Raw genomic sequence first — 69525 nt, 5'->3', positions numbered from 1 at the left:
GTGGTCCTGGAGGTCCTGGAGGATACAATAATGGTGGCAACAGAGGCTATAACCAAGGTGGTTACAACCAGGGTGGAGGAGGTGGGAGTGGCGGCGGCGGCTATGGTGGAAATGGTTATGAAAGCAATGGCTATGGTAAGTGTTTTTCGGTCCACCTTAACTGAGTATTCTGTGTTCCAAGATGTGGTTGATTAAATTGTTTCTTCAAATTATCTCATAGGCAACTGTGGCGGCGGCGGAGGAGGTGGTGGTGGCGGCAACAACTACAATAACATGGGCCACTACGACCCCCAGGCCTCCAACTTTGGCCCAATGAAGAACAACTTCGGTGGTGGAGGAGGAGGCGGCGTTGGCAGGAACTTCAGTAAGATTGGAAGAACGCAATTGGAGGATGTAAACTGTTCCAGCACAGTTTCTGTGAGCTGAGTTTCCCCTGTTTCCAGGTGGTGGTGGTGGTGGGGGCGGCGGCGGCTATGGAGGTGGCTCAAACAACGGTGGATACGGCCGTTCAGGACGATTTTAAGATGCTAAGTGGTAAGTGCTAGATGACATGCCTGAGCTACTAATTTTTGTACCATAAAACCAGAGTTTGTAGTTGCAGGGACCCGTTAAGTGTAGCTAAAACATTTTTCTAAAAATCACTCTGGATCTCAGGTCGTATACAAAGTCAGTGCACAGTTAACAATGTTGTTCCGTATTGTTCAACAGGACTGAGTACTTAGGAGAGGAGAGCAAGGAGAGGAGAGCAAGCGAAGTGACAGGGCAGCTGCAGGTTTACCTCCTAAATCTGCTCAGCCAAACAGTTGTGGCAGGTTACAGCTGCTGCAAGAAGAGATGTACAGTAGATAAATCATGGAGGGTCTTCATTTAAACGTTGTGTTTTTTTTTTTTGTTTTTTTTTTTCTTCTTCCATCGAATGTGTTTCTGGAAAGCAAGCATTCCAATGAGGTTTTATGTAGATTTTCTTTCTTTAAAGTCTGGTTTTTATTTGTAACTGCACCCAATCAAGCTGAAATAAACAATCTTTCAGTTTTTTTAAAGTCTTGTTAGCCTCTTTGAGTTTGGGAAAGGGAGGGTTCACTTTAGGATGTTGCACAATGTGGGATGAGGGACATTTCACATAATGCAAGGAGCCAAAAATCCCACATGATGTGAGAAGAGGTACACAAGGATTTACTGCGTTTACAATTGTGGTTGAGGAATGGCAATTGGTGGACAAATACGTCCATCTTAAAGAGCCCATCACTTGGTACAGACTACCCTGAGTTCTGCAAAGATCACCTGGAAGATGCTAGCTTACATGCAAAGTCTTTGAGGCTAGACATGGAAGCCAGCTGAGGGAGAGAAGTAGCAAAGCCATCGCCAGGATCATTGAAGCAGGGGAGAGTGAGAACAGAAGCCTGAGGCTAGCATGCAGCAGCTACCAAAAGGCTTAAGTGCTGTCTGTAGGTAAGACCAGACTTCTCAACTACTGATAGTATGCCTTGCTTTTTTTTCATGTAGCCGGTAGTAAGTTGTGTAGCACAGTAATGAAATAACAATTTTGTGCAAACAAAATTTATTATCACTTGCACCAATGTTGACTGGTAAAAATTGCCTCCTAATTGCATAGAGGCCCTACAATATTGCATGCTGTGAACAATTTTTATTTTTTTGAAAATGGATTACATTTTACTTATATGGTGTTTCTGCTTTCCAGGAAATTCCACACATGGTCTTCTAAACCGGACTTCAAACCGACATGCCGCTGACGATTGCTCTATCAGGTACAAATAAACATCTTGCACAAGTGTTTTCCCCCAAAGTTTTATTTTATATAACTTCTTTTTTCTTTTCTTTTTTGGCAACAGGTTTCCTGGACAATCATGCTGGTGCTGAAGGGTTTTTCAAACGTGCTTCTAAATCCTTTTTTAATCTACACTGCTGTGCAGTGTCATTTTTTAAATTTTTTTAAATAAAGTATTTTTATACGGTACTCTGGTGTGGCTTCAGTCAATTGTAGGGACAAAGTGTCCAATGATGGATGTATGGCAAGTTGAACAAGTCTTGTCATAACCACATTAATCAAATGTTTAATATGATTCATAAAATACATTGTTCTCTTTGTATAGTTGTGTGAGGTACCAAATATATTTTCCCATCGGGCGTCTGTTGTAAGGCATATTCGTCTATCGAGTATGGTTGTCCATCTTCGTCTCTCAGGTGAGAAAACACATCAGAGTAAAGGTCTGAAAGGTGGCGTTTAATGAAAGCCAAGCTGTGCTGGAACTCCAGCCTCTCCTGTGCCAGCCGCTCTCGCTGGGCCTGCAGCTGGTTCAGTTCTCTCTCAAGGTGAACGATGCTCTCCAGCTTCCTTTTCCTGCAGTTCTGAGCGGCCACCTTGTTCTTCCCCCTGCGTCTAATGTCCCTGACCAGTGCCAGCTGAGTATCTGTGAGGGTGTACTCTGTCAGGAGCTCGTTGAAGTCGTCCACCGGTAGGTTGATGATCTTCTCCATGGGGAAGGGGATCTTTAGAGACATGGCCCGTCGCTCATCCCTGCTCAGTGGAGAAGGTGTGCAGATGCTTCCTTGTGGTTTGATGTACATGTTATGTTGTGAGCTCCCTCTGCTGGACACTCCGGGGTCAGTGTACAAGTTGCTCAGAGCAGAGATCGCACCCTGAGGTTTCATGGCCCGGGAGGTCAGGGTGTTGGGTTGTGTGTGAGAGAAGGCGAGTTGGGGTGAGAAATGAGACGGAGCGCCCGAGTGTAAATAAGGATGAGATTGCCCGTGGTAGTCCATCGGGTAATGGATCGAGTGTGCTCTCCGGGCGTGTTCCACCATGCCGTCTGGCTCACCGTCGCTGTATGCCATGCCTATGTCTACACTCTGGTAGCCCGGAGCCCCACCTACAGGGTTATCTGGCGAGGCCAAAGGTGGAGTAGAACCCAGAGACAGACCAGAGTCTGACTCCAGATCATCAACAGAACGAACATGTGGACTTGGTCCGTGCGTAGTCGATAGCATGTGCCGACGTAGATCCCGGGAGAGACAGGCGTTGGCCCTCCGGTGCCCCTGCCTGGCCGTGTTCATCTGCTCCCTCAGGGCCACGTGAGAAGAGACGGGCAGCATTCTTTGATTGGGCTGAGATTCTGCGTGTCCGTACGCTGCCTGTGTGTTGCTGCTCAGATGACAGCTGGCCAGCTCTTCAGGGTAACATCCGTTGTAAGTGTCGGCAGTGTTGAGCTCACAGGCAGCAGGAGGATACTCCGGATGGGACTGAGCCATCCCATATCCTCCCATGGGGACCATGGGCTCCATGGTTGGGTACTGTGGTGTTTCATACGTGGCTGTGCTGGACCCTTCAAACTCCTGTAACAAACAAAAAAACAGGCCCAAACCAAATATATCAGTATACGTGTCGCATTAATGGCAGTAAAATGATTGATGGCAATTACTACATTTACAAGATCTGAATGAATTTGTGGAAAGTGTAGCTTTTTTTCACATTTCACCTGGCTCACTATAGAACACAGCTTGCCCCCCACTTCAACATGCCACCCATAGCCTATGAAGGGCTCTCATAGATGTGATCAGGTTTCACCAGACAGATGGCTATTGTGCGGTGCAGGGGGCCGCTAGCAACATACAGCACTTGTCCCCTCTCACAATCTCTTCATCCTGCCATCATTCAAATGGGCCATTGTTGCCTTCCTCAGCTGAGTATTGGTCTTTCAAAAAGTTAGCCACACATGAAAAGAAGCATTTATTCCACTAGAATAAAACATGTATTCTGTTTGGTAATTATGAATTTAATTCCATTTCATGCATGCTACTGAGAATAACGTATAACACGATTTGTCATCGATAAACTACATGCACATCTGCTGACATAAACCTGGGTGGGTTTTGTCAAGCACACAAAAATATATTTTCTTAAGATACACACATGGTATTTTGATAATATACGATAATTGGCATATCTGGCATAAGAAGCACTTTCACAGCGTGTCTGTGCAGAAGAGTTACCTGCAGCTCTGTGATGGCCATCAGCTCCTGCCAAGCCACATCCATCTCTGTGTCCTGAGTCGCTCCATGAGACCGGCTTCCAGAGAAAGTAGCTGACATGTGCACTCCCCCACACAGCCTGCCCGGAGTGGATAATACCTTGTGGTAGAAAAAGACAATTGATAACCTCATTCCTCTGAGCCTATTCTAAGCTTGATTATGTGTTCTCCCCGCTCTCCTACCTCACAGGTTCTCCTCAGAGGGAGACCATAGTTGGCCGTTGAACACATTCAGGACAGGCTCTTGCTGCAAAAGATCAACCTTAAAAAAAAAAACATAGTGCAAGCGAACCGTTAAGACACTATTAAAAAAAAACATACTGTACATTACATATCTGCAGAGCTGCCGTTGCTAAATAAATGACAGTTTGGGAGTTGTGTAGGTTTTTGTGGAGCACATGAAGGGTTCAGTTTTTTTAGTTAACTCCTCCCAGCAGCTGTCCCGGGTGCAGCTATGCCGGCCCCTGATAAGACAATCTGCGGGAAAACAGCGCGCTCTGCAAGGCACACTGAGTCCTGATGGCTGCTTTGGAAATTTGGTGTATGCCTAACATGTTGGCAGTCATCCATTTATTTAAGTAATTTATATTTTTAGCATAAAGTTTTAGTTGTTATCTCCAGTTGTTATTTCATAATGTGGTATATATTCCACTTGAGTCAAAAGCACAGTCCATTAGAAGTTTTCAACACACAAACGAGACAGCTGCTTAAACCAGGTATAAGGACACTGCAGAAAAGTACATTTATATATGTATTTACACATACTCTCACACCCTGTCAGTGCACACATTGTAATGTACAATACACACACACACACACACACACACACACACACACACACACACACACACACACACACACACACACACACACACATTTGTTCCTTGTTCATCTGTTCTACCCCGAATTGACTTTTTCAAATGTTTTAACCTAAATTTTAAAGCCTAACCAGAGACAGGGTTTAGCTGCTGTTCATGCCATATTTATCTGCATTGCCCCTGTTAAATTAACTAACAAATAAATAACAGGTAAGAGTCTGATTTAATACTTTGGGTCACTTAACACTCATCCTTGTTGCGGGAACAATTTTATTCTTGATTTAAATTTGTCATTCCCAATACCAGGTCATCTCATTAAATATGTTGGAGAAACAAGTCTTCATGTCAATAAATGAAAAATGTGATGTCATTAGGTGGAGGTCTGACAATAATACAGAAAGAGCTTTGTGGTTATGACACAGTCAAGGGAGTGGTTGAAGGTACATTTGAAGTAAAAATGATCTGAAATTCAAAAGGTGGATTTAAAAAAAAGTGAGGCTAAATGAAGCAGAGTATCAAACGGCCGCTCACACTGAGGCGTCACAGATTACAGACGGGGTTATATACTTGGTCAAAAGCAATATATATGCACAATGTGGTACATGTCAGGATAAGATTGGTGTTTATTTAATTAGAATCACTTGTCTTATTTTATAAGAAAAGTCATTATTTTACGTGGTAATGCTCTATTCTATGGAGAAATGTGTCCTCTTATTTCTTCTTGACCTTTTTTGACCTTTAAATAAACTGCATTTATTTTGTAATAATGCTTTATTTCATTGGAACATAACTGTAAGACTATTGGCTGTCGTATGCCATTGAATGAATGAGTGAATTATTTTGTTGAGTTATATGGGATTATAAATATCTTGCTATAACCTGTGTTTTCTTAAGTTTCCTTCGCTGTAAGGAATAAGAATTCATTGTTGAATTATTGTTGAATAATCTCACTGGTTCTGGCAGTAAAATGAAGAAGTTGATGAAACAGAGGGTCGAATTAAGTTAGAATAAAACTATTCTGCAACAATCAAATCTGTCTGTTCTTCCTTTTAACTGTATTATTTACAACAGAAATGCCTGGAAGCTTCAGAAACAGTGTAATTACATACTTCAGTATAACTCACTTTGTTATGTGATGATGTGTAATGTCTCATTACTGTCACATTGACTTAAATTGGTGCAATAAAGATTTATATTAAGATTATATTAAAACATTGTAAACTCCCTGCAATGTTTTAATATTTCTATAGCGACTGCAATAGAAATAGAAAAGATCTGAAAATGTATTTTAAGATTATATGAAAACTTTGTAAACTCTCAGCATGCAGTAACTGCAATAGAAAAAGAAAATATCTGACAAATCAGAAGGAGTGAATGAACGTACCTGAGCCACATTCTCTTCAACAGCTGATGAGTAAAAAATAAAAACCTTCGGAGGTGAAGCACAATCCTGATGGTAAGAAAAGGAAAAAATGAGCTAAAGTACTTCTTTTTCACATATATTGTGGCGTTGTTGACTTTTGCAGTAAAACACAGGAGGCCTCTCGCTCTATCTCTTATTCAACTGTCTGTCTCTCTCTCTCTGTTCAGCTACACATACAGCCACCGGCATAAATGGGATGGTTCTGTGCAGACAAAAGCAATCTTCCTGTAAAGCACCCACACCACATTTTTTTTTTCACTCTTGTATCCTTAATAGCACACTTGCACCCCAACCTCCAAATTTCCCTTTTGCCCACATGACAAACCACAGACCAACAGTCTGGCATTCACCATGACAATCATTGTGTCAGTCCACACTGAGGTAGGTAGATGTTTACAAAAACAGAACCAAAAGAAGGGAAAAAAACTGTAAGCAATTTGGATTCTAACTAAAATGACAATACACACCAAACAATCAGATTGAACAACTAGAAGTGAGTGAAAACTAGCTGTCTGTCTCTCCCGGTCAAACCGTACAAGAACGGTGTCCTCTCAAATCCTCCGAAAGGTACTGGGAGTGTGATGTGGAGCACCTGGAGCCGGCAATGCAGTGAGGGCCCTGTTCAAGCAGGTAGTGGGGTCGGAGGCAGGATTGAAACTTAGTTCAGCAGAGATGGAATGTACACCCTCCGACAGGTAAGAAAGACTACATTGTTCCTCCGTCTGGCAGAGCAACCGCCGAGGGAGAGAGAGGAGCAGGGGGAGAATGGAGGGGAGCGTGTCTTACATAGCGAGTGACCATTAAAATCCCTCACACAAAAAAATCCCCTCATTGGCCCTGATGTGATGCACTGTGAGCAGTGAACTCACAAAGACTATGTGTTGTGTAGAACTGCTCTATTGTGCTCCGGCTTTCGCCCCAATCGCTGATAGCAGAGATGTTACAAAGTTATTGCTCCATAGAGCAATTTATCTTTGTACACAGTGAATGATAGCAGTCTGCCTCGCAGCGACAATAATGATTTTGGAGCTAATCGGCATTAAATACTCAAGATTATCCATGCTCTGTAAAAAAAAACAACAACTGCTGCTGTATACACTGTATCCAACCTAGTGATAGATTTAATTTTGCAAAGCATGTGTTGATGAAAACACTTGGTGTACATACTGACAACATATTCTACGGCCTTGTATAGTGTTTGCATATGCATGTTTGTAGAACTTTTAAGGGTCCATCTGCAGACATTTGCACGTACACCAAATGCATTGGTCAACAAATGCAAGCGATTTTATTTGAATAAGAATCGAACTTCACAGAATTTCTTTTTTCTTCTTCTCAGAAACGCAAAGCTGCAAACAGATGTCACCAACGCTTTCTTCCTTATATAGCAGTGAGGGAACTGTTTTTTCTTTTACTACCTTGTTTTACAACAGACAGCAAAATTAGAGTTGAAACAAATCTCCAATAAACTGCACACCAGTATACTCACATTACTAATATTTTAACATATTTTAACTACACAAACCTATGAATGCACAGGACATATATCATTTCAATCAATTATTTACATAGAAATAATTGATTGAAAGTGTCCACCCTCTTCATAAAATGATGAACTTAAGTATGATTAAGCTTTTTACACACTTTTAAATTCAAATGTAAGGTACTTTCTGAATACTGACCTAAACCTTTTAAATTGTGAGATAAATGTGCATTTTAGGGCTTGAAATCAAATCAAATGAAGCTTCAGTAAGGCACTGTGTATTAAAAACCATGAGAACATGGAAGGTTTTGTCTGAGCTGTTCCAACATTACATCCCACGGAGACATAAATCTCAATGTTTTCTTTGTCATTGTTCTTAGCTGGAAAAAGTAGGTGGCTGACAGAGTCAAGAAAGGTGAATGTGTACCAGGAATCAAAGAAGGGACTTCCCAACCCGAGTTCCTAGCACCCAGCCCCTGACTCAACCGCTGCCACAGCATGCCAGAGAGCACCCTGTTATTACTGCGACCACAGTGGTTTTCAATCTGGACACAGTTCGCAGGTCAACGCCTACTTTCCCTGTGGTGTTTGTTTGCTTCAATTAGTCGTTGACATCTCGTCTTTCCAGCTTGCCTGAACTTCTCAGGGCCGGCAGCTTTTTTCTTGTTGCACCTGAACAACTCCACTTCGGAAATAGAGCGGACATGTAGGAAGGAGCTGCCCACGTTAGCTTCACTTCTCTTAATGATCATTGAGTCGTATAGACGTCAAATTGAACGTGTGATTAATGGCTATCCTCCACGGGTCCTGGTGTTTCTGTGGCATCTTATTGGTACATTAAAGATGGAGGAATGTGGCATCTTTGGTTTTGTTTTAACATCCAGACATGAGTGGGAAAACCACCTCACTACTAAACACACTGAATACTGTCTGTGCCTTGGGTTGTGGTATCAAAAAGGGAACATTTCAACTTCTGGGAAAGGAAAAAGAAAATAGAGAGGGCAGATGGAACATTATTTTTTGTGTGTGTGTCTTATAATCGTCCTAATCTTTATATGGAATATTGATTAATTTTTTTTTTATATTTCTACTGCTAATGTTCGACTTCAATAAAAACATGGTATGTGCTGTCATTCATTGTGATACTCAACTGGAAAGGGTTTGTCCATCTAATATAACATATACTAACATCCAACTTATATAACACATATTTCCCTAAGTATCAAAGATGCATTCTAATTTGTACATTTCTGATATTTTTCAAATGAAGAGGAGGCAAAACCATCTATGTTGCACACATCCGTCAGAGCAACTATAGAAATGTGATTCAACGATAACCTTTCCATCGTTGTTCCTTAAAATGTGTCGTGATGGTTATCGCTCCCCGAAGCAGAGCAAATGAGGAACCTGAACATGCAGCATCATTCTTCTGAATGTCTTGATAAGCCCCAGCACTTGTACCTTAAGATGTTTAGATTAGAATAATGTTTTGTAACAACAGCACTGTATTTCTTAATTATTGTCGGATTGTTTAACCCCTTCTTTTTCTCAAAACATATTATGTAACTGGCGATGCAAAAATAAAATAAGAAAATTAACAGGAAAATTAAAGTGTCTGAGTGCGTGTGTTGTACATTCATAGGTAATTGCATGCGTTTATGCAACGGGTTCAATGAGCGTCAGAGACACAGAGAGGGAAGGTAAGGAAAGGAGGATGTTGGTTGGAGGAAGCTCTGCTCGACACTGATAAAGGAGCACTTGGTTGTTGGGAAAGGAACTTCTAACTGTTGTGGTCGTTGCCATAAGCTGAGAAGAGGGCAGCAACACATTCACTTATTCTCTATTTAAATATGTTATTCATGTCTAATTTTGAATCTTTTTTAATACTTGCGTAATTATTGGCCTCTTGAACACTTCTGAAGAGGTTAAGTCACACTTCATTCATGCTTTACTCTTTAAGATCATTCAGCTATGAAATGGCATTCAACTTATTTAAAATAAAACATGGCCACGGTTCCATTTTTAGAGCACAATTAGAAGAAGGCCCTGCATGTTCATTTATCATTTATGTTGACTCACATTCATCACCAATTCTGCCAGCATTCTCATCGTCACTGTGATTGCGTTCAAATACATAAAGTGTGTTTGACTTCTTCCATGAGATAACATGATAATCACATCTGAGAATCTTTGAGCCTATAGCCTATGTATGAGCTACTTCGAGGCAGCATACGTTTCCTCTCTGCTCGGGGTAATTTTGAAATCTTGGTGGCTGAATTGTGTCAACATAGTGCAGTATTGCAACATTTCATGGTCAACCGCGGTGGTGGTGGTGTTGTGAATGCATGTCAAAATACTTTGTAGGTTTTTTACCATACACTTTTTTTTTTTTTTTGCAGTTTAATAATAGCTGTACACCACTTGCTTCCAAAAGTGTAGGCCTACATATTCCCGTACAATTTCAAACTCAAGCCCAAGAATATTTTACAGTAAGGCCAAACAGTGATGTCATTTACGGAGTGAGATACAGGGAAATCCCCATCAGCTTGGTTTTCCAGATGATTCCCAGAAGCGGGAACTAAGGTAATTGGGGTTGGTTACATGTAGGAGGATCCTGAAAAAGAATGAGTAAGTAAATACTGCTTGTAAATTAGAGTTTAAAAAGAAATGTTTGTTACCATGCAGTCCTATCAAGAAAGTAGCCATCATCAGACACTTTTTTCTAATAATACTAATTTATCTACAGTACCCATGGTTGAGATTTGAACATTACATGACATCCTGGGCTGCACGGTGGGTTAGTGGGCTGCCTCAGTGAGAGGGTCCCGGGTTCGATTCCCGGTTCGGGTTCCTTCTGTGTGGAGTTTGCATGTTCACCTCGTGTAAGTGTGGGTTGTTTCTAAAGACATGCAGGATGGGGATAGGCGAATTGATGACTCTAAATTGCCCGTAGGTGTGAATGTGAGTGTGAATGGTTGTCTGTCTCTACATGTTGGCCCTGTGATGGACTGGTTACCTGTCTGTCTCTACATGTTGGCCCTGTGATAGACCATTTACCGGTCTGTCTCTAGATGTCGGCCCTGATAGACTGGTTACCTGTCTGTCTCTACATGTCAGCCCTGTGATAGACTGGTTACCTGTCTGTCTCTACATGTTGGCCCTGTGATAGACTGGTTACCTGTCTGTCTCTACATGTCAGCCCTGTGATAGACTGGTTACCTGTCTGTCTCTACATGTCGGCCCTGAGATAGACTGGTTACCTGTCTGTCTCTACATGTCAGCCCTGTGATAGACTGGTTACCTGTCTGTCTCTACATGTCAGCCCTGTGATAGACTGGTTACCTGTCTGTCTCTACATGTCGGCCCTGTGATAGACTGGTTACCTGTCTGTCACTACATGTCGGCCCTGAGATAGACTGGTTACCTGTCTGTCTCTACATGTCAGCCCTGTGATAGACTGGTTACCTGTCTGTCTCTACATGTCAGCCCTGTGATAGACTGGTTACTTGTCTGTCTCTATATGTCAGCCCTGTGATAGACTGGTTACTTGTCTGTCTCTACATGTCGGCCCTGTGATAGTTACCTGTCTGTCTCTACATGTCAGCCCTGTGATAGACTGGTTACCTGTCTGTCTCTACATGTCGGCCCTGAGATAGACTGGTTACCTGTCTGTCTCTACATGTTCAGCCCTGTGATAGACTGGTTACCTGTCTGTCTGTACATGTTGGCCCTGTGATAGACTGGTTACCTGTCTGTCTCTACATGTTCAGCCCTGTGATAGACTGGTTACCTGTCTGTCTGTACATGTTGGCCCTGTGATAGACTGGTTACCTGTCTGTCTGTACATGTTGGCCCTGTGATAGACTGGTTACCTGTCTGTCTCTACATGTTCAGCCCTGTGATAGACTGGTTACCTGTCTGTCTGTACATGTTGGCCCTGTGATAGACTACATCTTTATAATCAGTGATTATGGCTTCCTTCTTCCTCTCTGTACTTTATGAAAATTCCTTCTTTATACATCTTTTTAAACTGAATCAGACTTGTACATTGCCTCAGCTCTTACCCCCCGGATTGAAATACAGAAACTTTTCATTGTGGTACGCACAATAACAGTTTTCAAATCTGTTTTCCCCCTCAGATTATAACCCCCTTCTCTATTGAAGAATAGTCTTTGTAAATTACCAGGTAATAAATTATTTTTTGCTTGGAACATTATTTGTGCCGTTTTTAATTCTACAATATCAATGAATTTTATTATTTTTGACTTTAAAAAAAATGAATTTGTGTGGTCTTGATATTCAGCTTTGTGAACTATTCTTATAGCTCTTTTTTGAAGTATAGTTAGTGATTGCAATGTAGATTTATATGTGTTTCCCCAGACTTCTGCGCAGTAAATGAAATATGGCAAAACCAGGGAACAGTATAGAATATGTAGTGACTTGTGATCCAGAATATGCTTAGCTTTGCTCAATATTGAAATGCTTCTTGACAGTTTAGATTGTACATGTTTTATGTGAGATTTCCAATTGATCTTGTCATCTATTATCACACCAATAAATTTAATTTCATGCACTCTTTCAATGTCCACTCCCCCTATCTTTATCTTTACTTGAGAAAGTATATTAAAATTGCAAAAGACTATGAATTTAGTCTTGGACAAATTTAGTGACAATTTATTTTTGTCAAACCAGCCTTTTATCTTGTCCATTTCAAGGGTTATCACCTCTAATAGTCTCTGCAGATGAGCCCCAGAACAAAAAATACTTGTGTCATCTGCAAATAATACCAGCTTGAGCACCTTTGAAACTTTACAAAGGTCATTAATGTACATTATAAACAATTGTGGACCCAGTACTGACCCCTGTGGCACACCACATGTAATATCCAAACATGACGAGGAATATCCACACAACTGCACACATTTTTTCCTGTTACTGAGATAACTTTATAACCAATTTAAAACTAACCCCCTGATGCCGTACCGTTCCAGTTTATTGTAAAGTATTTCATGGTTGATTGTGTCAAATGCTTTTTTTAGGTCAATAAATATCCCAACTGTGTACTGTTTGTGATCTATAAAGTTTGTAATTTCTTCAATTGATTCCATTAATGCAAGTGCTGTTGAACAGTTTGGCCTGAATCCGTACTGACTGTCTGTAAGTAATTGATGTTTGTCTATGAATTTGGCTAACCTATAATTGAATAGTTTTTCTAGAATTTTTGAGAATTGTGGCAGTAGAGAAACAGGTCTACAATTTGTGAAGTTGTGTTTATCCCCTGTTTTGTACAAGGGAATGACTTTTGCTGTTTTTATTTTGCTAGGAAATTTACCTGTTTGAAATGATAAATTACAGATATAAGCAAGTGGTTCTGAAATTCCCTCTATGACCTTTTGAACAACAGTCATATCAATTCCGTCACAATCTGTAGATCTTTTGGTTTTACAATTTTTAACAATATCAATAATTTCTTTCTTTTCCACAGCTGTGAGAAACATGGAGGCAGGATTTCGATCAATTAACAGATCATTACCTTCTGCAGAAGGCACAGAATCAGGGATTTTTCCCGCAAGTTCAGGCCCAACATTTACAAAAAAATTATTGAAGCTGTTTACCACCTCATTCATGTTGTAATTCTCCTTTTCATTGTAGATCAAATACTTAGGATAACTCACTTGCTTTGGACCATTTTTTATGACCTTGTTTAGTATGCCCCACATTCCTTTCATATTATTTTTGTTCTTCTCCAATACTTTATGATAGTATTCTTTCTTGCCTTCTCTTAATATTTTAGTTAATTTATTTATATATATTTTGTATTTATTTTCTGCATCTTTTGTTCTCTGTTTTATGAAGACCTTGTAGAGTGTATTTTTCTTTTTACAGGCATTTTGTAAACCTTTTGAGATCAAAGGACAATCTGCATATTTAATTTTCCTATTGAACTGATAGATAGGGCAATGTTTGTCATATATTGACTTAAATATTGTTAAGAATGTATTATACGCTTTATCAGTGTCAGTTTCTTTGAAAACTGAATCCCAGTCATGCACCAATAGGTCGTTTTTTAGTGCATTCATGGAGTCATCCGTCCTCATTCGTTTATATTCTATATTTTTGTCTGGCTTATTGTCCTTGTAGTTGCTATCATAAACTGTAAAAACAGGAAGGTGGTCACTGATATCACTGATTAATAGTCCACTTATTGTGTTGTTTCCAATGTCATTAGTGAAAATGTTATCGATTAACGTGGCACAGTGAGATGTTATTCTGCTGGGTCTAGTGATTTTTGGATAAAGACTCATGCTATACATTGTATTGATGAACTCATCTGTCATTTTGTGATTGGTAGGGTTTATGAGGTTGATATTGAAATCCCCACAGATGAAATGTACTTGACTCCTCCATGAAAATGTGTTTTCCATCCAGTTAGTGAATACCTCAATACTTGACCCAGGTGCTCTATATATACAGCTGATGATTACATTTTTCTTTTTTTCCTTGTAAAGCACATTATCAACAACACCTGACATATCATCCACCACCTTAAAATTCAATGTTTTGTCAACATATATGGCTACTCCTCCACCACCTTTATTAAGTCTGTTTATGTAATTGCTTTCATATCCGTCCAGTTCAAACTCCATCCCTTTGTCACTTTTGAGCCAGGTTTCTGATATAGTTATTATGTTGAAAGGCTGCTTGAACTGATGTAAATATTCCTTTATATTATTGAAGTTTGCATACAGGCTCCTGCTATTAAAGTGGATAATTGATAATTTACCATCCGTTTTAATGTTCCAGTTGTAGTGATCATCTGTATAGTAGCTGCAGTTATTATTGATGGAGGAGAAAAAATTGTTGTCTGGGTCTATGTCATTTTCCACATCTTGTGTGTTGTGATCCGTATATTCAAATGATTTCAGTTCCTGTAGGTCTTGTTCATTAATCATTATAGTTCATAAGAAGATGCAGAAAAGGGGAAATACATCTGAGAATTAAAGCTCAGATAACCTTTATGAAAGGAACAGGGTTGGGATAGTTGTAGTATTACTTAACAGTAACCCATCTTTCCCGACTCCCCGCTCTGTAGCAGACTGCCCTTTGACCTCGTGCGGTCCCGCATCAGCCAATGAGAAAGAGCCTCATTTACGCTACGTACTACGTAGCGTCTGCGCAGCCGTAGTCTTGCTTGACAGTTTGCTATCAAGAAAGAAGATGGATTCTCCCATTCTGGTAATGTTAGCGCAATTAATTTGCCGCAATATACGTGACATTCGCGTCTTTAAGTTATAACCGTTTTTCATACCCGCATGTTGTTGTTTTTCTAAATCTTGTGCAATGTGGTAACCGAATTAACTCGACAGGAAGCAGCTAACTAAAGTTGTGTCTGTTAGCTAACCAGCTAACCCTGTTTAGCCTCAGGGACGTTAGCTTCGTGTTTATGTGTTTGTTGGTGATGTGGAAGTTTCGTGTCTTCCCTTTTGACTTCGCGGATAAGAAGTCGTTGTTCACTTTCAATTTGTAACACGTTGTTGACTGATTGGATTTAGTTTGTTTCGTTTGTTCCGTTACAGGTCCCTTTTTCTAGTTTTAACTTCGAGATATATTTGATCATTTCCGTCACTGATTAATGATACTTTCGTTGATTGTCTTAACAGGAACCATCCTTGTACACTGTTAAAGCAGTTCTGATTCTGGACAACGACGGAGACAGGCTTTATGCCAAGGTATGGTGAAGGCAACTGTTAAATCAAAGATGAATAATTTCACAACTTTCTCCACCTTTTAATGTGACCTATAACCTGTACAACGCAATTGGAAAAACAAACAGAAATCTTTCAGGGAGGTGAAGTAAAAATGAACAACTGAGATAATGTGGTTGCATAAGTGTGAACACCCTTTTATAACTGGGGATGTGGCTGTGTTCAGATTTAACCAATTACATTCAAACTCATGTTAAACTGGAGTCAGCACACACCTGACATTTTTGTAGCCACATCTTCCAGCACAAGCCATGGTCTGCAGAGAGCTTCCAAAGCATCAGAGGGATCTCATTATTCAAAGATATCAGTCAGGTGAAGGCTACAAAAGAATTTCCAAGGAATTAAATATACCGTGGAACACAGTGAAGACCGTCAAGTCTCCATCAAGTGGAGAAAATATGGCACAACAGTGACATTACCAAGAACAGGACGTCCGTCCAAAATTGATGATAAGACGAGAAGAAAACTAGTCAGGGAGGCTGCCAAGAGGCCGACAGCAACACTGAAGGAGCTGCAGGAATTTCTGGCTAGTACTGGCTGTATTGTACATGTGACAACAATATCCCGTCTTCTTCATATGTCTGGGCTATGGGGTAGGGTGGCAAGACAGAAGCCTTATCTTACAAAGAAAAACATCCAAGCCCGGCTTAATTTTGCAAAAAGACATCTGAAATCTCCCAAACGCATGTGGGTAAATATGTTATGGTCTGATGAAACCAAGGTTGAACTTTTTGGACATAATTCCAAAAGGTATATCTGGCACAAAAACACCGCTCATCACCAAAAGCACACCATACCTAGAGTGAAGCATGGTGGTGGCAGCATCATGCTCTGGGGCTGTTTTTCTTCAGCTGGAACTGGGGCCTTAGTCAGGGTGGAGGGAATTATGAACAGTTCCAAATACCAGTCAGTGTTGGCACAAAACCTTCAGCCTTCTGTTAGAAAGATGAAGATGAAGAGGAACTTTATCTTTCAGCACGACAATGACCCAAAGCACACATCTAAATCAACAAAAGAATGGCTTCACCGAAATAAGATTGAGGCTTTGGAATGGCCCAGCCAGAGTCCAGACCTGAATCCCATCGAACATCTGTGGGGTGATCTGAAGAGGGCTGTGCACAGGAGATGCCCTCACAATCTGTCATCAAGATGTGCCACGCTGATAGGCTCCAACCCAAAAAGACTGAGTGCTGTAATAAAAGCCAAAGGTGCTACAACATAGTATTAGTTTAAGGGTGTACATATTTATGCAACCAGGTTATTTTAAGTTTTTTATTTTATATTTTTCCCCTTTTAAAGGTTTCAGTTCGTTATTCAATTGCATCGTACAGGTTATAGGTCACATTAAAGGTGGAAAAAGTTGTGAAATTATTGGTCTTGCTGTCATTTTTTTTACATCGCATAAACCTGGCATTTGAACAGGGGTGTGTAGACTTTTTATATCCATTGTAACTGTTAAACTTCCATTTTGTTCCTGTAATTTCCTGTAAACTCCCAAGAGATTGTCTAATGCACTATTGGTTTTGGTCTTTTCATGCAAAAAAAAGTCATAAAAAAAGTGCATTTGGTTACATATCAACATATAACATCTGCACTTTAAATCCATCTACAGTATTATGATGATACCTACCCGACAGTGAAGGAGCAGAAGGCTTTTGAGAAGAACATATTCAACAAAACACACAGGACGGACAGTAAGATACATATATTTATATATTCGTTCTACATTAAAGACTTTACTAGGTCCATTTAGTCACTTTGCTGCCTCAAATGTAATAACTTGCATGGTTGCTTTTTGTGTGTCCTTAGGTGAGATAGCATTACTCGAGGGCCTTACTGTTGTCTATAAGAGCAACATAGACCTCTTCTTTTATGTGATCGGAAGTTCCCATGAAAATGAGGTAAGCCTAATTTTAGGATTTGATAGTGAACTACAAAGGTGCACTCAGTAGAGAGCAGATCTCCACCAGGTCTGTCCGCAATGACCACTGCTGTATTGTGTGATTGAATGAATACAACCCACAATTGGCTAAGCCCCCACCTTGACACCAATGGCTTGTAAGGTGTCATAGAACACACTTCATTTAAACAAAAAAATTAGAAGCGGTGAATACAGGCAATCGTCAAAATATCGTAGAAGCCACGTTATACAATCTTGCCCTTTGCGACAGAGTTTCTGCGATAAACAGGCACCCAACATATTATGCAGTCTCCTGCTGCAGAATGCGAGATTAGCCGTGGGCAGACACAGAGGTGTGCATGCACTCGTATGACCAATCGCATGGTCCTACTGGCGGAGATAACCATTGTTACGTAACAGTTGTAACCCAATTATTGAGCAATGAGCAAAGTCACACAAACATAAGTCTACCAAAATTGTTGATAATCTCATTGTATCTCTTACAACTGGTGTCATGGTTTGAAAGGTGAATAAACAGTAATTTGTGTTTCAACAGTTTTATATGACATTCCAAAACAAACAATATTTTATAATTAGTCACCAATCTGTAGTTTACATGTAGTCATATAAGTGTGGCCTGCTGTCTTAAGTGATTTAGAGTTGAAGCCCTGTTACTTCTACTTCTTCTGTTTTATTTTTGTTGTTTTATCCATTTCATCATGACATTGATTTATGTAAACAACAGATACATCCAAAAATAAATAATGGACCCAACTAATGACTTGTTTAAATTGATCAGAGATTGTGTTTACCTTACACTCAACACAGACATTTATTTTTATATATTTCTTCTTTCAATAGTTTTGTCCCGGTTCAGACTTTTGAGATTATTTGGGGATAATAATCTAACCAATATTGTGGCATACAGTGCATTTGCTATAGAAACTAAATAATATCTGTTGATGTGAATGTGTTTTCCAAATGTATTATTTATTATTTGACAAAAGATGAATCTGGTAATTAAAGTAACTTCAGCTCTTATAAAGTAGGGTGTTATTTATAAGCACTTGTTATAACCTCAGTAGTTGAGTCTGCACAGACGAATACCATGTTTAGTTTAGGTAGAGAATTGGAGGAAAGATGTGCCTTAAGGTCCAAAGAAAATATTGTGAAAACCATAACACATGATTACACACATTATTTCCTGAGTGATTTTACATTTCCCCAGCTGTTAGAAAAACTATTTGGGCTCATTAGACATGAACAGAATCTAATTTATGCTTTTATTCTCAACAGCTTATGCTTATGGCCGTTCTAAACTGCCTTTTTGATTCGCTCAGTCAGATGCTCAGGTACGTTTCTGACAGCTGGCATTTATTCAGCTAAACTTCAACACATATCTGTAAATATCCTTTTCTGATGTCTACTAAATTAAGCTCGACATGTATTTTTTGTAACTCTGTAGGAAGAATGTTGAGAGAAGGGCTTTGTTGGAGAATATGGAGGGACTCTTCCTGGCCGTAGATGAAATCGTGGATGGAGGGTGTGTACAAATTGAGTGGTTTAAAACATTAGATGCCAAGTCTTGTTAAAAAGACAACAGTGTTGGTACAGCACGTTTTTCTGTATGATTGCTAATTGTTGGTCTCTCTGTTTGCTGCCTCCTGCAGGGTGATCCTGGAGAGTGACCCACAACAAGTTGTGCACCGTGTGGCTCTCAGAGTAAGCTGCTCTCCTTTCAGTAAAATTCAACATCGTTTGTTGTTGGTTATGTCCGATGTAAACCTAACATGATTGTTCTTGTAGGGGGATGATGTGCCTTTGACAGAGCAGACAGTCACGCAGGTGAGAGAACCAAGCTTTGCATCCCTCTCTGCTATAAAGTTTAAAAGCTCCATTAGTTTGACTGTTAATGTTCCACACTCCAGAACCTATAAATACAAGGGCAAGGTTATAGAATCACTCTCCTTTACTCCTTTGTCACGTAATGACTTAATTTTATATGTTACTAAGGCTAATGGATCGTTGTCACAATGTGTGAACATGTATTTAAATGTAATAATATATTGACTCTATAGATTAAATAATGAGGAAGAAAACAAAACACCTATTGCTTTCATTAAATTCAAATTTGCACTAATAGTGCCCTGATATCTACCCTATAACTCAAAGCCGTATGAACATCAAAATATTTATCTATTATAAAAATCCTACTTTCAATCCACCTGATCTCGTTGCATAATAATGAGTGTATAACCTCAACACTGTAATGCATCATGTAATATACATCAAATACATCTCAGGGTGACAGGGATGACACATGAAGTTATTCATCGTTAAAAGATAGTTATTCACACATGGCGCTATATTGATTTTGTCTGAAGACGTCACTCACATTATTTTTTTCAAAAGAAAAATGTCTCATGTCCTCTGTTTTCTGTAGTTTAGCTGGCTTGGACAGTGCTGACATAGCGGCTCTACTGAGTGACTGACTGGCTGTTTGAATGAGGGCATGACGGGAGGGGGAGTCGGTTGGGTACAAGGAGTTAATTTCCGTACTTTATTAAGAGGAGGGTCCAATACTGCCTTTTGAAAAAGTGGGGGAAACATGTCCCCTGTGCACCCCCAGTAAATCACATCTTTGCATATATTGCATTATCTTCTATGCATAACAGTGTACATGATTTCAAATTATTCATTGTGATGGTGTTGGTAGCCAGCGGTGGTTCCTGTCTTTTAGTTCTTCCGTGAGTCTGCCTGTGTGAGCTCCTCTTGATTAATGTTGTCATTTAAGAGGCCTGAGACTGTCTACCACCATCCCTCCTAGGCATGATTAACGGCTGTCCCCAATCCCCATACTTTATGGTTATGATTCGGCTTTCATTCAACAAATTAAGATGATTAATTAGATCTTGCATATCTCCCTTCATTTACATTACTCGTTCACCCTTTTGATCCGTTTTTTTTTTTTAAACAATTATATGTACATTTTTTACAATCCTACCCTTGAACCTCCTCCACAAAATCCCACTCGTTTTTGGTTTTGTTTTATTTCATTGTTTTTTCCTTAAATGTTTGTCTCCTGCTGTAGCCAGGACAATTAAAGGATCTATATACAGGATTCAGAGCATTAATATAGCAGCAAACACAGTTTTCTATCTGAAGATATGGTGGAGTAACATCTACCTGAGCAGACAAAGGAGTTGCTCTGCCTCTGTGTGGGTGGTGAGCTGCTGTGCTTTGTAGCCGGGCTGGCCGAATGTGCCTTTTATTGTATGTTAGCAATCGCCACTGGCTAGCTCATTGTTCCCGCTCTGCACTGCGCTCATATGGTGGTAACAACTGATAACGCCGTTCCGAACAACGGTGTCGCCGTGGAAACATGGTGCCGATCCTCTGCTACCGCCCCAGGTTAACACTTTTAGCACTTTTGTCATTGTTGTGCTGTTGGTACTGTTAGCTGCAAGCCATGGGCTCTGCCATCGCCATGTTGAGAGCCATATGGAGGCAGTAGATATGCTGTGAATTCCACATGGAGCACCTATTTTACAATGTTATTGTTTGAGTGAGTCAAACCTAGTTTTCTTTCACAGGTTCTTCAGTCTGCCAAAGAACAGATCAAGTGGTCTCTTCTACGATAGTCACCCCTGCACCAGTCTACAAGTGAGCCGCTGTTCAGCCCAGTCTTTGTGGCACTGATCCTCATACTCCCTTTCCTCTGATTTCCACTCCTTCAATCCAAGCTGTGAGCAGTACCACTGACTGACCCCGTCACACTCCCAGGACTACTGCTCAAAAACTATTCATTTAATTTGTTTTTTCTTTTTTAATTGTTTTTTTTGCACGGACTTGCAATGTATTGCATAATCAACATGCGGATAAGAGAGTGTACATTCCAGTACGGCCTTTTTTTTTCATTACAGCATCTAGGTGTTTATAAAACCAGCGTATTTGTCTATAAAGCATTGATTAACCTCATCATGGCCTGTTGCAACATTCCACATGTATCCTTGAACAAGAATTTGATCCCGTTTTGACAACACCATGTCGTCTTACTGCACTAAGTAATGAGGCTATATCTATCATTTAATTTACATGGCTATTGTGATTTAATAAAAGCTGTACAACTAGTACTGTAGTCATACCACTGATCACAAAAATATGTTTTTTGTCAGGCGGTCTTCCATGCATCAGATACTTATAATAAATGTTTGTTGACACTGATATTTGAATAACTGTGATGTATCAAACCCCACCCGCTGCGTTCTTCCATCGTTTTCAGGAATGCGTACTTGACGTAAACTGTAGACTTGCTTTATAGTATTAATATTATTTGTCATTATGTCTGCAAATGTAGCAGGCCATTATGAGACGGTGTTACTTTAAATCAGAGCTGCCATGCTGTGTGCTCTTTGTTCTTCTAGACCTCAGCAGGAGCCCGTGACACTGTAGCAAGAGCTCCATCTCCTGGTGTCTGCAGCACAGTGCGAGGCTGAGCTACATACATACTGTAGACAAGAAGGTTGAGAGGGGAGGAGACTTATTCATGCTGCTCTGATCAGGCGCTTATATTGTACTGTGTTGCTGTGACATGCAGATAAGTTTTATGGAGTCATACTTGATTCATTTCTGCTCTGCAGAGAGCCACTGTGTGCAGCGTGAGTTGTGGGCCTCGACATATGCACCCCCCACCTTCAGACACTAACCTCGTACTCTCATTGTAATGCAAATGAAGGATACACTTGAGAGAAAGTGGTGTGAGAAAGGGCACTACATCATTTTGGTACCTGGTGCATATTATGGGAGCAGAAATGATCTATCTGCTTTCTTCCAGGTATCTACAGTACATATGTTCTCAAGATGATCCCTTGAAGGTATTTTTTTTTGCTAGGAAAGATTTGTGTTGCGTGCACAACAAACAGATTCAACCATACTTAATTATATAAGTAATAACCACATTAGGAAGTCATTATTGTTAGTCTTCTCCCTACGAAACTTGGCATGCTGTGTCATGCCTGTTGGCCTGAGTCAAAGGTCATTGTGGCCCAATTGTAGCCTTTTCACAAACCGGCAGATATAGCAAGTATGCCTTTTTCAGTTAATTTCTTTGTGTTATCTGTATCTAAATCATTTGGCCTCGACATCAAAGTGAGAAGCAGATAAGTAAGTACTTTTGATGTAGCAATGTCGATGGCCTGGAGCACTTTGTGCAAAGAATCACATGTAGCGGTTATGTCAGAATGCAGAATGTAAATTGGAGCATTTCACCCTTTTATTTGCTGGATGGGAAAATGCACACCTCTTCTTCTGGCAAACAATCAGTTAAAGCTTGCGTTTATTGCACCATGTGATGGGAACCGCTTATCTCGACCACAAAAATGGAGGACAGAAAACAGCCCAAAGGAACGCAGTCATGCTATTGTGACTCACGGAAATTTTCTTACATTTTCTTACCGTAGGGTTTTGTGGAGGATTTCTTTTCTAAGGAAATTACATTTTAGCTATTCTGGGCCAGATGATAAATTAATTTCAGTTACTCAGCTAAACATTACGGTACAGAAAATATCTAATAAATAACTGCATGTTGTGTATCAATCAAGGTAAACTGCTGGCAGAGAGCAGCTGATACAAAACGAGGCAACAGAATGTGTGTGTTGGCCTCTGGATGGATGCATGTGGTTTGATGTTTTCACATAACAGAGAGGAGTGTAGTCAATGAAACTGTTATTGGCTCTGACCTGTGGACCTATTGTCTTGGCTCGGCTCCAGCTTGATTCAGCCCCTGAATCTGTGGCTCTTTATGGCGGCGCAGATAGCATGAATGGAGGCCATGTTGATGCTACTTTCTAAGTGTTTTACTGGGGAGAGAGCAGCAAAAAAGGGAAAAGTAATCATTATAAATGGACTCCATTATTGCGCCGGTTTACCGTTATCGCACCAGTTTGCTGGTATAATGAGGACGGCTTCTGTCTGTGTGTGTGGTTACAGTGAGGGAGGGGATACATGAAGGTTAAAGAGGACGAGGTTAGCAGAAGTAGGCAGCAGTAAATGTGATTAGATGAGATCCCAGTGAGGCCACGGCGGAAAGGGAGAGGGTTAAAACGGATCCCACCCAAGGTGCCTGTCCAGAGCCTCACTCTTCATCCAGATAGCCCTGCAGCACCATCAGGGGCGCACCGACTTGCTTTCATCTGCTAATTACAGTTGCACCATCATAAAAAAGCAGCGAGGTAATTTATATTAATTATACAGTCATGAGTATAACAGTTTGAGACGCCATGGCTTGACATGCTGTACATAACATGCAGTAAAATTGTCAGGGACGTGTGGGCTAGAGCCTTGTAATTGATCGATGCATACAGTGAGTCGCTCTCTTTCCCTCGTGCGTGTGTGTGTATGTGTGTGTGTGAGTGGACTGTGTGAATTAGAGTCAATAAATTATCATCATCAGTAAGCTTACAGAGTCTTTATGTCATAGTCAATGGGCCTGAGCACCCATCCGATGGCTCGCCCGGTGAAAGAGAAACAACACTGGAGAAGCCAGTGACAGCGTGTTTGATGCAACACAGTAAACATATTAAAGGAAGTGTCACCACACTGTCTGAGCAGGACAAAGGCCAGGACCCACATGATGTTTAATGACCCGGTGTATGAAAATTAACGAGGCCGTTTTACCTCTACGGCTTTCACCTAAGCTGAGATTTAACGTAATGATATTAACATAGTGTCCAGGAAAAACAGCTTAAATTGAGTATCGGCCTGTGCATTGTTTATTATTGAGCTGCATTTTCTTTTTCCTTTTTTTTTTTCCTTTTCAAAATAAAGTACCATCATATCTGCAGAATTGTTGTAAATATTTGAAAAGGGTCATTAAAGGCTGTGTGTGTGTGTGTGTGTGGTGGGGGTGGGGGGGTGCAGAGAGGAGGAGGTATGGGCCCAGGCCTGCACCCTTTGCCTCAGCAGCGTCTCGGCAGCCTGACGTGGTTTATGGCTCCGGTTGCCCTCTCTGGGTCTGTTTATGGATTCCCATAGAACAGAGAATCATGGCCGCTTCAGGAAGAGCCAGCCAAAAACAACACCTCCACCGTTGCACTCCTGCCTGCCTTCGCTATAACTCAACGCGCTGTTCAGGTTTCTGAAGAAGGAGGAGAGAGAAAGAGAAAAAAGATTCGTAGTAATGACATAAGATGACTGTAAATTCTGATGCTAATGTTTAATTTTTGTGTTGTTGGTGTAAGATAAAAATGTCACCACAAATGTGGCTGCTTTATTGGATGTCGTTACAGGTTTGTGAAGAAAAAAATGGGCTTTGTTAAGGGAAAGCTTTTTTCCCTGCGGTTTTGGCGTATAGCGTTGCCTTTGCAAGACCATGTTATTTTATGGTGCCTCGAAGATTTACGGCATGAAAATGTTCAACTTTGATAGGATAATGAAAGTGCACCACCAAGGGCATTGTTAATCGAGGAAATATTCCGCCTGATGTGTTTTCCCTTTGCTGTTTTCCTCTTGTGCCAGTGCAGTGCATTACTCCTCATTGAGGGCTTCAGAAGAGTGATGGCGGACGTGGAAATACTCGGCGTGGTCAAAGGTGGTGGAGCATTAGATGCGGCAGGGCTGCGTTGCCTTTCTTTGGGGTTTGATGGCAGAAAACAAATCCTCAAGTGTAGTTGCTCTGGTTTTTTTTTCGCTGTGCTGCAGGGGCAACTCCATCATTCTCTGAAGCCGGGCGACTGGGACACATCTGGTTTGGTGGATGGGGCTGGACCGGTCCCTGCCTGTAGTCCGGAGGGCAGCGTGTTGCTGTGTCACGGCAGTCCGAGGTTACTGGGTTACTGTTATCAAACAGTCAGCGCTACGTTTTTTTTGGCCCTCGCTATGATGCAAAGGAAAGCCATCTGTCATCATTTCCAGCGTTGTACAGTCAACACGAGACACAGCCATGTTGGCCATAAAGCTTTATGATTGTTTCTGCTGCTTATTCATCTCCCACTGCATCCGTCAGGGAAACATGTCTGTTTCTCCCTTTCTTTCTTTCTTTCTTTGCCACATTTAGTCTCTTTTTGATCCACTGTTTTACTCGAGCATGTGGTTTTTTTGCAGCAGGACCAGAGAATGTAAAGTAAAGTATTTTTCTGTCGCATAGCTCTGAACCCCTCTGTTTGTTCTCCCTCTGTCATCTACTCTTTCTCACTTTCTCCCCTCCCTCCCCCGTGGATTCCCCAACCACACCACAACACCGTTAACAGACGCGCCCCTGACAGATTTACTGCCATCGTCTTTCCATTGGCCGCCAGCGTGACAGCAGAGATTTAACGCCGCCTCCTCATTGGCCGAGGCGTGACAGTTTAATTTATGGGCGCGCTGTGATTTGATGCCTCCTGCCTTTGAAGTGAGTTACAGCTCTGTCGCTTATAGGACACAGAAACGGTGTCAGGTTGCAATCGTAAAAATCTTATCCCTGAAGGGAGGTGCACTGGAGTATAATAGTCCTGACGTCATGAGAGGAGACGAGACCTTCTTGTGAGCAAAGAGGAAGAACAGAGAAATGTTTGTGATGGGATAAAAAAAAAAAAAAATGCTTGGACTCTATCCCAAAACGATTTGAATGGCTCACAAAATATCCTGCTGATGCCAAAGAGAGAACTCTAGTTATGGTGCAGAGAGAGAGTGGAACGGACAATTTGATTACGCACGCCTGCATGCATCCACTCGCACTTGCCTTCGATTTGAGCTTCTTCTTTTTTTTTCTCCCCCACCTGCATAGGAATGCGCATTTGTCTTCTTTTTCCTCCACATCTCTAATGTTCAGCAGGTTTTCACTTGACGTTGGGGTCAGAAGCTCCTAAGTAACCGAGTAAATCACTTAGATATCTTCCCAGCCGATCAACAGCAGCCAACTGCCAAAGTCACTTTGGCGCCTTCCTACTGTATCCGCCCGCCACGGCACCGGCGCTTCGTGCAATGCCATCATCTATCTGCGGCCTATCTCTTCATCAGGCCTGACAGTTTATCCTGACAAGATCAAGAGTGAGAGTGCGGCCCTGTTAACGGCCTTGACCCATGGAAATCTCTAAGGGTAAAAAGCGGAGCTGCCCCTGCCCCGTCGATCAACCCCCGAGTGGATTCATGCTCCGTTTCCCTTGGATATCAAATCCCTCTCTTCTCTCTTTCACTTCACACTTGAGGTCGTCTGCCTCGAGTGGAACGTTGTCGGGGAAAATGAAGAGACGGGGGGGAAAGCCCTGGACTTGCCTTGTCAAGCGGGATTGCATAATTTCATCCAAGACCTTCTGGTGAACTTGATGACTCGGGGGTTACACGCATGCCCTCTGACAATGTGCCATGTAAGAGAAAGAAAACAGGTTTTACATCTTTAAGAGACGCGCTCCCTCTGAACCCGGAGGAATGATGGATGGTTCGGCGGCGCGTTTGAAGAAGGCAGATCTACCTGCGTGGACTTAACCATTTCAGAGTCGTGCTCTGAGTAAACATTTGTCTTTGTCGCTCTGCTATTTTAATGTATGACTTTGATATATATAATTATAACTCCACGGGTTCCTTAACCGGACCTGCAGCTTTTGAGGTCATGAACCTGTATGATGTAATGCACATTAGAGAAGAAATGAGGGGTTTTAATTTCATCTGTCCCAATATTTGCTAAGTGTGTCATAAAGGTGCTAGCGTCCCGGATACATGTGCCTTGCCAGCATCCAGCACCAGCGAATCCCAAACGTGGACCCTTGTGGCTGGTTTGTGGTTCCCCGGAGAATGGGCTCAGTCCAAACGTGTTCCAACGAGCTGCAGATTAATAGCAGGTGTAAGGCCAAGGCGTGTTAATGTATCTGCTGAGGCTCAACGCACCTCTGTAGGAAAGTGATTTTTACACAATCGGCAGGGCGCCGGGCTTTCCATCCTGTCGGGGGGGGGGGATATGGATTACTCTGCGTGGCTGAATAAATCTCAGCAACAAGGTCCTGCACAACTGAACCCCATCTTTGTTAATAGATCTGCATACTGCAGAGCGTTGGCAGAGGTGTTCGTGGTGGAGAAGATGCCTCCTCTCTTTCTCAGTACTATGTATTACCAACATTTTTTAATTGATTTGCTCATTTTATTAAGTTGAGGACTGGCAGTCCGGTGCTGGATTGCACATTGGAAACTCACACCTTAAAGCTGAAGCAACTAAATGGAACTCAGCCATCATTCATTGACTATTTACATGCACATTCTTCCCTTTTCCCCTTAACCAGTTTCTCTCCCGTCTCAAATCTTTCAAAATTTCCCAAAAGTTTATTTGGAAGGTTCTGGATGCCAGTTCTCACTCCACTGGAGAATAACTTTCACGTATGAATAATCATGATTTGAATGCATCAAAACAAGTAGGCCGAGCTTCACGTTTCCCCCGTTACCGGTCACATGGGTGACGGCTTTGGCTTTGCTTCTCCTCTGTGATGTAGTTTGCAGTGCTGGGAATGATATGCAGAGGCTCATTAATCTTGTTGAGTTGCACTAATTAGAAAAGTAGTGGCAGACGTCTGAATGTGGGACAGTCGGTAGCTCGATGTGACCCAAAGATTCCCCGTCAGAGATGTTTTGCGAGGCGGGTGGCGTCCCGTTAGTCATTTCCATACGTTTGACTGGATTTTTGTCAATGCTAACGCTAATACCCCGGCAGCCTATTTATGCACTTTGGAGGCCATTTTGTCCGGATGGGATCGGTGTGAAATGGCTGCCGTTTGCGAAGACGCCTCACACTTCACCCATCTATCCTTACATTTGATACCGCTGAAGTTCTCATACTGGTGCAGGCTGCCTTTCTGGTTCCAAGGCAGACCAGGAATCCAGCCACATACATAATTTATTTCTGAATATAATATAGCCCCGAGTATTAGATAATATTACAATATTTGGTAATCATTAATAAGTAATGCATTCACACTTTTCCTTTCATTGTTTGAAAAGAACTTTAGATTTATGGCATTTTTTTCCTTCGTATAATATCAAATACTTTATGGAGTGAGCGCGATAAGTCAAATTAATGCTTTTACATTTACGCCGACAGGGTTCGGTTGGCGTCAAAATGTAAGTGGGGGAAAAACCAGCGAGAACCCCAACAGGGTTATGTTCACAGGTAATTCATTTCAGATTCTTCACATATTTGTTCATTTAGAGGGAAAAAATCATCCGTTCTGTTCTCCTCTACCGTGTGTCTTGGTTGCCACTTCCTGTCCCTCGTTGTGACTGTTTGAGGACGTGTTCACTGAGGCGTCCAGGAAAATGGGAGTCACCCGGACAGAGGGATTGAAATTTTAATGATGAGCAGCACCACCGCGCTGACGGCCATGGAACACCTCAGACAGCTTAAATATCACCGCTAATTAACACAGAGAGGTGGGCTGTCACGGGCATGATGGATGCTCGAGAGGATGGGGGGAGGACGGAGGGAGGGGGGAGGCAGATCACTTCTTTCAACCAACCAGCGATTCCTTTATTAATCAAAGCCTGAGATGAAAAGGCTCTCCCACACCTCGGGGAGAGGGAGATAGCAGGAGCTATTGTTGGGAGGGTTTCAATCATTTCGCCGTGAGCTAGAGATGTATTTGATCAGGGGGGGGCGTCCAAACATTCGTAGGGGACAGAACCATTCTGTTGCCGGCCTCACTTGTTTTTGTTAAGCCCCTGAACCACCCACGTGTTTACACAACACCAATATGCTCAGATTTACTGGTTATTGGGGGACATTTCTGTTTGGAATACGTCTTTTTTTTCCTGTATCCCTCTGACAGGAGAGGTGAGCTCGTGGAGAGTTGGCCATCACTCTTAGAGCGAGCTCTCCTCCCTGATGGAGGGAGCCAGATGGAGCACAAGGCAGCACTCCTACACTTTACCTCTGGACCGACTCCACGATCAGTCTGTTTTTCCCAGAGATGATTTCGAACCTAGATGATTTCAGCACTTTGTGTATGAAGATGGAGTGTTATCTCTCCCTCTCTGGTCGCCTCCCCATCTACCTCACTTAAGGAGGTCCATTGTTAAGTGCCAGGGGCCTGTGGGTGCTGTAAATCAGGCTGCGGAGGGAGCGGATGTCTCCCATGGGGGGAAGGCGCACACTCCCAGCAGCCTTCAGGCTGATCTCATCCTGCCTATCCTAATGCTTTAATTAAGGAACTGGTCAATAGCAGAGAGGAAGGTGCTAAAGGGTATGATCTGCCCGGCGTACGACTGATGTGGCGATACCTACGCAGACAGACTGACGGGGCGGTGTACTTGGAGAAATTCTCCCCTGAAGAATGTGGTATCAGCTGTCGCCATACAAATGGTGATGACTGTTTAATTACCTGGTTTGACAATAATACTTTTCACCAGCGGCACCTATAATCATTCATACTTTTTTAAAACAGGACTTACTGTGGTGTTTAATGTTTAGGAAGTTTTTTAATCAAATTAGATTTTCAAACTCCTAAACTGTGATAGTTTTGACCCAACCTCAGGGCTGATGACCAAAGCAAGTGTTTTAGTTTTCCCATATGTCTACTGCCTGTCTACTGTAGTGGAGCTTCATAGAGTCACTGGGCTGGCTACCAGTAGGCCTACGTACCAAAATGACGCTGACCCTCACCATTACGTTTTAACCCCAAACCTATGTGACGAGTTCGTAATTAGAACTTCCATTCAGCCAAAGCCTGTTCGAACACGAGTCACTATTACTGCAAACAGAAACCAGAACACTTGGGATACCAAAATCTCGTCCCATAGAATTTAGTTTTGAGCTAAAGTACTTTCAACGTTTCATTGCAAGTTCCTAGTTGTGCAATACAACATCTGATCTACGTTTTCTACCAACTCCAGGCCTTGATATCATTGATCGGCCCATGGAAGAGGTGTATGGAGAGCCATAGCGTTTGGCTTTGCACACTGAAGCACCATCTGTTTCTTACCGTCTCATGGAAGGAAGCACACCTCCCTCTTGTGGCGCAGACGAGGCTTTGGCTTTTATAAACTGACCAGGGCGATAAAACTGTATTGCAATGCGTTATTGTGCTGGTTGATTAATTGAGGGTGATAAGAGCAATGATCAGAAAAAAGGGCTCTCAGTACTCAGACTCCAGGCACTTGTTCAAGGAGATTTGTCACCATTTCTGACAATTCATTTTGAGAAGGAGATTAGTTGGGAGATTAAAAACAGGTTAAATTTGCAGCCTCAATTGAAAGAGGGGAGTAAATGCCTTCATCTCATACAGCGTATGATTAATTGGCTTGAAATACTTACCCCAAGTTGTGCAAACGGTGTGATATTTTTGGTAGTCTAGTTGTAGATTGACCGTCTTCTGACCCACTTTGTATTCAGGCCAAATTAATATGGAGACGGAGGTCGATTCCCTCTTTGGCATCGAGCTCACTGCTTGTTTTCTACACACCTCCCAGCAACAATTACATTACATTTAATTATTAAAACAACAGCAGGTAATTAACCCTAATAGGAAGCGAGGATTATCTGTTTTTATCTCATTCATGTCACTTTTATTTTTTAAACAAAGATTATTGAGTAATTATTTACAAACAATAGGGGAAACCTTTTTAATTGGTTCTTCTTCACTATGCTGGAGAGAATAATGGCTCTTGTAGTCATGGATGCCATCTGCTGACAAGTTTGGCACATTACATTATCTCTGAAATGCTTTGCAGTCTATCTGGTCTCAGAGATTCAGTAGGTCATGTGGAATTTGAAGACAATAATTCAATTTCAGTGTCGACTGTGGAAGAAAGTGGAAGATTCCTCAGAATTAACAGAATTCTGACTCACGTTTGCTTCCCTAAAACAAATGAAATAAGTCAAATCTGGATCCTCCAGTGTTCTGTGAATAACATGCGTTTGTTTAAAAAGTGTAACAGCTTTATTGAGACTTGGGGCCGTAACACTCCGTTCACTACAGTATGATTGACCGAGTCAAAATTGATTTCACTTCAATGCTGAAATGACAAAAAAAAAAGAAAAGAGAGTGGGGCTGGCATTAAAAAAAATAACTCTTTACCAAAACACAATGTAGACAAACAAATACATGCAAAAGAAAAACATATACTGACTAATCATGGCTGCTATACTAAAAAGCAAGAGTCAGCTTTTATTTTACTCCTAATGGCAAGTTGTCATAAGAAATCATCAGACTAAGGATTATAACTTTGTAAATACTTTGATTTTCGTTTGAAATGTAGGTCCCATACGTACTATTTTCTACCCCTAATACAATTTAAATATATATTAAATTCATAAAAAGTAGACAAGTCAGTGATAGGCCCCAAACTCCTTTCACATAATCTAAAAGTCTGACAGCAACAGAAGTACCAGTCTACAATACAATCCTCTACAACTGAGCTAACATCTTCAGTCCAGTGTTTACAGTCTGATGTCATCACACAGAGAACTGAGCACAATAAAATGTAGGCCATCACCATACAAAATGCCTGATATCCCCCGTCCACTGCTCCTCATCTTCACTGAAGATGCTCGAGATTAAACTGGAGATGAAATGACATGGCACTGTATTCAGATCACATTCAGTCAGGTCGAGGCGTAGGAGAGCACTCGGAAATCTGCAGATGAACCAAAATGATACCTTCAACCGTTTGACTTGATCTGGGCAGGAGATTTGATGTGTGGGAACCAAATTTGCCTCAGGGAGAAAATAACTGTAGGTCTTTAGGACTAGTTTTAATTCTAATTGTGTGAGCTAATGTACTCTCGTTAACTGTCAGTACGCAGACCCAGCCTCCCTTACCAAATGACTTGTGAAAGGACGGGTGTCTTTCAAAGTCAGAAAAAAACGTGGAGCAGGAAGAAAAATAAGACTGTCAGTGGTTTCTAGGAACAGAATGACTGGAAACAATTAATTTACATCGAGGGGGGTTATTACAGAATTTCTTCAACAGACAGGTGGTTCCTACATCCAGTCATTATATATATATATATGTAAAAAAAAAAAAAAATCACTAGCTTTGTTCAAGAGCATCAAAAACATCTGGGCTCTTCCTACACAACCTGTGTACCACAACAGCTGTTATAAGTCCGGACAAAACTCCTTTAAAACAAGGTAGTAGTGAATGTGAACCGACAGTCGCTACACAACTTAACTAATACCAACATTAGTTCAACATTTCACATCGCAGGAGCATCTAGTTCAATTGTTAGTGTTTCATCACCAGCAGGGTGTGACAGCTGGCCTAATAGCAGGTAAGAAATGATTTTAAATCCCTTGAAAAGAATTTCTTCATCTACACAAAGTGGAAAATTGACTAGTTAGCATTTTACTCTGTAATAATCCCCATTCACGTACAGATCGGCGTTGTCAAAAAAAAATTACATTCAATTTAATTTCAGATGTGTTATGCACATAACACCTTCGGGATTAAATAGGACCACAAGTCTGCTGTGACCTTTCACTTATGAACGGTAGCTGGTGCTGGATAAGTAACGTATGGAACAGGAAATGAGAAGAACTAAAACACTAAATAGCAACACAGTTCTGTACCTGTGTGTCCTTCAGTGAACCGTCCACATGGAGTAGAGGGCAACACTGTTTGCAGGTGAATAGAATACCTAAGATGTGCTGCATGATACACTGACAGTCAATTAAGTCAAAAATATTTGCAATCCCTCGGCAGCAAAAAATAAAAAATAAAATACCTGCAAACTTTCTGATAAAAGGGGACGTGTGCGTTTTTAATCCAGTTATTGCCATAATAACGAAGACCTGCTGTCCAAGATCATAAATTAGTCCTTTCCCTTTTGTCTGGGTTGTGAATGGAATCGTAGATTAAAAAAGTACAAAAATCCATTATCAAGCTCTGTGGAAGAGCTGGCGAGAGCAAAGCAAAGTTCGGTTGTGTTTAAGCTAGGCTGTTTTTAGGGGACAGTACTGTTGGGCTCCATCGTGCGACGTCGCCCGAGCTGCAGACTGCCGTTTGCTGTGTGGAGGGTCTCTGTGGGAAGTGGAGGGTCAGACAGTCAGACGGTTGCTGGAAGGCTGTAAGGGGCTCCAGGAAGCTGGGTGGGCAGATGCATCCTGCGAGTACTGGCTTTCCTCTTTGCTCATCCCCACCGTACATAGCCGCCGGTGTCTTAGCAGCCGGTCTGTCCGTGAGAAGTTCTGAGGAAGACAAAAGACGCACGTTAGCAGAACAAAGCTCCCGACACAACTAAGACAGGTGGATGTTTAATGTTGTCATATCCTGACCAAAATGAATCCTAAAAGTACAAGTACAGAAACTAACCTGATGGCAGCGATCACACTGGTACGGCTTCTCTCCGCTGTGCACCCTCTTGTGTCTGTCCAGGTGGTAACGCTGAATGAACCGCATATCGCACGAGTCGCAAGCATATGGCTTCTCTCCTGTGAACGACACACGACGACCGTTTAGCAGAATATATCAAGACAGATTGCAAGATACTTTAAAATGAATAAGTAACTGTAAACTCTTTTTTTTGAGACATTAATAAATATAAACAGTAGTCTCCCATATCTAACATCTAAATGCAAAGGACTGAGGTCTCACCTGTATGTGTAAGGATGTGTCGCTTGAGGTGATAGCTGCTCCGGAAAGCTCCATAGCAGTGGTCGCAGATGAAGTTCTTCTGGACTTTCAAGGAGCTGTCATCGTTCATAACGATCGGTGGAAGTAAATGCTGACAACAATAACAAAAAAGTTAGTTGAAAGTGGACTGAAGTGTTCTAAACAGTGTGGCTTTGTGACCGATCCTTACCTCCACTTTCACTTTGCTGGAGGACCCGGATTTCTTGTGCTTCTTCTTGGGTTGCATGTTCTGGTTCGCTTGCAGGTCCTTTCCGTCCATCATTCTTGATGAGTGATAATCTCCATCTTTTCGGATCAGCTTTTGGGGGAAGGAATGCTAGTAGGTGACTAAAGCGTATGCTAGTTTGCAATCTAGCAGCAAACACATAGTTGCATGTGAAGGGTAACACTTTTATATGCAGTGTATAAACATGGATATATAGTACTGGCATAATGAATGGCAATTTAGTAAAAAAAAAACTGTTGTAATAATATACAATCTCTTCATAGGAGAAGTATATATAATATAAATCCAACATATGTCCCACCACAGAATTAGGCTCTGCCATAACATCTGTCTATCAACAACTTTGATAATGGTTAACAGTTAGATATAAAAGCATAAACAGGATTTCTGAGTGGCGTTGCCGAGCTTTCTCTCTCTTACCAAGGGGGGGCAGCTACCAGCTGAAGGATGGCCCATGTGGCTGTGGTGGGGTTGTCCATGGTGGCCCTGGTGTCCGTGGTGGTTTTGGCTGTGCTGCGAGTGGGTTTGGTGGCTCTCAGGACTTGCCCTGTGCGCTTGACCCAAAGGGGACATCATCCTCTTCTGGCCTGGGATGTTATTGGCTTGCATTAGGGCCATGCTGGACAGCACCGCCTCGCAGCCCAGCAACCCAGCCTGACAACACAAACAACATGTCAGAGCAGGAGAAGGGGGTCGCAGGACTCCTCACAGAGACGAGGAGTCAGGGGAAGGAGAGGAAGTTGAGGAAGGGGAGTAACGGAGAAGCACTGGCATAAGGATTGGGAGAACAAACTAAAAAGATGGTGATTCTGGAGATGAAGAGACTTCCACTGACCCATTTCATATGGTCTCGAACAGAGTTGTTAGAATGGTGTGTCATCGTCGTGGTTTGAATGCGTGTGTGTTTGGGGGAACAGAGGGGGCTTCACTTAGGATGAGGGGGTAACAGAAGAGACCACACCCACCCAAATCATCAGGGGCCAAAGCCTGAAAGTAGAGGCATGACAACATAAGGCTAACATTTTACATGCTGGAATGAGGAGCTGGAAAACCAGACCGATCTAATCTAATTCACAAATCACCAAATCTGGATTTATGACCAGAAATGTAGGTCCAGCATTCATATGTGCACTAAGGCAGGAAAGCCCCCATGGTTTGGTATGTTTCCATGGTTGACACAAAGCACAACAGCCAGATTGAGAGAAATAATGACATCAGATGGAAAAAAAAGAAATCAGTCTCTCATTCATACGTGTGTGTGTGTGTGTGTGTGTGTGTGTGTGTGGATGTCATTAATCAAACAAAAGACAAACATGAGACAAGAGGTAATACAGAATTATATAAAAGATTTTAAAACAGCTGCTGCCAAGTGCACAGGAATGATTTTAGGATTTAAAAACCTTAGAAAGCATCTGATTTCTTGAGCAGTTGGTGAACTAAATAGGAACTTATTAGTTAGAATTAAGCCTTTATATTCCATAAAAAAAACTTTACGAAATCTATAATTTGGAGAATATTAAGCACATGGACAAGACTAAAACGGGCAAAAATATTTGATAACTTGAATTCCCCTTTTATATTTAGATTAAACCACAATGCAAAAGGGAGCATTGTTATTGTTGCTGTGGTTTTATGCGTTACATTTACATCACATATGCTGTGAAGGAAGAAGCTAGAAACCTATGCAGACCATACATGCTAGCTTTGAACCCAAACACTACTACTTTAGCAACGTGTTTGCTTTTACTACATCTATGTATATCGGAGTTGATAATGAGATGTGGGTTGTGAGTCGCTTGCGGTTCTGTGCTCTTGTCGAAACCAAACATGATGCCTGCTGGTTTATAAAAGTGTGTATTTGAGCACACGAGAGCTAGCTAGCGACTTATCCTCAAAGCGTTGTTGGTTCCTGTTTGAAAAGCGGCCAATCTCCAAATAAATGAGTAGAATCAAACAGGACACATATTGCACCCAGAGCACAACGGGGGGGCTTTTTGTCGTCGCGTACACGATGTTTAGACTACGGGTTTAAACGTGTGCGGTACCGAGAGATCCTGCTGCATGAAACAGAAAAGGCTAAGCTGCTAGCTAGCCAGTAGTTGGGTTTTGGGATAACTCTTGTATGACTGAACCCCCACCCCCCGCCACAGACAACACAACAACAGCCAGGCAGGCAGGGCGGTGCGGTGCGGTGCGGGCTCAGCGCCGACCGCTAAATAACAGCTCACTCGCCGGCTGCAGCCGTTAGAAACAGACACGTAGCGGATTATAAAACGTTGAGAGAGCGGCGACTGGAATCTGCTGGACGAGCGGCTACTTACCTTCAGGTTTTTAGAGTTTTGTAGGTTATTATTTCTTGTCGCACTTCCAATTTTTTTTCTCAGTTTACAAACACTGACAGGAAACGCCACCGGAAGTGCTCCCCGGAGCGAGTGGTTATTGGCCAGACCTCCTGCCACGTGACTCGAGCTCAACGACCCACATTCGGCGGCCATGACTGTGAGGGGAGAGCGCGGATGATTGAGAGGGAAACGTATCTGCAGCTTTTGATAATCGACTAAGCATTTAAATCATCTCGATTCCAAGCATCTGGATGTGTTGCTTTCCTTCGGGAGGGACAGTAGCTATTTACACTAAGTCTCCTTATTGTAACAAAGCAGCTTTTGTTAACTTGTACTTTTTGAGTATTAGTATTATTTCACCATTAATCACAATCAGAATCATCTTTATTGTCCAAGTATGTGTGCACACAATAGGAATTAGACGCCCCCCATCTCTTTCAATGTACTTTAACAGAAATAGTAATAACAAAGAAGACAAAGATGGACAAATAAAGGAAAAGAATAGACAGGACTGTTATATTCACAAGTATCAAAATAATAGCTGTATAATAATTATTGTATAGATATATCAAAATCCCTATGACCAACAATAACATAAGAAATAAAAATGTTGCTATAAGTGTTCTATCAGTTTTAAACTATACAAATTGTGCAAGAAAGAATATATATACTGACACACTGTATATACAGTAGCCTATATACATTTCCCACTCGTCCCATTGGCAGTCTTGCGTTTCCTCCTTTGAGCTCAGGTCCGCATAGGACCCTGAGGGTTCTGCATAGTAACTTAGCTGTTCAGCGCTCTTATGGATATCTCAGATCTTGAATGTAGAACTGAAGAAGCCTCTTGGATGAGAGGAATAATGTCTTTAAAAACCTAAAGCAAGATAAACCACATTTATTCTGATTTTCACTATTCTATATATTAGATTCTCATTTTATTTTGGTGTTTTTCATTTCACATTTAATTAGCATTGTTGGAGGGAGCTTGAGCCAAGATTTTCATTGACTTCTACTCTTTAATTGTGGATTTAATAATAAATAAATTGAAACAAAGGAACTGAAGGTCTTCTTTAGAGACTCTAGCATGGACAAAAAGCGAAATAGAAAAGGAAGCATTCTAAACAGGCATGGTAACAATTCTCCATGATTTGCAAAAATGATGCAAAAAGTGAAGTTATTTCAGAACATTGTTTAATTCACTTGACATTTTTTAAAAACACCTTTAAAATGAAGATCACAAATAAATTAAATGCAAATTAAGTTTTATTCTTAAAATTGACCAAGTTTATTTATTATATTATTGTGATCCATTGTTCTTGGATTTTAGGGTTCTAGTTTATGTTCTTATGTTATCACAGCTATCTAAAGTAAGAAAATCACACATGAGTGGATACAGAAAGGTTGTTTGTTATAATTTGTGACATTATAATGGCAGGCTTTGTGCATAACCTTGAATTCTAGACAGACGATGGGTACCCCCCCCTGGTAAATTGTATTTTTGTTCACAAGCAGTTTCCCAGTCTTTCAATTTCGTCAAGGACGAAGTCCATGTCTTTCTGGGAAACCAGCGGAGAGAGAACAATCATGCGGAAAAAGTTGACCTTGTTCCCCAAAGGTTGGTAGCCCACCATCATCGTGCCTTGTTTCATCATGTGTTCCTTGATGACTGGAGCTACCTATTATTTTTAAGAACAAAAATACACAGTTAACTTTAGGTTAATACTTTTATAAAACAAATCTCTTTCGTCTTCCCTTATCCGCTAATGTAAAACAGAAACTCACTTTTGCCAGTCTGTCCTGGTAATCTGCATGTCCTTCCTTCCCCCTCATACTGGGCGGTATAAACCAGAAGCACACGTTCACAAACTCTGGCTGTTCGTGGAGACAAACACACAGGTCATAACACATTTGCCAAAAAAGAAACTTTGCATCTTTCTCAGTATGTTTGATTTTTTTTTTTTAACTAACCTCATGAACAAGATGAAACCCTTCTCTTTTCTTCATCTGCTCCACCAAATATCTGCAGGAGACATTTTAAATGGTCACTTCTTCTGTTGGCTTGAATCACAACTCAGCTGAAACTTTTTTGATGTTAATGATTTAGTTCCTGCTATCTTAGATGGTCAACAATAAGGAAAAGGCATTAGATGCTAAAAGTAGAGTAGTACTGTACAAGTAACTAAACCTGCTATGCAAGATTTACCCAAATGCTCCTTCTCTATATTTTAAAAAAGGGTTACATTTTGACATTAAAAAAGAGAAACACATATATTTGCAATGCCTTAAAAAGATTATATCATTTTGAATTCACTACTTGTCTCAACATCCGCTCCACACCTACCTTGCATTCATAAAAGCTTTGTCTACGCGCTCGGCCAAGCCAACGGAGCCGACAGCTTTCCACATCAGCCACAACTTCAGACAGTCAACTTTGCGGCTGCACTGTATCGACTTGTCCCCGACATCCAAGTTCACATCGTAGAATTTGTCTTGCTGGAAGAGGTATGTGGCGTTAGCGCTGTGGCACCTCTTCAACAAGTTCTGAGGACGAGCAGAAATGATTGACCATCAAAAGGTTTTTAAAAAACATAAACCTTTTATTGTGTATAATCAGACAACGTTGCAGCCTCAAACCGTGGTGTCTTGTAGCAGCAAGACTGAACACTGCAGGCCGGCCACCAGCATCTTGTGTGGATTCCAGGCTACTGAATTGGCTCTTGTCACATACAAAAACACAACACATCGTCTGTATCTGCTCAACTGTGTAGGTCTACTCGTGTACAGGCTAAATGTTGCCTTACTCATAATGAAAAATGCATTTTCAGGCATGCATATTAATACCTGTCAACCCCTTTCATCAGATGTCTGTGTTTCTTGGAGAAGAGCACGCTCCCTCCCCAGGCGGCCTGAAACACAACAAAACAGACAAAACTCTGCAGGTTCTTACATTTGAACAAATACAGGAGTTTGTGAGCAGACATGGATTTGTCTCCGGAGCACGGCTCACGTCTACGTGCATCCAGAGCTTGTGTTTCTCACAGACGTCAGCTATGCGGTCCAGTGGGTCAAACGCACCCTGCACTGTGGTCCCTGATGTGCAGCTTACAAGGAGAGGCACTGCACCCTGGTGGAAACAAACAGAAAAACAACACAGCGTCTTACACTCGGTCCTTTCTGGTTTCACTTGGTGCTCTTTTGTACAAAATGTTTTATATTTAAACCTCCTGGGTAATTGATGTTAAAGTAATATATGTGATACTTCTGCTACTTAAAATCAGTGAATTTACCTGAGATTGTGCCAGCTTTATCTTTTCATCCAGGTCCTCTGGAATCATGCAGCCTCTGAAGAGCACAAGAGAGCAGAGAACAGTTATCATTTTGGCTGTAAAGAACAGAATCATAAAGACCAGAGATGCAACTACCAATTATCAATCATTATAGATGTCTGAATAATCGACTAACAGTCCAAAAAATGGTTCAATTTACAATTATATAAAAGAGGAAAGCTGGAAGCTTTTACTAAAGTAATCAATTGATTATTATTTAATTGATGGGCTAATTTATTATCAATAGCTTTAGCTCTTATTATGAAAAGATACATTACCCATCATCCACTTTCACCATGACGACATTGTCCGTCCCAATACCCAGAAAAGCCGCCCCTTTCTTCACGGAGTAATGGCTCTGCAAACAATCATTTACGTAAAGACAACATGAACTACAGTGATCATTGTTACACAACACTGATTCACCATCAACCCCTCAGACATGCGGCGCTTGAGAGCCCTGACCTGCGTAGACGTGAAGACGGCGAGTCTCGGCAGGCCCCACAGCCCCTGGCTTTTGACCTCTGGGAAGAGGCTGTAGCGAGCGAGGTTCATGGCGTACATGTTAGAGGCAGAACCTCCGGGGCAAAAGAGACCGTCGCCTTGTGTCCAGCCGATCTGCTGCCGCAGTCCTCTGAGAACCTCGGTCTCCATCAGCACAAACACGGGGGCCACCTCATAGGTGAAGCTGCAAAATGTGTGATCGATTTTAAAGTTGTGCTTTGTACTATTGCGTTACAAACATTGCCATGCTTGCTTAACACCATTTACTCAGCGTTCAGTTTAATTTCAATGTTTAGTTCCATATAACTCCAAATAATAGCTACGTTTCCTTTGATACTTGCACTAAATTTTAATACTTGATCACTTTTATCCAACTAATGCAGGACTTTTGACAGAATGCTGTCGATCACTGATTCATTTCATATGTTTTCAATGTAACTAATGGGCCCACCTGCTCTCTGATAACCCCTTTTCCTGTTTGTTTCACCACTCGACCTGCTCCTCCCACTCACACACCTGATTCCTGTCATTACACAAATAAACACACACACACTGGCCCACTTCCACTCGTCCTCCAGGCCAGATTGTCTTGTATTTACCTGCCTGGTTTTCCAGGCCGGATACTTTACCCACCCCTTGCCTCCGTTTGCCTCCCTGGTTTTGCTTTGCTTGTTTTTTGGATTAACGATTTATGGACATGCTTTTAATTTGCTGTGGTGCATTGTGCTTGTGGTTTTCTGCCTATTCTGTGCCGGCCAGCGTTACAGATTATTGCTCCTTTTACTCCCTTCCTCCACTGTTTATTACATTACCTTATTTATTGCATTGATTAAAACACTTTTGCAAACGTATGCATCCACCGTCCTGTGTAATGATGTGGTTATACACTTTAGTTATACATTACATTGGTTCTTACAGGTTAGTGTTGAGAGCCTCAGTGAGGAATCGGCCAGCCAGGGCATGATAGTCCACTCCTGCAAACTGCTGATTAAAGAAACGCGGGTGACCTGAAAGAAATTCCCAAAGTCTCATCGTGACAGAAAAAGGTGTCCCGTCTACTATTTAAATGTGTCAGCTGTCTCTGGCAGTAGGCCTACTTGTCTTGACGCTGTACTTGGCGACATCTTTCACTCTTTGCAGGAGCCGGTGTTGTGGCTCCCCCGTGGCCCTCAACTCCAGATCCAGCAGCAGAGCCAGCTCCTCCGGCTTTTCCCACTCACAAACCTGCAAGAACGACACATGGATGGATGAGTTTTGATCAGAGCCCTCGCCGTAATCTGACACGATTGTGGTTTTAAGGCTTAATGAGACCTTTTGCTTGACGTCTGTGCCCTTGCGGAGCACCTCCTCCATGATGATCTTGTAGGCATCATCTAAGAAGCGTTGGCCCTCTGAATGGTCAACAAGAGGCTGGTTCAGGTCACAGAGATCAGCTGGATCCTGCCCATCTGCTGCTGCGAGAACAGTTAGACGTTTACAGTCAAGTCAAACTTTATTTATACACAGGGGTGTACAAATACTTAATTACCGTACTTAATTCTAAGGCATCTGTACTTTACTTGATTTTTACTTTTACTCCCTACATTTTAAAACAAATATCTGTACTCATTTTGAAAACAGGCTTGTTACTTTATTTTTCATACATTTGAGTGGAAATTATTATTTTTTCGATTATTTATTAAAAAAATATTTAAGATTATTAAAAAAAAAAAAAAACAGCTAGTGGAAATGTCCTTCATAGGAATACTTTGATTACATTTCAGAGCCTGTACTTTCACTTGGGTAAAGAAGTTGCATCACTACTTTTGAACACAAGTATCTGTACTTCTACTTGAGTATTGCACGTCTGTACTTTTTTCCCACCTCTATTTCTAGGCTACAACACATACTTACATGAGACCGGGAACATGTTTGCCAGATCCTTTATGATAAACGGTAGCCTGGGTTGAGAAGCAACAATGTCGTATTTACTTGAGGAGAGTGAGAGGGGGGGACTCAAATAAACCAGCACACACAATTCCAACCGTCAAGACAAGCCACGTGTTCCGAACAGATATGTAACACCATTTTAATTGGACACATAAAGCAGCAAACTCGATACATAACGCGTCGCGTTTGAGCGCGCGTTCTCTTCCGAGCGGCGCTGCTGCGTAGAGAATCCAGCGCGTGCGCGTTCAGCTCAGCTGCTCGGAAGAGGTTCAGTCCTGGAACTGTGGACTCCGATCTTTGTCCACGCAACGCGATCAGAACACGTACGGCTAACAAGACAGTTTTATGCACAAGATGCTATTGCGTGAAATGCACGTTTACTGGACCTGCGTCTTCGCGCTGCTGACGTCGGAGGAGCAGAAAGAAAAGGGGACGGAGCCGCAAAAGGTCAACGCTGAGGAGGCTGCAGGCTGCAGAAAATGGCTGAAAGGTTGAGGCTCAGTGGGAGTGTGAGGCAGTCGACCTTTGTCCCACTTAATTACTCTGGGAACACTGGAGAGATTATACAGTTACATCAGATTAATTATTATTCTGCACCTGTTTAAAATCTTCTATTCAAGAGGATCAGATATATAATTTGACAGAGAAGAAAACTCAATGGCAGCAACTGTGATGTGAACGTATTCGGTGTAGTTGTGGAACAGAGGCAGTGGTTATCTGTGTGATGACATCAACAGAAACCAGGATGTAAGGTGTTCTCTAGAAACCAAGATATGTAGACCGACAGGGATCACGTGAGTATAACCGTGGTGACGCCTAAACGTTCTCCCGTAAACTGGACATTTATCAAATGATGCAGAGCAAAACATTAAAAAGATAGAAATAAGATTTCATCCCTCGCTTGAAATGCCCTTTGTGTTTATACATTTACATAACATTTAGGTCATTTAGCAGACGCTTTTGTCCAAAGCGACTTACAATAAGTACATTTGTCAAAAGAAGGAAACAAGGAAACCACAACGTATCATTGCCGATAAAGTAAGAGCTAAAAATAGAACAAGTGTTAGATCAACATAACATTAAAATTAAACGAGCACAGCTAATTTCATTTCCTAATTTGTCCTTGAGAGGAAGAGAATACAGACACTATGAACAGAACATTAAAAAACACTTCTTTTAAAGAAATATAATAAAAATATATCTTATTGTTATTATACACACACCTCCCAAAAAAACCCTGTTACATGTACAGAACAGACCGACATAGTGATATTACAGTATCACTAATCAGGATGGAAACAATTCTATACATGAAGAATTATACAAAAGTGGCACTTAATGGCACTGTGGGGTATTTCCATAAAGTACGACGGTCTTCAAGTGTTTTTTTTCCTGATATGAAATGAGTCTATATGATAAGAGACAAACCCATCCTTGTTAAACAGCAGGTACCAGGCAGCAGTGAAGGCCTTAGTCAGCCTCCAACAGGAAGTCGATGCTTTCCGGTGGCAGCGCCCAGTCACCCTGACTGAGCAGCATGTGCAGGTGAGCAGCGGTGGCTTTCCCCCTCTGGCGGTTTCTCCAGTAGCGCAGCATGGCGAACACTCGCTCCACGTGGAGGGAGTGGTCCTCCTCAAACTGTTCCAGTTTCACAGAGGGGACGTCCAGAGCCAGTCTGCCGATCTCCCTCCAGGATCTGCCAATGACACGAGCCACAGTCATCAGCTGCTTCTCCGTCACGAACCCAGAGCCTGTGTGATGAGAGGCAGCAGATAAAGTAGGGGAAGACCTCCACAATGTGTATAAGGGAACAACAGGTCGTGGTGTGGTGTGACCCACCTGTGTTGCAGATCTGTTTGGATGGAACGGTCTCTTGGAAGTCAGGAGTCCCTTTTCTCTTACTCGATGTTTCGCTTATCCCTTGTAAAGACAAGACTGTTATATTTAACATCCTTCTGATGAGACATTACTGAGCAGACGTCCTCCTACCTGAAGACTGCATGTTCACTTGCGGATCCTTAATGAAGCGAAGCAGTGGGAAGGTTTCCTGCAGGGCCTGGTCCTTCAGCAGTCCCAGCAGGCCCCGTGCTGCGTCAGGACCTCTCTGGATGATGTGATCCAGCAGGTCTGTCACCTTCTCACTGGGCACACGGCAAGATTTCACCCGCTGGTAGCCGTGAACAGACAGCAGACAGCGAGAGTCTGCATGCTGCAGGACAAAGTCGGCATCCGCACTTAGAATTTCTATCAGCTTGGCCTTCTGTCTCCTGAGCAGCTGGGTCTCTGCGCCTGGTTCCTCAGCCATGACCGAATGTCACTAAAGTAAGAAAATAGAGCGATGATGGATTACTTTAACGCAAGCACAGATCAAATCTAAAATATTTGGAAAAGAAAGTATAGAATCCGTTGTGGCAGTATAACAAAACTCAGTTATTTTAAATTCTGATAATGAGCATGAATTTTTGCCCATTAATGTCAATTTTCCGCTGATTATGAGATGCACACTATGTGAATCTTGGGCTATCATGGCTTACATCTGATACGAGGTTATTATGACCCAGTTTATAATACAGCTGATGGGGTTGAAATCTGTGAAAGATTTAGCAAATTACAGTAAATGTGGCTTAAATATGTGGATGTCTATTAACACAATCACTGAGTGTTTGTGAAAGTGCATCATGAAGAATGTCTTAAAAATATATAATAGTTATATTATTGTCTATTAACGTGAAAGTAAAGAATGTTTATTTATAAGGAGAGCTCAAATATACAATACAATATTCTAAGGAAAACACTTTATTTAAAACATTTTTTTTTATTTGAGCAAAATGTTGGTTCAATTCCGAAACTAGGCTACATTAAAGCAGCATGTATGTGTCAGCAGCAGTCCAACGCTGTATATCTGTCTGGACTTCCTGGTTTCAGCCTGCGCTCCAGATGCGCTTCACACTCGTCGCGCTCTTACACTAATCACGGCTTTATGTAACAAAAACAAATCTATCCCCATAAGACTCTTACCATGTTGTAACAGCTGCTGTATAGAATGAATTACGATTAAACACAACAGGGTTTTGCAGACAGACGGGAGGCAGTTGCTCTGTTTACATGATGCGGATCACATCCGTCTCCGACTCCCGCCGCTTCTTTTCTTCTTTGTCTTTTTTCCTGCAGCCTCGTTCATAACAATGCAGCGGTGTTACCGCCAGCATTTCATTCCTGCGTGCTTCCATCCGGTGGATGGATGACTTCACTGCAGTAAACCGCCGTTAGTGTGAGGATTTGGTGCCACCTGGTGGAATTGGCTAGACATTACACTTGGTAGTGAGAGTAGCGCGCCAATTTATTTTATTTCAGGGTAAATAAACAGAACAGACGGTCTGTGTGAGTTTTTCGTTCATCACCGATTAATAACCATTTGAATGGAACAAATGAGGCAATCAAATAAGTTGAAACAGCTTTACACAATATATCTATCCATCCATCCATCCATTTTCTACCGCTTATCCTGTATTTTAGGGTCACGGGGGGGGGGGGCGAAGTTTACACAATATATGCAAAAGCAAAATAAGTCCATCTATGATTTGTGAATTAAATATGCAGGATATAGGTATGTGTACTATATGTAATATACAAAATCCATACAGTAATAAGTACAATAATAGAAAAAAATAATACGCCAGTATAGCAGATAATATGCTATACTGTAGTATAGCTATAAAATGTTGTTACAGTGATATAAGTATTGTAATGCAATGTAAAATTAAAGTATAGCTATGTTTCTACTCTTGAAGCAATAACAACATTGCTGAAATCCTGAATTCCTGATCGAGGAGGCAAACTGTTGTTAGACAACAACAACACTCAAACATTAATGCTGACCTCCAGAAACGTGGACGTGGAACGCTGTGAAAACAGGGATAAATATTTGATTTATTTGTCTGACCATAAAAGATTCACATTATGAACACCAAAACAAAGGTAGTACACCTGAGTGTGGTGCATCATAACCTCCCAAAGCCTCTGACTGTAACTGGACAACAATAATCAGCCGTCACTGGTCCCACGTCTGCTTTGCCTGTTTACTCAGCTTCGGCTGTGGGGAATGACGAATCAATATCTTATTCCTGGACAGATATTTGCTTTGTGTGAGTGGAAAAGCCTCCCGAGCCCATTTCATCCACACACAGTATACACTCTGAGTCACTGTGTGTATTAGCTGTCTGAATAAATCCACTTTTCTCTCTGCCTACAGTGGGTGGAAAGAGTGGAGAGAACCATCATTTATTCTCATTGTTTATCCGTACCACCCAGGTGAGACTGCTGTGTAAGAGAGGGGCGCGCAATTCATCTACCTTTATGTACTTCTAACGACTTTATTATGCCGTAAATTTGCATTATGTTCAGCCCTGATCTTGAGAAGATACATTGCGGAGGCTTACACTGAGCAGAAAGGCAGTGATCTACTGATCTGAGGAAAAATATACGCATGCTGACACTCTGGTGAGCTTTCGACTCCAAATGCTGTACAATGTGAAATGTGCACTTAGTCATTAAATCACTGCAGCATCAAGTGGAGCACATTCTGCACACAGGGATATGAAAACGTCCTCACTCTGCCGCTGATCGAGCGCAATACCACTCACACACCCTTGTGCTTTTTTTTTCAGGCCCCATCGCACTCTCTGTCAAGTGGTAAACTCCATTTGTATGTGCGTGCTAGTGGTGGATGGTATAATAGGCTGGACACAGTGCTGAGGGAGAATAATGCTGTTTCCTTATGAGTGGCTCCGGCTCCATTCTACAGACCTCTGCACCTGGAAAATTGGGATTTTTTGCGGATGTGTGTTTATTAATGCATGTATACAATTCAAGAGCGAGCCAGCACAGCACCTTCCACGCCTTAACAGACAGATGTGATTTAAGTGGAATGTATCAGACAAGGGACGTCGCCCTTACTGATGGCGATGGAGTCGGTTTGTGTATCAGACACTACTTTACTGGAATATGGGCTTTTATATTTGTACAAAGAAACAAACATGCACATAAATGGAGCTCTTATACAAGAAAAGCGGTGGTAAGAACGCTCTCTTCTGAATAATCATCCACTTCACAAATAGCTTCAGATGCAACTCCTTTGTTACATTTTCCTTGAAATGCAGACTTGAGCCAACAGTCAGAACGATTCTGCATAAAAGCTCTCTCAGAGCTGTGTGGTTTTATGCAACGAAACAGGGTCCATATATATATATATATATATATATATATATATATAGACTCTCAGCTGAATGTGCGGTCCGTATTTGCTGTCTCCGACTGTAGGCGTGAACCCTCGGCTCGCAGGGTCAATGGAGCAGCAGCGTGGGGACAGCCATGCATCTGAGTGACTCGGACACATCTGTTTGTTTAAGATGCATTATATATGAAACACCAGAGTGAAAGGAGGAAAGAGCATGGAAACAGGGCAGCAGAACAGAGGGAGAGGCAGACACTGTCAGGGGACAGATACTGGGAGGGCAGTAGAGAGGACACACTGTATAGTATATGGAAAACTTCAGTTACCTGCAAAATATAAGAAGGAAATAATACGAGCAATGTACAGAAAGGTAGGTTGAAAGAGATGTCGGTAAGGTCCAGATGTGTGGTTATAATGTGGTATAGAGGCCGGATGTCCAGCCATTATCATTCAGCGTGTCACGGACATTCTCTCACATTCAATATACATGAAGCTGTTGTTCATTATGGGAAGAAGACAGTTTGCGGAGGACTTATGGGTAGAGCCTGCAATGTAATTGATGGGTCCATTAAAGCTGATAGAAGTGTAAATAATTTAACGGTGTGTGTGTGTGTGTGTGTGTGTGTGTGTGTGTGTGTGCGTGTGTGTGTGTGTGTGTGCTCCTCAGCATCCTTACTTTAGAGAGGAAGCTGAGAAATGGCAAACATAAAGGCATTTTCCTTCCTTTAAGACTAACGATTGGAAAAGACAGTGAGTCTGAGTGACAGACACATTCTCAGAGACTAAAGAGGAGCTGCTGGAGAAGATGGATGTATACAGGAGGAAGGGAGTGTGTGTGTGTGTGTGTGTGTGTGTGTGTGTGTGTGTGTGTGTGTGTGTGTGTGTGTGTGTGTGTGTGTGTGTGTGTGTGTGTGTGTGTGTGTGTGTGTGTGCCAGAGAGAGACTGTGAGATCATCACGGTTGAAGTCACTGGACTCAGCGAGAGGAAGGCGTCAGCTGATGTCAGCATGTCATACCTGCTGTAATTAAATGGAGTCACCAGTCTGTGTTGTGTTGGGACTCTTCCAGGATTCGTCAACCATTCAGATCTGCACAGGAAACTGGCGTCGTCACACCAAATGCACCCGCCCCTAGAGGGAGCTCTTACCATTCTAAAGCATCATTTGATGCAGCCGGCTCCCTCACTCAGCTCCCTGTTGAAGCAGAGCTTTTGGATCATTTCAGCCATGAAGCTTAGACCTGCCTCTCCCCCACAGCATCTCTGGTTTTGGACATGAGACAACGCATTTAAATATGTCAAAAGAGGGCGAGCCAGGTTGCCCTGAGCTACCGGAAAATAAACCCAGCTGCAAAATGAACCCACATGGTGCTGGCTTTGGAGTTTGGTCTGGACTGTTCTAAGTCCTCGGTTTCCTCAGGAATCAGGAAGTGTAGAGTGTTTTCCGATGACATCACACCTGACATCTTCTAATGCCTTTAGGCTCCTTGTGGATTTGAAGCAACATGAACAACAACACTGTTTTAAACAGGACTTCTACTCAAACCAATGGGCATCGTTCTTAGAGATGAACCAGATATACATCCTTACATCCTCACTACGTCACACAAACACCTGAGTCTGTATTGTGAATGGTTGTGTTGCATGCTTGATGTTCGTTTATCTGTGAGAAGGAAACATTTCCAAGTTGTGCCTTCTATGTTTAAACTATTTGATATGATCTAATGCAGAGGTTTTTAACATTTTCAGGCCTAGGACCCCTTGGCTGATAGTGGAGCTATTTAAAACTGTGTTCCTTATTAAAGTGGGCCAATAATAACGTGTAGTGCAGCCAATAGTGGCAGGTATAACAGTACTTTGTAATGATGTATACAATGCTAAGCCATTAAAATAATAATTGTTGACAGATTCATATTGTAGTTCTATTTTGGAATTTCTACATCACAATTTCACTGCATAATATTAAACAAACAGGAAGATTTATATTTGCTTAATATAGGTTGTTTTCATGTTAAGGTGTATTTTTGGACACATTAACATTTTTGGAAGAAAAAACGTTTGGGATCAAATCATTTCGGGGACCCACTGCAGTAACTCTGCGGACCCCCCAGGGGTCCCGGACCACTTGTTGAAGATCTCTGAACTAATGTGCATTTTTCATAGCAGAGAGCATGTGTCACACCAACGTTTCAATGTATGAGTGTTTCGTTGATCACTGTAGAGAATTGTGGAGAGAGAGGTCTGCAGTACTGTATTGCACACAGTCATATAATGCCGTGCCCCTATTTCTAGCTCTATAGTCATGAAAATATGACTAAATACTAAAGTGGTGGAGGTTGTTTTATCCATACATATTATATACAACACAGACATGTTCATGTACACTCCACACATAAAGCTCTCATCTACATACACATACTTATCGGATTTGGAAATATATTTTGGACTCCAATAAAAAAAGTTCACAAAAGTATTCATTCTATTTGTAGATTTAATGTTCTCATAAAAACGATGTTCCCAAACAAAGACAATAGAAAGGAATTATGACTGAACCAACCGCTTGCATCGCCTTCAGCTTTCCTCTTGTTCCATCAACTGACTATACCGATACTTCTCGAGGACTTCAATTATCCCCAGTGTTCCCCATCAACTGTAACCCTGCGAACGCCATTGATCTGATCGATATAGGAAAAGCAGCGCTGTTTGTGATCAAGTCAAATCCCACGCTGTTACTTTCTTTGGCGTCGTAAAAACGATACGACCAAGCAAATTGTCTCTCATTCTTTCCAGTCAGCTCCCACGACCATTACCTGCAGACATTCATTCCTGCTGCACTCACCACATCCTAATAACCCTATTAGTGCTGGAAACAGCTCATTCTGACTGGGTTAAAGAAGTCTGCTGGATGCCTCCTTGTTGTGCTTCTCCCTTCTGCTTTATAACAAGCCATTGAAGCTCTGAGAGACAGCGGAGATGACTTCCAGTGATTTACGTATGTGTGAGTGTTTACGCGTTACATCCAAGGCTTCCAGGTGGCGTCTCTGTCTCTGTGATTTTAAGTGTTTATGACAGCCGTCACTCTCTCCTCCTGTGTTTTCACGGCATATTGGTGCAAACGTGTGTATTTGTGCCTGTGTGTGTGTGTGTATAATAAATGGTGGTAGTCGGATATGGCAGTGACTCACATTTGAGTGTTGCATCATAGTCAACATCCCCAGTGGGAGGAAGTCTCCTTACCGAGTCAATAGGGGGAGAGAAAAAAAAGCTTTGCTTGGAAGAAAAAGAGAGCTGTAAGATAATATTTCAGATCAGTATTTTATTCATCATTGTCTCTATATGTATTTCTAATGAATATTGCTTTTTGACAAAGGATGCCTGTGAAGTAGCTTTGGTTCTTTAAAGCAACTCTTCTTGGGTTACTTTCACTTATTCCAATGGTAAGGAAGTTATATACAGTTATACGTAAAGAATAAATCCATGACTAAGGAAAGTAGTTCAACAGTGATGTGTCATGAGTGAAAGATGCAGGTACATGTCAGACTGACTGGACTGTAGCCACGGTGAGTGTGTTTTCTTAACATAGCGCAACAAGCAGGATGGTTCCCTGCTTGGATATGTTTAAGAAACACAGTAAACAAATAATGACTAAATTCTACTTTCTACTTTGGCAGTTGCGATGTCTCTGGCATGTGAGTGCGAGTTTCCCTCTACCACAGATATCTCACTGAAAGACTGTATCCCTGCCGGCTGCTAGATCCAGAGCAAATGCTATAGCCGGACAATCGCTTAGTGTCTGGCTGTGCAGCCCACAGATTGCACTATTCCTCCACTGGCCGCGGAAATGGGGTATTATGCAATCAATGAGTGGCCTACCTCAAGTCATTAAGATGCCCTCACTCAGCAAAACTGGCACATCTGCAAGAGCTGATCAGCCGCGGCCCTGTGGTTGGTGGAGGGATGATAACTGCGGGCTAATTAAAAAGCCATTCATTGGAGTGAAAGGCCAATTAAAGGCCTAATATTTGATAAGGCTCTCAGTTCACTCAGCAGCAGGCCCACCTGGGAAGTATTTATTAAATGTTAATGGAGACTGTAATTAATATCCAGGGCGGATTAATGTGCAACTGAATATCATTCATATTCAGGGGGAGGGGAGGGGGGGGAGGGAGTATAAATGAGAGACAGACAGGGAACTCAGCATTTTGCTCTGGTATGTTGAAGTGAACATGAGGCCGTTGTGCAGGTTTGTCATCAATCCAGAGCACTGCTGCCCTGGAGCATGATGAGTCCTTCTTCAAAACCTAAAGAAGAAAGATAGCAGAAATATACAGATTCCGTGGCGCAGTTCATATTTTCTAAATTCCAGTCGGATAATTGGGGTCTTGTGTCTCTGTGTATTGATATTCACACTGATGCGGCAGGCGGATAGAGTGCATTTTTGTTTTTTAGCTTATATGTATGTGTGTATTTTCTGAATTGAAAGTATTCTACATTATATTATTTACTGAATACTGAGCATGCGACAACTAGAGCAGGAACTATAATGCAAAAGGCACCATGTTATAGCAAACATGCTAAAATCATGCTTTGTCATGAAGGCTTATGCAGAGCACATTTCATACACAAAGTCAAAGTGCTATACATAAAGCATATATTTGACAATTCATGCATTAACATATTTTTTTTAAACTGTAGAAATACAATAGATTTAAAAGAGTCAGGATTATATCTTCAAAAACATCTTGAAATTACTTCTGGAAAGGTCGTTTTAACCTTCTACTTATCAAATAAAAAATTAAGAAAAGGTATTCATTTAATTGATCTTAAAGCCCCTAAGTTTTCAGAACTGAACTCACATTGCACATTGACTAGTAGAAGTATTTGGACTCATGTGTGGCCCTCTGCTGCTATAAGTCCCTGCCTGCTTGTGTTCTGTTAGAGTGGCTGTTCTTGCTTCTGTCCCTCAGACGCTGGCCTCTATAAAGTGTGCGGTCACTGAGCAGCACCGGGCTTGGGAGGGACACTCACCGTGTTCCTCGGCCTCTCCACAACAGAGGACAGGCCAGGTTGAACTAGATAACAAAATGATTTCCCCCTAGAACCGGCCTCTCGCTCCCCTTTTCCTCTCACAAATAGCATTGTTAGTCTGACGGCGATGATGGGATTTCTTTCCTTTGCCGTCCCGTTGTGGTGAGCTGTTGGTTTCCCTTTTGACCTTGTTTACATCCCTTCCACAAGCCATTAGGAACTGTGTAGTGTGTCTTCATTACAGGTGGCTGCTCTATTAGCTAAGACTAATAGACATGGTCGCAGAGGAAGGATATGCCAATAGCACTAAATATGCTAAAGGTAACGATCCATTGGATTGGTGGCGGGATTAAGGTTACGACTAAAGGTTGAGGTTACAGAGATACGATCTAACACTGATGAAGAGGGAAAGAAATTGGTGGTTAGTGACTCCTATCGACAGCCAAGTGTCGCATATCGGTGTCCGCTGTTCACCAAAGGCAAAAAGGAGGTTAGCCTATGATGCGGTGACCACATCGAAGGGCATCGCTCTCTAATCCGGCTGTTCATTTATTGCGATTTTGACGTTGCACATACGAGTGCGTACTTCCATGTGTGTGTTGTTTTCCGTCTGCATCTTATGCCGGACGAAGCTGGCAGGATACACTGTGTGGGGCGAGAACTGACATCAACACTATGAATAATACACATCCCTCTACCTGTGTTATTTAAATGCTTCATCAATAATAAAGATGCACCGGTGCACCTTCATATTAGTTGCACACGGTTATCAGTGTGTGTGTGTGTGTGCATTCAAAAGGATTTATTTACAGAAAAACTGATTAAAACCAGTCTGCGTCACCAGATCCAGGCTGCATATCCCACACAACATTCTCCTCCCCTTCCGCTTCCTGTGATGTGTATCGTGGCGAGGGCATCGCCGCCGCATCCTGCCGCCGTAGACAACTGTGATTGGTTTGAAGAAATACAAATGAGCCAGAGCAGTTTTTCCCCCCTATGCAGGAATGATAATGATAACCTTTCTTTCGTGCTGACGCAGCACTGTGCAGGTCTGGCTATGCGACATTATTACAAAAATGAAAAAAATGACATTGTTTGATAGATAAATAACTAAATTAGAAGGCAATTAGCTGTTTTATTGCCTTTTATCAATCCTTCAAATGTCATTGTGTTTACTGCAAGTCTGCAAACAACAGACTCAGCAGCAAACCAAGCGGACTATTATATGCCTCCATGTGAGGAGGGTCCCCATAGTAAATAATGATTGTTTCACTAATACATCTGTGTGTGTGTGTGTGTGTGTGTGTGTGTGTGTGTGAGAGAGAGAGGTTTATTGGTCAATAAAATACAGGCCTGAGCCTGAATGTAAATGTGTGGTTTCTGTGGTCAGTTAGTTGTATGTGCATGAGTGTGTGTAGCAGTATTAAGACGACACTATCCAGTAAATCAGTCGGACGCCGCAGATAAAGTACTGTGTTGAAACTCCACCGTAGTGGAGCTGCAGGGCTGAGAGGGATGGGTGGGGGTGGGGGAGGGACGCTATAACGTGAGAAAAGGAGGGAGGCTGAATGAGAGGAAATCATCAGGAAACGGCTGTTGAACGGCGCTCAGATCAATACTAATAACCACACACAGAGAATGACTTCCTCTCATCCCTAATAACTCACACAGACGAGGAGGAGGAGGAGGAGAGATGGGAGGAGGAGGAGGAGGGGGAAGAAACGAGAATATGGAGGCCGTTAAAGGAGAGAGGGAGGAAAGGAAAAATGAGCGTGGAGTTCAAATTTGTCTGTTTTGCAATCTCTGTTGGTCTCGGGCTTTCTCGTTCTCTTCCCTTCTGTTTAATAAGAAGGCAGGGTGAACAGACGGCCATGTTGGAGGTGCCACTTTATCACCGTGGAAACGCTGTGCCATCCCATCTCTTCCTCCAGCAGCCCTCACCAAGCTCGAAAGAGCTGCAGTCATATTGGGAGGATGTGTGTGTGTGTGTGTGTGTGTGTGTGTACGTGGAATTAGATTTTTCTAAAAGCATCTCTCAATAAGAGGCTGCTGAATGTGTTTGCCCTAATGGCCTGCCATTTTATATTTCTTTAATGAAGTTACAGAAGAAGAGAAAATGGTCAACCCCGGCGTGCTCCTCTCGGCGCTCGCACACGCACGCCATGCTCCATTTCCTTTCTAAGCTGAAGTGCAGATATTCACCTCGGCTAATTCTGTGTGCCAGAGAGAAACTGAAGCTGCATAATGCTTACCTCCTCACACCTCGGCTTCCTGTGTGTGTGTGTGTGTGTCAGCCCGAACTTACCAACGCTGTATCAAAGCATAATAATGTGATCCCAGCTTACTTTAGAGTGACAATCCCGTTTCACCCAGGCTTCACAGCTTTTGGGGGAAATTTCAACACCTTGCTCAAACTCAAACATATCCACACTCTGTTGAGTTGAAGCGTCCCCACGAGAGTGTGCTTACGAGAGATAGAGAGGCAGAATAAAGCGTGGGTTTGTCTGATGTCAGATGAGAAAAACTATATACACACACGCACATATTTTAACGTCGCACATCGCCCGACAAGTGGAACAAGTAATCCAGTTTCTTCTTTTTGGTGCCAAATATGAGAAGCAAAGGCAGCAGCTGTGTCCGAAGCACATTCCTACATCGGGATGCTGCCTGGTTGTTTGAGGAACCTCTTCAGATCATTTTCAACGCAGTGTGTGTGTGTGTGTGTGTGTGTGACGGCTCAGTGTCTGTCGCTACATGTCGTTTCATGGTGGTACTCCAGTGCAGATGGTCCCCCCTAAAGCCCCTGCCAGGAGTTTGCTGCCCACAGCCTCCACTATATGACATATTGCCTGTAATATTTTTCATGCATTACTTTTGTAGGTAATGACCCTGGGGTATGGGAAATAAATGATATGAATCTTCACTTAAAAAGCAATATGTTGCAATTAATTCAAGTGGTGGTTGTAGTGGTGTCTGTTCTGTAATCTGTTCAAAGAGAGCCTTGTACTCATCAACTAAACTTAAATGTGAAAGAAAAGGTTGGATGCTTTGAGGAATTCTGACCAAACCAGACCTCCCATTTTTTGCAGTATCTTTATTTGAAACACAATATAATTTGCAACAACAAAAAAGATGTGTTTAGGCGTCCCAGTTGTACTTTTAGTTACCGATGTGCAACTACACAGTTTCCCTGCACAGAAACAGGAAAGTTCACACAACTATGACTCAGGAAAGTTGTAATAAGGTTCACTTCTTCCAGGTAGGTAATTAAGAATTGAATGATAATGGTGCATATGACAAATCCCTGTTGACTTCATGACCATTTCACCGACACACATTTAGTTGTCATCAGAGCCTCTTAGATGTGTGCTGATCAATAGTCTACCCTTACCTCCTGAATATGGATTTTTCTCTAGGGCTATCTTCAGATGGTGCTACAGCTTATCAAAAAACAATGATACATATCACCATCGACCCATCCTAATCAATTATTTAATCCTAAAACCTAGGCATACCTGCATATTTTACGGGCACCTAATGGCCGTACTATTTCTGCCGTTTCTGTCCCTCCATCTCTCTCTGGGATATCGACTGAGCCGGAGCTAAGATATATAGCTATATATATGCTATTGAGTAGACAACGTCTGGCCAAAATGTTATTGACGTGAACAGTAAGTATTCATCAAAATTAATCCCACTGCTGATAAAAAAAAGTCTTCCATGGATCGCCATTCATGTTTACGGAAAAATATAATCAATGAAGATCATGTGAGGAGAAAATTAGATGTTTCTCTCTGCAGACGGTAAAGAGTGGAGGTGTCAAAATAATTCAAATAGAGTGTTAGTTGTTGTTTAATTTGTGGTCACACAAGTCAATATCACAGTAAAAGCAGCATTGCTGGCAGTCCAGCTGGTTCTGCTTGTTTTACATCAAACACACTGAGGGGATACAACATACAACACCCTATTCCCTTCATTGTTAATTAAAGTCGGACCCTAAATGTTTGGGGGAATGTGGCTAGCATTAATAGAGTTTAAAAATGATAACTATAGCCTATATTGTCCATTAACATCAGCCATTTGATAAGGATCTCTTTAATTTGTACAATGATGTTCTGTAGGAATGTTTTCTTGCTGATATCAGTCCAACGGCAACTGATGTGCAGGAGTAAAAACACAGACTGATCTCAGGGTTCGATGAGGTTTGTTTTCAATATACCAGCGCTAAAGGATACATGTTAAAGAGGAGCAGCTATCTGTTTTTCCTGGGTTAGGCTGCAGTTTTTAGCCTTTATAGTTGAGATGATGGCTGTTACAACAGCTTTGTAATGTCCTGTATAGTCAGGACATACATTCTCTTCTCCCTGTAAGCAGCTGCACCTCCATCACCAATCCGTCAAGCTCCTGGCGTTTGTGGATGACACCACCCTCATTGAGCTGATCTCTGGTGGAGATGAGACTCCCTACAGGTGGAAGATTGACCACCCGGTGATTTGGTGCAGTTAAAAAACAACTTGCAATGCTCTAAAGATAGAGATTGTGGATATTAGAAGGAACACAGCTCCATCCTTCCCCACCCTGTGTGACTCCCAGTGTGGAGTCCATCCGCTTCCACAATAATCAGCCAGGACTTCAAGTGGGAGCAGAACATCAGCTGCATCACCAAGAAGGCACAGCTAAGGATGTACTTCCTGCAATGATGGTGCACATCTACACCTCCACCACTGAGTCCATCCTCATCTCCTCCATCACCAGCACTGCAAGTATCACCCACTGTGCCGAGAAGGCAATCGGCTGCAACCTGCCGTCCCTTCAGGACGGGAGGAGGGGGCCACCCCTCTCACCCCGGACATATTTTCACTCCCCACCGGCAAGAGGCTGACGTCTGTCAGGACCAGAACCTCTCGCCACAACAACAGTTTTTCCCCGTCTGCAGCTGACCACATCAACAACAAGGCCCTGGACCCCCACTACCACACACACACACACAGTCATTTGCCTCCATGCGTTACAATAATGTCTTGGACATCTTGGACTATGTGTATATTGCGAAATTTTGCACAACAATTTTGCACAACCCCTGCTACATTTTTGCACACATTGTTCATAATTTATGATTATAATATGGCTATACTATACTTTTTTATTTCATGGTAATTATTCTGTGCATGTTCTTGACTGCTTTGACTTTGCTTGGTTCATTATTTTTAAATTATTGTGCGTGCATTACACCAAGGTAAATTCCTTGTATGTGAAAACCTCCTTGTCAGTAAACTCCTTTCTGATTCATTTCATGAAAACATTTTCTGGCTAAAATATGAAGTTACATGCATGTGGATTCTGGTGTTGAGACGTATTTATGATATGATGGAAAGTGTTTCTTTCTATGATCCTAGTTTTAATCATGTTTTTGTGAAGCATTTTTTAGATGTCAACGTCAGAGCTCTTAAAAGAAAATCCCAAATCTTAAAAAAAAATAAAAAATAAAATAAATCTCAGGGAGTCTGCGCAGTATCCGCAGTATCCCCCCCCCCCCCCGTTTTAACGAGGGTGCACGCTGCATGGTAAGTGTCGGTAACGCACCTTAACTGATTAAATGGAGAAGAAGAAGAAGAGTTTGTCCACGTAGCCCTGCGCGTGCCAGTTTGTTTAGCTAGCTAAAGTCATATAAACATCGCGCTAAAACAAACACTGGATAAGGTTTTCACCACGAAATTGCCAATGAAGGAAAGTTTTGAAGCCGAGGAGACAACACCCCCATAGCCAGTCTGCGCAAGAGAAAGGTGAAAAACAAACAAAAACATTTACTTGCGTGTCTGTCCTAACAACGTCATGTTTATGCCAATGAAAACCACAATGTAATGTGGCTGCTGGTCTGTTAATTCAAGGTCAGACTGGTGAAACTGCGGCCCAGATGACGCCACACAGGCGGATGAATACAACTCCACAAACTGTGAGTCGGTTTCATATGTTTCGTGTCCGTGTTGGCTGCCGTGCCGCTGCTGCTGGGCCTATTTAATGTGTCTGTGTATTTAATCTGCTGATGACGTCGTTGTTTCACGTTTGCTGAGTCACACTTGTATTTGTTATTGCGTGTCTGAGTTATTTTGGCTACGTTGCCATCAGTGAGTTCCTCTGCGTCACAGTTGGCCTCTTTGCATTTTGTTCTCTGTTAGACTTGCAGGGATTTCTGAGTTTCAGTAGACCACCACAGAGACATTGTTCTATTTTATTTATTCTAGTATGAGTACTAAAAGTATGACTTTTATATTTCCCCTTCTGATCTCTCTTACCTCATTAGATATGACACACACTCACATGTTTAAGGCATATTATGTGGACTACAGTGGGGTAATGTCACTAGAGCTCACTACATGAATACAGTCTCCTCTTTCACCACATTATACTGTAATAGAAACACATACTTGACATGAAATGACGTGACATGAAATGACGTGACATGAAAGTCTCGTGGATGGGCCAAGCAGGAGGTCGTTTATTGTGAGCCATGGCAGAAGATGGCTGAATGGAAGTCATTCTCTGAGCAATTTAATGGTTTTCTTTTATGGTGTGTCGTGCCATTTACCGACTGAGAGGCTGTGCTCATTGTTACCTGTTGAATGTGCAAGTTGCATTCAGCAGCTCATGAGTTATTGTGATTAGACCTTGACAACAGTCACACTGCTGCGTCCCGTTGTCATCGACAGAGCGGTTGTGTTCAGATGTTTGGATGTTTGACTTGTGTCGTCTACCCGGCCAACAGTAGATTGCTTGTGATTCTCTCTGTGACAGATTCATTGTACTTTTTGAAAACACACTGCACACAGGTGAAGTGGATAATATGGGACACAAAAGTGGATGTCAGTTAGTCTAAGTACTCTTAAGTACCCAGCATTTCAGGTTATGTGTGTGATGTGTGCTATTGAATAGGCCGTTTGCTGATCATTAGGCAACCCCTACACTGTAAAATGTTTCACTGTAAATTTACAGTAAATTACTGGCTACTGGTTGCATTACTTTTACAGTAATTTCACAGTAATTTATTATAAATATTTCACAGTAATTTACTGTGTCTGCATCAATTTCACAGTAAATTCTAAATTACAGTATCATATTGTGATTATTACAGTTAAATATGGTTAAATCCTGGTAAAATTTTACAGTGTATGGTCATCAGCGCTTTTACACGGTTAACGTTTTGACTTGTCATCGAAGGAAAAGCACAGGTGTCACCGACGCAATGGTTCCATTAATTATCCAAGCTAACCCCATTAACAAGCAGCGCCCTAAAACATGGTCACCTAAACGCAATACAGTCGTTACGAAAAAGGTCTACGTGGATATAAAATGTTATCATGAAGTGATTTTTTTAAAGCATATGCTATCTTTGTGCTTCTGTTTCACTTTTAATGTGATGGTGGAAATCTGTTTTTCAAGAGATTTTTATAGTAAACTAAATAATGTAAAAAGTCAGCAGGTGTGAACTCTTTGTAATTCAATCTAGCAAGACCAAATTGAAGATATAGCTGAATGGTGTGTGTGTGTGTGCGTGTGTGTGTGCGTGCATGTGCTCTCACTCACATGTGTGAAGTGGGTGTGGACGCGGGAACTAATGGTGACTTATTAACATCATAATTCAGCCAGGCAGGACAACTAATCACTGAGACCTCAGATAGACCAGCCACAGGGGGTGATGGATGAAGCCTGTGTGTATGTGTGTTTTTCTGTGTGTGTGTGTGTCTGCATGTATACGTGTTTGTGTGTGTGTTTCCGCGTGCGTTAGTGATAGATGGGTTGTGCGGCGGTCCTTTCACGCTGAGATGTCTCCCAATCAGTCTTAATGATTAGGCCCCATTGGTGAGAATGGGATTGTGGGCGTTGTAGGGCGTGGCGACAAAACTCTCCGAAACGGGAAAAACACCCAACCCATATCCTGTCCACTTCAGGATTAAAAGCAGGTATATTTAGGACCAAACATCAAATGGCTGTGCTTCTGCCCGTGTCTGTGTGCGTTTGCATGTGTGCTGCTGAGGAGCAACTGTGTGTGTTCGTCTGTGCCGGGTCTGCTGCCTGGCGTTAACTCATGGAGGGCTGGGCTCAGGCTGTTCATCAAAAGGAACTCTATGGGGAGAGTGTGGAAGTCCCTTCTTCATGTCTTCTCCTCCTCTGTCTGTGTCTCCATCCATCTCTCGGCCCCCCTCCCTCGCCGGTGGCACTCATCCATCTCTGGCCCAGTCAGGGCTGTTTACACTCATTTAGCTCCAACTGAGGTGCAGCCAGGGCAGGCTTTGAGGTATTTATAGGCAGCGGGTGAATAAGGGAGTAAACAGGAAGCCAGGGAATAAGAAATAAAAAAATAAAAAAGAAAAGAAAATTGTGTTGACGTCATTTGGGCAGTTTTCGTGACAGCCAAAAAACAACAACAACATTTTGGAGTCTACCACGAGCTGGAAACAGGTGAGGACGACAACTCCTCGATGGCTTTTGCTCTCTTAAGCTTACAGTTATTGTAACCAATGTACGCAATGAAATTACACCACAGAGATGATTTAGCACGCGTCTAATAGAAGTTATTGTTAATATGGACATTTCCCCACCCTTCCCCTTTCTCTCTCTCTCTCCCTCTCCATCCCTTAGCAAGCAGCGAGGGCGAGCGGAACAGAGGAAGAGACAAACTGAATTAGTGTTCTTTTCATCATCCGTGACCAGCGAGCCGTCTGATAACCCTGATCTCATTATGAACGCTAATTGTTAAGTTTCCCCCTCCTCTCATCCTCTCCTCCTCTCCACACACATTTAGAACGAGAGGCCCATCTCTGTGAGAGGAAGCTCTCTCTCTCTCTCTCTCTCTCTCTCTCTCTCTCTCTCTCTCTGTGTCTGTGCGTGTCTAAGTGTTTACTTCCTGCCTGCTAATGGCACCAACTTCAGGGAGAGGTCCAATATCCACTTTTAGCATAATCGTTCTGAGCATGGGCAGCAACATGAGAGATTTATGGTCTGCTGAATGCAGTCTGGCAAATCTTCCAGCTTTCACATTTCAGCCTCTCAGCTGCCTGTTTCCCCCTCCCTCCCTCCCCATCCTGCCCCACCTTCCTCCTCTCTTTCCACTCATCCTCACAGTCACTCTATGCATGTTTGAGAATACATGTGTTGCAGTTATTTATTTATTTATTGCTGTATTATATATCTGTCTTTTTTATTTCTGTTTGTTAGTATGTCTTTCTCAAACAAGAGCAAAGTCAACTTCCCCCCTCAGTTTGCTTTAAATACTTTGTTTAAGTTAAACAACACATAGTGTCCTTGGTTCTACTGAAGCACTGGATGGGGAGAATCAGCCATGTTTTGATTATTGGTTTCCTCTATGTTCCTGTTGTGAGTAATGACCACGCGTTTTAATGGAGGTCTTACCAGTGTCCTGCTATTAATTAAAGCTTGATTGGGAGAATAAATTAATCTAGCTGCGGTCTGCCCGATCAATAACCCATATGAGGGCTCCATTAAGCACCGAGGGCTGAGCTCTCAGCGTGTGATATGTGTGCGTTGAAGGAGTTAGGGGAGTCAAATGGGCTTCTTCTATTGCAAGTGATTTTCACCTCCATTAATCATAACAGCCTCATCAAGTTGTGTGTGTGTGTGTGTGTGTGTGTGTGTGTGTGTGTGTGTGTGTGTGTGTGTGTGTGTGTGTGTGTGTGTGTGTGTGTGTGTGTCCATCCATCTATGCACGTGTGTTTCACTCAGTACTATCTCCTGACTTTTTATATTTTCCTGAACTGATTTGGAGTTATTCGTACGGACCGTGAACAGATGGTATTTTGCACACATAAGTCAGAGGATTCTGACATTTTTCTCATGATTTGGTGAAAAAAAACAGCCGCTTTGAAACAAAGGCAAATGGCATTTGCACATGAAGTTCACTCAAATTAAATGCTAATCCAGAATCCAGAGTCGGTTTCATATGCAGGCCCGATTCAGGCATAACAATTTTTCCCAGGAGCTTCATAAAGGTGGCAAATATCGACTCGTGCTGAATTCTCCAACATGGTGAGAAGAGTTATATTTAAAGGGATATTTTGCAGGCTTTGATGTTCTAGCAACCTCTCAGATACCTAACACAAAACACATCAATGCAGTGTTCCCATCTTCATCCAAATTAATTAGACTTAAGCAGAGTGCAGGTCAAAGGAGGAGTTTATTGCATACAAATATGTGACTCAGTTTTGCTTTGAAAGGTTCATTTTACAAATAGGACCGTGAAATATTCTCTGCACAATGTTGGCAGTTTGGCCTGAGGATGGCAAGTAGTGTCCAGAATGGATAAGGTTCACCCTCATTAAGCCGTTTAGGGCCCTATGATTTCTGCGGAAAAACACAGACGGTATCGCAGAATCAACTGTAAAATGTGGAATATCGTGGAATTTGTCAAAATCTGCATACAATGTATAAAAATCAGGGTTTTCCCTGACATAAGCGTTTGTCACAGCACATGAGCCGAAAGAAAATGAATAAAAACAAGAGTCTCTACTGTGTTTTCCAGCGTCTCTGCTGTCTGTTTCACCGAGGGGAGGGGCTGACAAACACACACACACACACGCACGCGCACACACACACACACACACACACACACACACACACACACACACACACACACACACACACACACACACACACACACATATACATCATGTCATGTCGAAGATGTTTATTATAACTTTTCTCTGAGTTTTGTCAACATAAGAATAACTCAACAAGAATCCGTGTGATGAGCTACAAACAGAATCTCACATAAGAAACTTCCAGAAAGGAACTGATTCACAACTGAAAGTGCAACGTAAATAGCGGCGAGTGGATCGACAGATTCGCTGACTTTAGACGTGGTGAAAGTTGACATAAATGATTGCATTTGTATATTTATGAACATTTGTATGGTCTCTGACAAGGAATTAGAAACTACTAGACTGTTTCTTCAGTAAATTTATTATTTTTGCTATAAAAATTAAGCCATAAAAATGCTATAAAATTGTAAAACACAGAATTTAGAAAAATTAAAGCAGAAAACACGGATTTTGGGAAAAAATAAAATGGATTTCATACGACCGTAATTGATCCATCTACCTTATTAGATGTTTATATTTTGTTTATGTAAAAGTAAACATTGTGGCCTTATTGTGATACAAGAGGAAAGGTCACTAGATCAAGTATATAAGTATAGTATAATATCTCCACAACAGCTGGATAGATAGGAATGTTTTGCGAATGCCCTCATTGGTCACAGACTCCTTTTGACTTGAGCTGATCTCCCAACAGCAAAAAAACAAAACAAAAACAAAACAAACAAAAAACAAAAAAGCATTTTTGGGTTAGAATGAAATGTCTCAACAGCTACTGGATGGGTTGCCATGACATTTGGTGGTACCCGACCTTCTCACATCAGGTCAACAGTTAAATTTGTGCTAAATTTGTAGTAGGGTGTTCGGTAGGGTAGTTCAGCTTTAGAGTGTCACTACTGTGGCAGGAGACTCTTGACCTGATGGTGGTGCTAGATGAAAGGTCAAGGGGTTACCAAAACCGTCATCATCAAAAATGTCATCATATTTCTGGGACAAGTAGTATCAATATTCTGCTGTGGATTATAAAGACACATCTTGCCCTAAAACAAGGTCTTGGACTGATCTTTAATACAGAGTGTGTGATCATTTTCACAAAAAATAAACATTTTCTGTTACACTGATTTAATTCCGTATACATCCTGTCTCTCTTGAGGCTTCTTTCACCTGCCCTGTAAATAATATTAAGCTGGTTCAACTTAAAACTGTAAGAGATGACAGAACTTGAGAAGACATGGCAAACAAACAATAACCTTCAGATATTAAGGTGAAAACAACAACCGTCCAGTCGCGCTGATGAACATTATGATGGTTTATTGCTTTCCATTTCCATGTTGGTGTAGTGTAAGCTGCTCAAATTCAGTAATCTTCTATGTGATTTGCATTGTTTTAATTAGTAAAAAAACAAAAAATGTAATATGCATCGGAGACACAGCAAGTGTCCATCAAACAATGCATGCTCGGAAGTCTGTTAACACGCTAATCGGGTTTCTTGAGAAACGTAATTTAGTGAGTTGAGTGAACTCTCGGCAGTACATGAATTATTTATTATTATTTACTTGACTTATTATTTCAAGTCGTGTGGCCTGAAAATAATTAATTTAAATGAATAAAACTTAGATTAGGTTCATGAAAGAAGAATAGTTGAATTCACGGTGTTCTTACTGATGTTTTACAGTGTATATGTGTGTACACACACACACACACACACACACACACACACACACACACACACACACACACACACAAACACTCATTTGGATATGCATTGGACTGTTTCAGCTTGAGAGCTCGCACAGATTGGGACTAGTCACGCGCAGAAGTACAAACCCTGAGCAGACAGCAGTAGGTGCTTGTGATGACACTCTTCCTCATGGAGTGTTGTAGTGCTTGTTAGTCTAGTAAATTACGTTTCTTTCTTTTTTTTTACCCTCCTTGCTAATGATTCATTTGTTGTTAGAGATGTTTTCCTTGCAGCCTGCAAAGGCTGATAATCAAAATGCTCTAATCTCATTACAGCATTTTAAACACGCCTCACACAGTTTCCTGATGCAAATGGAGAATTCCCTCTCCGTTTTTCTCCTTCACTCCCCATTGAAATCCATTTCAGAATAAAGAAACCAATAAACCCAGTCCATCTTGGGCCATGCATAAATTAATTTCCTACATAAAGATGTTTAAAAAAAAAACCCTACTCCCCCTCCACTGTTTCCCATTTTGATTTCCATTTTACCCGCTCTCTTTCGTATTGTGTGTGAATGTGTGTGTCTGTGCGAACATTAACGCTCCTGTGTGGTATTCCACAGTTTAATGGAAAAACCTTGCTTGGTTTCCCCTACCTCATTATTTGATAGACCAGATGAGAAATAGATTTATGATTCCGATTAATAACGTTAGCCAGAGTTCATTGTTTCCACCAGTCAGCCGAACAACTTCATATCAGTCCCACTAATGCGTTTGAAACACCAGTGCTGTGTGTTTAATAATACCGCCGTTAGAAAAGCCATTTGTTCTCATTTGAGCAGCAGAGTCTCATTTGGTTGGAGTAGCTCTCCACCTCGCCAATCCTGCGGAGTCTGTGGGGAATACGAGGCAAATGAAGGATAGAAAGAGCAATATTTCTGCTATCTCACCGTCCAGACCTCCAAGATCCTGTGTTGTAATATAGGAATACATTATATCGAAAGAATACATGGAAACTATAATTGAATGGAAAAGAGATTAAAACAAAATTCACATGGGTGCATTTTATCCAGCTTTTGATTAATGTGTGTACATTTCTGAGTTGAGATTCCGGTTGCGCGTATAGTTTCTCATTTGCAGGGTCAGAGTTATCTATTCCGTCTGACTGTAGTTGGCCCAAAGTTTTTCCTGTTGAGGTCACATGCGTTGGGAGAGCGTGGGGCCCCTGCTACTCTGCGAACGAGGGTGCACTCTAAATATAAATGGATGTGGCAGCGAAGGAGCTAATCGGCCAAACTGTGCTGGTCACAACGGGACACCAGCAACCCTTAATCATCAAGCTGCAGCAAATTAATTACCACAATCATCTACCTACGGCAAATTAATTATCACAATCAATCACCGCAAATTAAACCGGGCCTTAAAATAGCCCCTGCGGTCAACTGGCAATCAGCACCTCTGGCCCACACCCAGGGCGGGGCAGACATGCAAGCAAATATGCTCACACATCATAAGGATTATATATATGTTTATGTATGTGTGTCATTTATATATAATGTATGGACATGAAACTCATTTAACAGTTTAACTTTGTCTGTACTGCAGAGCTAAAAGAGGGAGAGGGGAAGAACAGGAAATATACTGTCAACTTGAAAGCCGTGAAAGTGAGAAAAAAATCGTAAAAATGAAAAACATTTTCTCTTAATTAATTAGCAACCCCTTCCATTAGTGCTTTAGCAGTTAAACCATGCCGTGTATGGAGCTTCTGAGCTCTGGTGTTAGTGTGGGAGTGAAACCTGAAGGGAAAACACTTTTTTATTGATACTTAAAATGCTAAATTTGATATTCAGAGTATAATTTATTAGTAAAAAAGATTAGTTTTGTCCACCTGAGCAGAAAATGAATTCACTTTCCCTTTGAGTGTTGTAACCTGAACGCTGCTCTGCACTGCGCTCATACAGAGGTTACTGCTGATAACACCGTCCTGATCTACAGCGTCGTCATGGAGATGCAATGGCCAGCCTCCAGTTTCCTCCCCAGGTAAACACTGTTGGCTCTGTCAGTGTTGTTGTTTGCACTATTCATGCTCTGAGCACCGTTAGCTGCTATCTGCCGGCTCAGTCGTCTCCATATTGAGTCGTGTGGAGGCAAATATGCTCTGTATTCCGGATTAATGACCTAAAGCTGACTTTATTGATTTGATGGGATCAAAGATTCAAATAAATTTGACTTCATTTAGCGCAGTGGTTCTCAACCTTTTATGGGCCAGTGCCATTAAAAAGCCTCTCTATCAATTATCCTGGCACCTTACTGCCCCCCTTCAGTTTAAATGTAGGCTAATTGCCTCCCCTGAATATTACCTTTTGTTTGGGTTTCAGGGAATAAATTCTTTAAATGTGCAAACCACAGCTGTTCTCAATGGATTTTAATTAATTTACAAACTCATCCATCCATCGTCTACCGCTTATCCTGTATTCAGGGTCGCGGGGGAGGTTGGAGCCGATCAGCTGTCATTGGACGAAGGCAGGGTAAACCCTGGACAGGTCGCCAGTCTATCACAGGGCTGCCTTACAGAGACAGACTCTCACATTCACACCTACTTAATGAACCTATCCCCATCCTGCATGTCTTTAGACTGTGGGAGGAAGCCGGAGAACCCGGAGAGAACCCATGCTTACATGGGGAGAACATGAAAACTCCACACAGAAGCAGCCCGAACTGGGAATCGAACCCGGGACTCGTTTGCTGTGAGGTGACAGTGCTACCCACTACACCACCAGCCCTACTTTCTGCACATTCTAAACATATACCTATGTGTTCTCTGAGAAGTATAAAGTTTTAATACGAATGAGTCATAATTGACAAAAATGTAACTGCCCTATAGCCTGCTGTGCATTAGGTTATTGCTCTTTACTCTGGTAATGTGGTAGTCTTCCCTGTATGAAACTCTCTGGATGAGTCAAAGCTTAGTTTCATGTAAAGCGATTCAGGAAAAAAAAAAGCCTTGTGTTTAACCGGGAAAGCCTCGTTGAAAAAAACTTCAGATGACAGTGATAAAAGCAAGTCTAATGATAAAGTTGTGAAACTGTGTCTTCAAATGACTAAACCCTTTTCAAAAATACTGCTTCCAGTGCCCCCCGACGTTCTCTTAATGCCCCCTGGGGGGCAGTACCGGCCCCATTTTAGAATCGCTAATTTAGTAGAAAAAGCTCAGTGTTGCACTGTCCGTGTCATGCTGGTATATTGAGATTATTTTAAACTGAGTCATCCGGGTTCATTAACATTTGCAGTGTTTGAATTTTCACTGCCTCATCCTCACCGGCTGTATTGCACTGACCACATATTGTATGTAGATATGACTCAGGCTGGTTTACTGCATTAAAAAGACACTTTTAATGCTTAGGTAACAGCTGCACTTTATGAAGGCAGATCCTTTTCGAAAGCATACTTTATAGTAACCAGTTGCTCTCCAGGTAGGCTGTAAATAAATGCCCCCTTGCACTCTGTTACATAACTGGAACCACATTCCGCTGCACTGTATTAGGAACTAGTGAACCGCAAAGCAGCACAAACAAGTAAATAGCAGCAAGCAGTCTCAATTAATGATATCTACACTGACAGCTCATGCTGGCAAGTGATGTGAGCAGAGATGCTTTGGGTGAAAAAAACAACCTCTTTGAGTATTGCAGGTTGACAGCATTTTCTAAAGAGCTGCAGCTAAAAGGTAAATTTGAAATTCAATGTTTTGTTCATGCTAGGGATGAAGTGGGGCCATCCAAATTCACTTCAAACCTTCCTGCCACTGAATTCTCACATTGATATTCCTCTCCCCCTACAGCATATGAGAAAATCGTTAAAAGAAACACTGTAATACAGGCCATGGTTTTTTAATGCAGAGCTGTTTGGCTGTGTAGCATATTTAGATTGCTTTACTAATTAGTCACTTTTTCACTGCGGGTAAATGTCATTGTTAAGCCAACTTACCACATAAGGTCACTTGCAACTGAGTCAAAAAAAATTATAAATGTTTGCTGTGTGAAGTGTCTTCCAAGGCTTGTTACATACAAATATATATAATTATTATTTATTCCTCATAAATTACACTTCTTATTCTAAGTAAATCATATTTGTCGATAGGTGTCAGGCTCGAAAAGTTAAGCCAACGAGGAAGTGCCTTCAACTTGCATTCTTTGTAATGACCATCATCTATACAGCTCTGGTTGCATGTATAGACGTCTATGAGAAAATTAGTTCTCACGTTATCAGTGAACATTGTAAACATGAGTGACGCATCTCAATTGCTGGCTTCCGAGGAAAGACTCTGAATTTTCAAGATTACATTTCTGACATTTAAGTGGTAAATTTCATAGAAAAAAAATTGTTGAGGAAAAACCTTGAATATTCTCTGAGATTATGAATTTAACGGTTTGACAACCAGCCTCCGGATGCAAAATACATGTGCGGCCTCTACTTTCTCAGGCTCTACAACAATATAGAAAAACATAAAACATTTTTATGTCAGCATAACATTGTAGAGTATAACCATGAAAACTTAATAGAGACAATGTTTTTTTTGTAGTCACTGAACTTGTGTTTGGCTGTCTCTGACTTCTAGTGTCTTTT

The 69525-nt window shown here is 41.7% G+C and overlaps 6 protein-coding genes and 1 long non-coding RNA gene across 17 annotated transcripts in view; 3 read left to right on the top strand and 4 right to left on the bottom strand.

The window, feature by feature from the left end:
- Nucleotides 1–1975, top strand: part of hnrnpa1b (heterogeneous nuclear ribonucleoprotein A1b) — a 3986-nt gene extending 2011 nt beyond the window's left edge. For 2 of the 6 annotated variants that reach the window (XM_084016100.1, XM_084016098.1), the window contains exons 8-11: nucleotides 1–141; nucleotides 221–364; nucleotides 444–534; nucleotides 709–1040. The exon at nucleotides 1–141 is cut by the window's left edge and continues 9 nt beyond it. In XM_084016100.1, the coding sequence (XP_083872226.1) occupies nucleotides 1–141; nucleotides 221–364; nucleotides 444–523 (365 nt within the window). In that variant the 3' untranslated portion in view covers nucleotides 524–534; nucleotides 709–1040. Of the gene's footprint in view, nucleotides 142–220; nucleotides 367–443; nucleotides 535–708; nucleotides 1041–1699; nucleotides 1767–1850 lie in introns of those variants that run through there. The other 4 variants (XR_014597646.1, XR_014597647.1, XM_084016101.1 and 1 more) reach the window with 4 other exon arrangements.
- nfe2 (nuclear factor, erythroid 2) lies at nucleotides 1822–6400 on the bottom strand. Of its 2 annotated transcripts, none has more exons than XM_084016096.1 (4): nucleotides 6249–6400; nucleotides 4230–4308; nucleotides 4009–4146; nucleotides 1822–3351 (listed from the first exon to the last, which is right to left on the bottom strand). In XM_084016096.1, the coding sequence occupies exons 2-4, from the start codon at nucleotides 4275–4277 to the stop codon at nucleotides 2083–2085; spliced, it is 1455 nt and encodes a 484-aa protein (XP_083872222.1). In that variant the 5' UTR covers nucleotides 4278–4308; nucleotides 6249–6400; the 3' UTR covers nucleotides 1822–2082. The 2 variants fall into 2 exon arrangements, with proteins under 2 accessions (XP_083872222.1, XP_083872223.1); XM_084016097.1 differs by having other exon boundaries at nucleotides 6356–6389.
- An 8541-nt stretch (nucleotides 6401–14941) lies between these two features.
- On the top strand, nucleotides 14942–21660 carry copz1 (COPI coat complex subunit zeta 1). The gene is made up of 9 exons (XM_084015059.1): nucleotides 14942–15006; nucleotides 15432–15500; nucleotides 17149–17230; nucleotides 17346–17437; nucleotides 18733–18788; nucleotides 18902–18979; nucleotides 19107–19158; nucleotides 19243–19281; nucleotides 21030–21660. Exons 1-9 carry the CDS (start codon nucleotides 14989–14991, stop codon nucleotides 21075–21077), a joined length of 534 nt encoding a protein of 177 aa, XP_083871185.1. The 5' UTR covers nucleotides 14942–14988; the 3' UTR covers nucleotides 21078–21660.
- Nucleotides 21661–30971: 9311 nt separating this feature from the next.
- On the bottom strand, nucleotides 30972–36752 carry znf740b (zinc finger protein 740b). Of its 3 annotated transcripts, none has more exons than XM_084015054.1 (6): nucleotides 36574–36752; nucleotides 34673–34906; nucleotides 34196–34324; nucleotides 33988–34117; nucleotides 33706–33824; nucleotides 30972–33581 (listed from the first exon to the last, which is right to left on the bottom strand). In XM_084015054.1, exons 1-6 carry the CDS (start codon nucleotides 36745–36747, stop codon nucleotides 33432–33434), a joined length of 936 nt encoding a protein of 311 aa, XP_083871180.1. In that variant the 5' UTR covers nucleotides 36748–36752; the 3' UTR covers nucleotides 30972–33431. The 3 variants fall into 3 exon arrangements, with proteins under 3 accessions (XP_083871180.1, XP_083871181.1, XP_083871182.1); XM_084015055.1 differs by having other exon boundaries at nucleotides 34202–34324; XM_084015056.1 differs by lacking the exon at nucleotides 36574–36752 and adding an exon at nucleotides 35088–35229.
- A 1274-nt stretch (nucleotides 36753–38026) lies between these two features.
- csad (cysteine sulfinic acid decarboxylase) lies at nucleotides 38027–42920 on the bottom strand. 3 transcript variants are annotated; one of them, XM_084015611.1, is made up of 15 exons: nucleotides 42743–42920; nucleotides 42321–42367; nucleotides 41739–41881; nucleotides 41525–41651; nucleotides 41344–41434; nucleotides 40389–40611; nucleotides 40202–40281; nucleotides 39885–39939; nucleotides 39605–39721; nucleotides 39439–39503; nucleotides 39232–39313; nucleotides 38939–39138; nucleotides 38566–38617; nucleotides 38380–38469; nucleotides 38027–38273 (listed from the first exon to the last, which is right to left on the bottom strand). In XM_084015611.1, exons 2-15 carry the CDS (start codon nucleotides 42334–42336, stop codon nucleotides 38100–38102), a joined length of 1515 nt encoding a protein of 504 aa, XP_083871737.1. In that variant the 5' UTR covers nucleotides 42337–42367; nucleotides 42743–42920; the 3' UTR covers nucleotides 38027–38099. The 3 variants fall into 3 exon arrangements, with proteins under 3 accessions (XP_083871737.1, XP_083871736.1, XP_083871738.1); XM_084015610.1 differs by having other exon boundaries at nucleotides 42732–42835; XM_084015612.1 differs by having other exon boundaries at nucleotides 41739–41878; nucleotides 42732–42835.
- Nucleotides 42921–43347: 427 nt separating this feature from the next.
- Nucleotides 43348–45504, bottom strand: LOC311017352 (uncharacterized protein). Its single transcript, XM_084015613.1, has 4 exons — nucleotides 45375–45504; nucleotides 44346–44673; nucleotides 44196–44276; nucleotides 43348–44107 (listed from the first exon to the last, which is right to left on the bottom strand). Exons 2-4 carry the CDS (start codon nucleotides 44659–44661, stop codon nucleotides 43827–43829), a joined length of 678 nt encoding a protein of 225 aa, XP_083871739.1. The 5' UTR covers nucleotides 44662–44673; nucleotides 45375–45504; the 3' UTR covers nucleotides 43348–43826.
- Nucleotides 45505–46548: 1044 nt separating this feature from the next.
- On the top strand, nucleotides 46549–47131 carry LOC311017290. Its single transcript, XR_014597618.1, has 3 exons — nucleotides 46549–46667; nucleotides 46761–46856; nucleotides 47024–47131. It is a non-coding gene; the product is annotated as an uncharacterized lncRNA (long non-coding RNA).
- The last annotated feature ends 22394 nt before the right edge of the window (nucleotides 47132–69525 follow it).

The sequence above is a fragment of the Eutrigla gurnardus genome (genome assembly GCF_963514095.1).
Source record: "Eutrigla gurnardus genome assembly, chromosome: 8".
Classification (NCBI taxonomy): Eukaryota; Metazoa; Chordata; class Actinopteri; order Perciformes; family Triglidae; genus Eutrigla; species Eutrigla gurnardus.
Note: the sequence above shows the minus strand (reverse complement) of the source record. Positions and strands in the feature narration are given on the sequence as shown.

Coding starts and splice junctions, on each gene's coding strand:
- nfe2 (XM_084016096.1), bottom strand. CDS start 4,277: ATGTGTTCAACGGCCAACTATGGTCTCCCTCTGAGGAGAACCTGTGAG. Junction 4,147..4,229: donor CTCTGAGGAGAACCTGTGAG/GTAGGAGAGCGG, acceptor TTCTACCACAAG/GTATTATCCACTCCGGGCAG. Junction 3,352..4,008: donor TGGCCATCACAGAGCTGCAG/GTAACTCTTCTG, acceptor TGTTTGTTACAG/GAGTTTGAAGGGTCCAGCAC.
- copz1 (XM_084015059.1), top strand. Junction 17,438..18,732: donor GAAGTTCCCATGAAAATGAG/GTAAGCCTAATT, acceptor TATTCTCAACAG/CTTATGCTTATGGCCGTTCT. Junction 19,282..21,029: donor CAGAGCAGACAGTCACGCAG/GTGAGAGAACCA, acceptor TTTCTTTCACAG/GTTCTTCAGTCTGCCAAAGA.
- LOC311017352 (XM_084015613.1), bottom strand. CDS start 44,661: ATGGCTGAGGAACCAGGCGCAGAGACCCAGCTGCTCAGGAGACAGAAG. Junction 44,277..44,345: donor AGTGAACATGCAGTCTTCAG/GTAGGAGGACGT, acceptor TGTCTTTACAAG/GGATAAGCGAAACATCGAGT. Junction 44,108..44,195: donor CAAACAGATCTGCAACACAG/GTGGGTCACACC, acceptor CTCATCACACAG/GCTCTGGGTTCGTGACGGAG.
- znf740b (XM_084015054.1), bottom strand. CDS start 36,747: ATGGCCGCCGAATGTGGGTCGTTGAGCTCGAGTCACGTGGCAGGAGGT. Junction 34,118..34,195: donor CCAGCAAAGTGAAAGTGGAG/GTAAGGATCGGT, acceptor TATTGTTGTCAG/CATTTACTTCCACCGATCGT. Junction 33,582..33,705: donor AGTGTGATCGCTGCCATCAG/GTTAGTTTCTGT, acceptor TGTCTTCCTCAG/AACTTCTCACGGACAGACCG.
- csad (XM_084015611.1), bottom strand. Junction 40,282..40,388: donor CCGTCTTCACGTCTACGCAG/GTCAGGGCTCTC, acceptor GATTGTTTGCAG/AGCCATTACTCCGTGAAGAA. Junction 39,940..40,201: donor ATGGTGAAAGTGGATGATGG/GTAATGTATCTT, acceptor TGTGCTCTTCAG/AGGCTGCATGATTCCAGAGG.